General features: G+C 34.2%; 2 protein-coding genes and 1 pseudogene across 9 annotated transcripts; 1 reads left to right on the forward strand and 2 right to left on the reverse strand.

The window, feature by feature from the left end:
- Positions 1 to 586: 586 nt before the first annotated feature.
- LOC103267281 lies at positions 587 to 1,410 on the reverse strand (annotated as a pseudogene).
- Positions 1,411 to 8,210: 6,800 nt separating this feature from the next.
- FAM133A (family with sequence similarity 133 member A) lies at positions 8,211 to 45,930 on the reverse strand. Of its 7 annotated transcripts, none has more exons than XM_021715957.1 (6): positions 45,857 to 45,930; positions 45,172 to 45,242; positions 23,425 to 23,555; positions 21,695 to 21,778; positions 17,752 to 17,785; positions 8,211 to 9,066 (listed from the first exon to the last, which is right to left on the reverse strand). In XM_021715957.1, exon 6 carries the CDS (start codon positions 8,962 to 8,964, stop codon positions 8,224 to 8,226), a length of 741 nt encoding a protein of 246 aa, XP_021571632.1. In that variant the 5' UTR covers positions 8,965 to 9,066; positions 17,752 to 17,785; positions 21,695 to 21,778; positions 23,425 to 23,555; positions 45,172 to 45,242; positions 45,857 to 45,930; the 3' UTR covers positions 8,211 to 8,223. The 7 variants fall into 7 exon arrangements, with proteins under 7 accessions (XP_021571632.1, XP_008063072.1, XP_021571634.1 ...); XM_008064881.2 differs by lacking the exon at positions 45,857 to 45,930 and adding an exon at positions 45,660 to 45,725; XM_021715959.1 differs by lacking the exons at positions 17,752 to 17,785; positions 23,425 to 23,555; positions 45,857 to 45,930 and adding exons at positions 32,953 to 32,955; positions 42,047 to 42,078; positions 45,640 to 45,711.
- A 290-nt stretch (positions 45,931 to 46,220) lies between these two features.
- On the forward strand, positions 46,221 to 51,737 carry NAP1L3 (nucleosome assembly protein 1 like 3). Of its 2 annotated transcripts, none has more exons than XR_002482358.1 (2): positions 46,221 to 48,242; positions 51,672 to 51,737. XR_002482358.1 is itself a non-coding variant. In XM_021715963.1 (2 exons), the coding sequence occupies exons 1-2, from the start codon at positions 46,600 to 46,602 to the stop codon at positions 48,184 to 48,186; spliced, it is 1,461 nt and encodes a 486-aa protein (XP_021571638.1). In that variant the 5' UTR covers positions 46,221 to 46,599; the 3' UTR covers positions 48,187 to 49,073. The 2 variants fall into 2 exon arrangements, 1 of the variants encoding a protein (XP_021571638.1); XM_021715963.1 differs by lacking the exon at positions 51,672 to 51,737 and having other exon boundaries at positions 46,221 to 47,148; positions 47,275 to 49,073.
- The last annotated feature ends 20,352 nt before the right edge of the window (positions 51,738 to 72,089 follow it).

Here is a 72,089-nt window from a genome sequence, read left to right on the forward strand (position 1 = left end):
AAAATGAGATACTATATGGGTAAATAGATAATTAAGCTATTCGGGGGCACAACAGAAAAAAAAGCAGAATTACAACTACTTCTTTAAAAGGAGATAATTCTATATTATGAAGAGAAGACAAAAGAAAATGAAATTAAAAAAATATATGGAATTTATTTTATCATTTATACTCTGGTGATAGACTACTGTAGATAAACACATATGTATGTAAGACAAAGGAGTATTAAGAATTCGGGGTGGTGTGCAACATTGACATGCCATGGATATCTATTGCTTTTGAAATAGAATAGGTGAGAGTGGTTGATGAGTGCTAATATTTTCAAGACTAAATGCTTTCCATAGATAATCTTATTTAATTACAGGGTTGTAAAGCAGTCTGTCTTCAAAACTTGAACACTTCATTTCCGAACTATACTGCCTCTAAATTTGGCAATAAGTTTTTGCACCTAAGTTTGCCAGTTGAATTTAGGGCAAAAGGTGCAATATGACCTAATATAAAACAAATATATATATATATCTCCACATTTATCATCTTTTTTCCCCATATTTCCTTTTTTTTCTCTACATCGTTCACCTTCTTCGACATTCATGATTCTGTCTCCTTTTCAGGCCATGGTGTCCTCTGGCCTATGTCTCTGTTCTCTGTTCTCTTTTTAGACAAAGCAACTTCTTCAGTATTCTCTTGTTCCCATTGTCACTGGGAACTCAGAACTTAATATGAAACTATCCCCTGCCAATTTGATATCACATTCATCGTGTTCAAGAGGTGCTACATCCTCATCCTCTGCTGTTGATTCTTCAATAGGAGAAATGGATCCATCGTCACTCTAATATTTATATCTACGACTATCAAGATCTTCTTTTCCTAAATCTTAACCAACATCCATTTGTTTCAGAGATTCTTTTAGGTGGTGTTCGTACTTCAGTTTTTCAATGTAGCTAAAAACCCTCTTGCAACAGCTTGCTCAAAGGTTAATATTTTTCTCCAAGGTAATTGTTTTCTGCCATTCTCTGATTCTACAAAAGGGAAGCCAGATCCTTTGCTTTTACACTGTTTCTTATCTATTTGTGAGCGTCGACTATGTCTTCTTCCTTTCGGTCTTCCCCTTGGTCTTCCCATTTCCGCATTTCCTCTATTTACGCTTCTTTTTCTTGAATCTTTCAAAAATAGCTTTTAAAGTCAGTGGTCTTGGTTCAAAAGATGAGTCACTTGACGATGAATCTCTTGCTTGAACATTTTCAGGTGAATGAACAAATTTCCTAATTGGGCTTCTTTGCCCCCATTTAGGTGAGTAAGGAACACTGAGTTTTAAATAAACTTCTACCCGAAGAGTTATCACTCTGATTTTCAGTTTCCACAGCCAAATTGGATGTCAGGTTGTCAAGAGAATCTGCTCCTGATGTATCCATTATTTACTGTTTTAATTGATTTTCTCCACCCGCCAGGCTGAGGAAAGGGCAAAACAAATATATTATACCAAGCCCCTAACTGTTTCATAGCACTTAATGTCAACTTTATAATAATTGTGCATAGGTAGAATAATTGGCAGCCAAGGTCTGACCTAGCTTCTGAGTTGGGAGGGTCTCATGACTGTCAATGTATAGCTGCAATTATATATATATATAAAACTAATCCTTTTATATAATATATAAATATCTATAAATGTATAATTTATATATAAATATAATTTTATATAAATATAAATTTATATATATAAATAGATATATAACTAATTCTGTATATATACAGAAAAGGATTAGTAATATCCACCTGAAAAAAGAATTCCAAAAAGCATGTTGACACTTTGTAAAATGTCTTTATTTACCAAAATAAATTAATTAAATATTTAAAAAAATAAACAAATGCAACAACAATATTGCCATGAGGTTGTGAAGGAGATAATACAAACTTCCTTTGTTTGGTATAAGACTTGATTGTAGTCCCTTACTACGGGAGGTCTTTTGGTCACACTGTGTATTTGAATCCCTTAGGTTGATACAACACTGTCAAAGAAAAGGGGTGGACAACAGATGTAAACTAATTCTGAATATAAACTAAACATTTTTGAAGATAGCCTTTAGAATTGTGTCTAAGGTTTCTAAGGAAAAGTAGTATGTGGTCAGACTCCTAAAGTCAAAACACAAAATCTTTATCAAGTTGTCAGTATTATTGTCGAGAATTATTTGATGCAATTCCACAGGGTCTAGAACTATGAAAGAAAGTGATCTGAAAGCTGTGAACACTAACCTCATAGTCTGCAGTCTTGTCACACAGCAGGCTGTACAAACTAAATGCAGAAACTATTAAACTATCCAGGGTTTTCTCCTTGTACACCTTTTAAGCTCCTATTTTCACTGGCTATTTGATCAAGATTTTTTGTAAGATAAAGGCCATGCAAATATTTGATGACAATACAATCATTGTAAGTGATATAAATGATTACTATAATGGTTTGTAAGTTGTTTTCTATTAATATTTCATTGCAAGTTTCCATAGAACTATGGCTTTTTGATTTTTCAGTAATATGGCAAAATGGGTCATCATTTTGCATTATATACAATAATTTGAAAAACTTCATTTCAGCTCAATTTCAAGGAAAAATAAAAAGATTTACTTCTCCCACAAAGCGAACAAGATGCTAACAGTATGTAGCAATAAATTCATTTCTAATTACAACATTATTAATAATGATAATCATTTGATTTTTCTAAATGTTAGGGTTCAGACAGACAGGGTGAGGGTGGAAAGGCGCAGGGAAGCATGCAGCACTGCTGGGGATAGCAAGCCGGCGGTGCGTGCTGGCAACCCAGAGATCCAAGTAGATTGCAAAGAGTTGCAACACAAAAAAAAGTGAGAAAAGAAAACATTTATTTAAGAAAAGTTCACCCCCTACAAACAGGGAGTGGGCCTACACTCTTGGTGAGTGTGGCCTCGTAGCCCCCCAAGTCTTGGCTTAAATCCTTTTCTTGGAGATGTTGCTCGTGACTGCATGTGACTGCCCATGATTTCCTTATGACCACCTGTGGATGTCTTGGTGATCCTGTGAGACAGAGACTCACTTCCTTATCGACCAACTGTGGATGTCTTGGAGATCTTGTGAGATGAAGACTCATAAGGTTCACCCACATTATCATAGCCCCTAGAGAAGGATGTGATGATTCTAATTCTGTATCTTCTGAACAACATTCCTTGAAGCTAATGGAGTGTGCACTTCCTCCTTATCTCCTAGGCATTCCCAGTAGGTAGCTTTGGGGGGGATCCTTGACTTCCCTGTAGATAGGGCCCTTTCTACTGGAAGATTAAGTCCCCACCCGCTCCCCGTCTGGGCAGGCTATAACTTTTGTAATTACAAGTTTCATGACTTTTCCAGTCCTTGACCAACGTATGATATCTTAGGCCTTGTAAATTTCCTTTATTCTAGGCAAGGTTGATTGACACTATGAGGTACCTGACACCAGGAAGTCTGTTCCTAAAAAGACAAAGTTGGCAAAGTTGATTTTTACTTAAAGTGTGCATTTCTCCAAAAGCATAGCTTCTACTTTCTCATCATTGTATTAAGATTTAGGAATAAGAGTAAAAAAATGCATTTCCCGCTCTAGGCCTGTTCTTTCATCAAACAACTTCTGGGAAAATAAATCTCAAAACATCATATAGAATTTTTTATTTAATCATTCAAAGTGGTAGCTTAGTTTTTGGAGGGAAAAATTAGCACACCCATGCTCTCCTTAAAACAATTCTATATTTGTCAAGTTTCTGAACACATACTCATACTCAGCCTGGGTTAATGTTATCAGCCTCCATCATAAATATTGACCCAATTTCTCTCCTATGATTCCTTATTTAAATGGTTTCACATCCAAGGAATATAAACCTTCAATAGACTTCTGTATAAACAGAATTTTTAAAAGGAGTGAAAAATGAAATAATGATGCCCAAATATTTAAATATGTAAGACCGTATTTCTCCTGATTCTAGAAGAAATTCTGTAAGCTTCACTAGATTTTCTTTTATTTTGGTATAAATGTTCTTGACATGTGCTACAAAATGAACATTGAAAATATTATTCTAAGTGAAAGAAGCCAGTCACAAAAGACCCTATTTTGTATTATTTAATTCATATGAAATGTCCAGAACAGAAAAATTTATGGAGACAAATTATACTAGTAGTTGCTTAGGGCTGGCAAGGCTGAATGGGGTGGGGGCAGATAGCATAAAGGATATGGAGTTTTGGGGGTGATTAAAGTGTTCTGACATTGACTGTGCTTCTGCTTGCATAAATTTGTAAATATACTAAAAAACATTGTATACTTCAAAGAGGTGGCTTTTATGAAATATGAATTATATCTCAGTCAAGCTGTTATTAAAAACAAAGCAGGGAGTTTATACCTAATATCTAGTACACTGCATTCATTCAGAGTCTGTTTTCTCCTAGTGCCTGACCAACTAATTCAATTTAATGAAAATTAGGAGCCACTCCTCATATCAAAACGCTGTGAACCATTATTGCAAGAAATAAAAGATGAAAGTCTCTATTTTTAAGGAGGTTAAAACTCAGTGTGTGTGTGGGAAAGTTACAATATAATAATAATGATGATGAGAAAGATAATAATGATAACAAGAAAGGGAGGAGGAGAAAAAAGAACTAACTTTTTATTGAGTATTAACTATGTGCCAGGAACTATGTTAAATGCTTTAAATGTTATTTCATCTCATTCTCATAAGAATCCTAGCAATAAATACTATTATTTTTTTCTGATTTTGTATATGAAGAGATTGAGTCCCATAGAGGTAAAATAACTTATTTAGGGTCACATATCAAGAAATGGCAGAATGACAATTACAACCCAGTGTTTAGCTAAGAGCCAGGGCTCTTAACAACTAGAGTCCATAAGTATACAAAATACATAATATAAAGCAAGTTAAGGTTAAGTGCCATGAAAAGAGTCAAGAAAAATTGCTAAAGCCATTTGATAAAATAATACACTTTGCAGCTCAGAAAGGAATGAGGATGTCAGTTCAGCTCTAAATTTCGTAAGTGTTCTTGAATGTTTGACTATAATTTTCATGAGGGATGAAGTAGCTAGAAACCAGAATCTCAGATTAAATATTTATTTTTTTTGTAAAGTATATACTGTCAAATGGAAATAATTACAGAATATCCCAGTGTCAAATGAAAACTTTCTCCTCAAAATAAATTTATAATTATCAAGGAAGTTTTTACAAGATATAAAGAATCCCAAATTGCATTTGCTCTCCTTATTGCCAATCTAAACCTTCATTTTCAGCCCGAGATGTTTCAAATTCTTCTTTTTGTACTCAAAATTAAATCCTTCATTTAGAGTGTATTTATTTTTCTCATCTCTTGTCTTCCTTCTTATTGTCTTTCTCACTGCTTCATTTCCCATAGCCAAAGCTAGTTGAATGCTACAGCTAAAGCTATTTTCCTTACTAATTACATAAAGCAAATTGCTAATAACAACTTTGGTGCTTTCCATATAGGAATAAAATTATTTTGCTTTCAATCTGGAGGCAACATATTAAATGTTCACCTAAATCTATTTATTCTATTGTCTTCCATAAATTTCTATAGCATTTTTCTCTACCATAACTTCTATATTTACTCTAAAAAATACCATTTTTCTTCTTTACCAAGTCATTTTTGAGTGCTTTTTAAATGTCTTTCTCAAACACTTTAGAACATTGTTTTGACTATAATCAAAGGAATAATGTAGTTTTATTATCTAGACAGTCAGTAGTGCTGATAAGCAAGAAATATTATGGTGGACCACCCTCTTCCTCAGTCACTATGTAAAAACCAATGCAAACAAAATTACATTGGCATAAATGATCACTTCTGGGTTAACCTGCAGATTACAAGAATATGTGATAGAGGACAAGTGATTTAATTTTATGTCAATAATGAAATAGACATCTTAGAATTCTGTATTATTGGACAGGTTAGTTAGGTGACTCCATGAAAATCAAACAAACAAAAGACCCAAAAACCTCAGTGGCTTAACACATAAGTTTATTTCTCATTCACAAAAAGTTCACTGCAAGTCCATCAGAACTCCAGGACAGGTCCCTTCTAAAAAGGTACGAGGTGGCATCCATCTTGTAGGTGTGCCATTTAGAGCACACTGCTTTCAGGTCACTGTGACAGGTAAAGAGAGAGCTAGAGGGTCATGCAGGAATTTTCACTGTTCCAATATGGAATGGAACATCACTTCTGTTCTTCTGTTTACAATCCCTCTGCTACAGTGGCATGGCCTAACCACAAGAAGCTGGGCCTAACCACAAGAAGCTGGAAAGTTAATGGGAGTTTGTGCGTGTGTGTGTGTGTATATATATATATATATGTATATATACATATATATATATATGATGGCTGTAAATGGTTTTGCCGTATTCTACAAATAATATAAGCTTTTAAAAAACATTTTAATGAACAACAATTTTGAAAAGCTCTATATGGATACAAAATATCCATTAAATGTAATTGGTTTTTTTATCACCATATACATATAGATATATTTTTAGGAAAAAGTTAAAGTTATGAACCTCCAAGTTGATCTAGCATGACATTACTATAATGTTCCAAGAACCCTACTGAGAAATACCGGTATGTCCACTGCAAAAATATGGCGAGTCAACATGTCATTTCTCTACTAGATTTTTTTATCTTCATAGTTTTACTTGTGATTCAAGGGAGCTGAGATAAAATCAGCTATTTAAAAACAATATCCATTGAGCCTCTCATCATGCCAAAATACTTTGTACCTATGACATTACAACATCCTCTGTAATAGGTGATTTTTTGAGACATGAATTTATAATTGATGTTATTCCAATATATAAAAGTGTAAATTAAAAATAAAATTTCAACTAACTTTAACATTTGTGATAAAAGTTAATCAGTAACACACACAAGGCACCAAATCTTAATAAAATATGGACACAGGAAGATCAATGCTGTCATTATAACGTACATTTAACTTCTATTTTAATTCAATTGTAATGCTTAAGACAACAAACTTTTAAACAGCATACTTACTAGGATTTTGGCAGTAGTTTTACATAACGAGACATACAGCATACTAGAGGTCTGGCACTCAACTTGCGTACAGTAAACCGGCTTCAATATGAAGGCATTAAATATTTTTAAAAAACCTTCTTTTCACATGCTAAATATTTTGTCAAGTGTGCAGTTAAACACAGTAATGAAATTAATATAGCAAGATTAAGAAACTACAAACTTGAAACTTGTATCTTAAGCATAAATCATATTTTCAAAAATTACTGGTTATATAGAATATCACTGGATAATCAAAACTTAATAGTATAAAACATGCAAAAAAGTTTCAGAATCTTTCTTAATCAAAAAATATCAGGGTCTGTTTAAAATTATTCCCCTCCAAAAGGTATCAAAGTTAATTCAAGCCATATAGTATTCCAATCCTAAATATGATTCAGTACTATAGTGAATAGTGCTGAGGTGGAGGTAAATTTCAGAGCTATGGGGGCTTACATATTCTGTAAACTGCTGGCTTTCTTGTTCACTTGAAGCAGCATACAACAACATCCAGTAATTTCATTAAGTAAGAAAAGAATGGCTGCTGCACTGGCAAAAAATAGGATGTGTAAGGATCAAAGGCACACTATTCAGGTAGCCAAAGTGATTAGGAAATACTTCTCCCTCCCACCCCGAAAGCCCTTTCTCCATGTAAACAAAAGTTCTTTAAAGAAAAAAATAAAATAAATGAAACTTATCTACGAAATTAAGGATTTTTAAACATCAAAGTTAAGTCTTTGCTTCAAAAATGTCAGCTATAATCATCTGGATATTTCTGATTACATTTTAAAGATGCATCCAAATTAGATATATTTAACCTTAGATACATTTTTTGGTCAAATTTATTCATTATGTAAAACATTTTACTTAATTTCAAACATTTTAACCACTATTATGACAACAGAGTTTCAGCTCCCAGAGGAATTAACAACTGGAAGGAAAGACAAACAAACAAAACCGTATATCTAAGCTGCAGGCAACAATTATGGCCCTTTCTGGCACAGTGGCATTTGACTGGCAACTCAGTCTAGGAATAATTCTACTAACATAGGGAAACTCATGCATTTGGTTAATATGCCCTATTTTCACAGTTGAAGCTTCCTTTGACTTTGCTTTTTTAAAATATGGAAATCTTGCTTTTTTCTTGATGTTATTCTGACTTGTGACTTGAACCAGACTTCTTTTTCTTCTTTTTACTATGTTTCTTGTGCTGTTTCTTCTTCTTCTTCTTTACTTTTTCCATTGATTTTTCTTGCTCTTCATGCCTTCTCTTCTTTTTGGCTTGTACCTCCTCTTCATAATCTGATTTTGATGAGGACTCAGATGATAAAGGCTTATCCTCAGGATAAGTTTTCTTTCTTTTTCTGCTAAGGCTTCTAACATACTTTTCTTTCTCTGTTTCATCCTTTGACTTCTTTTTCTTTTTTAAAGATTCCTTGCTCTCTGATTCTGATTCATATGTAGAGCTTTGTGACGATTTGTATGAATGGTTCTTCTTTTTCTTTCTCTTTTTTCTTTGTTTCTTTCCCTCATCCTCAGGATCTGAAGAACTGCTTGAAGAATCAGAGCTTGATGAAAAAGACTGACAGGATTTTTTCTTTTTCTTTTTCTTTCTTTCTTTTTTTTTAGATGAGCTCTCATTTGCACTTAATAATTTCTCTCTGCTTTTTTCGAGTTCTTTCTTCCAATTCTCATTCATTTTTTCTTCAAATTCAGCTAATGCCTTAGAGCCCTTTTTTTTGTTTTCTAATTGTTTCTTTACTTCTTCCCAGGTGGGCCTTGGTCGATTCAGATAATCTTGGATTGTTGGGCCTGCAGATTGAGTTGGGCCTCTCCATCTGGCCATTGCTATAGGATTCATATAAGCCACTCGATTATCCCGCTTCCCCATGGTGCCTGATGTTTCCCAGGGCAGATTCTCAGTTGCCACAGAGAATAAGGATAAATACTTTATTTAAGATTTCATCTACTGGTGTACCAAACAGGCTCCATTCTGTGAGAGAAAGAGATGAAATTATTACAAAACATCCTTAATATATGACAAATTATCACAAAAGTTTAATTGTTCATTGCTTATCACATAGTACAGTAGAAATTTCCATAATATGATGCCTTGAGATGAAATGGTATATACATTTAAGATTTGTGCATATTACAGTCACTGAGGCATAAATATAATATAAATTAAACATGTTTTATATATCTCAAGTAAGATTCTAACAGGTTGCTAAAATGTTGAACAATTTTCTTTTGTATTTTATGAGACATACCTGTTTTCCCTTCTTTCATTCCTGCTTTATATGATATATATAGAGAATTTTATCTAGCTAAAATTTGCGCCAAGCAAACATCCAGTTTAAAAAAGTGCAGGATAATCCACTCCACTCCTTTTGACAGAAATGTGAAAGTCATACTTGAAAAATCCTTCTGTCTCAACTCTCACATCCAATCCCTTCCTAAATCCTGCTGTTTAAACCTCTATAGTAGTCCTTGTACATCCATTCACTTCTTCCCAAATATAATGCCATCAACTTAGTCCATGCCACCATCATCTCTCACTTGAATTATTAATCTCTGGCATCTATTTAGTGTTATCTGTCAGGGACTTCTTAGTGTATGCAACAGATATCTCATTTATTCTCTGGGCTAAACCTATGAATTTGGCTCTGTTATTCCTATTTCGCAGATGGAAAAACTGAGTATAAAAATTTTTAGCATACCTTGCGTAAAGTAACAGGACTAATAAATGGCAAAAACAGGATTTAAAATTAATGATAATAAAGCCTAAAGAACAAGAGGGCGAGAGGAAAGAGGCAAGGTTGCATAGACAGGAAGAAGCTTGATTGTAGAAGCCTTCTTAGGTCATTTTAAAATCTAGAATTTGCCCCATAGTTGTAAAAGAGCCAATAGAGTATTTTAAAAAGAAGAGAAAGAGGATCAGACATATCATATAGTTTTCTGTCGGTCTCCATCTTGACACTTGCCCTTTAAGTCAAACTAACATAAACATCATAAGCTCAATGTTACAGACATTTCAATGACTACTGGTAATAGCTTTCTACATTTGATTTGCTGTGTTATTGATCTTTTTCTCCTTTCTCTTTAGTTCTGTCTACCTCCTCTTAGGTATTTCTGTCATTTTCATTCTTACTCCTACTCTAAAAACCTGTCAAATATCATTGTGTCCCTGATTTGACTATCAGAAGCACTTAAGGACTTTAGTTCATATTCAACTTGCAGCTTCTTTCTGCTGCTTGACACATAATCCATTCTAATATCAGTTCCTTGAAATCTATTCCTGACGTCAGCCAGAAAAATAGGAAAAGGCCAGTTCACAAAGGCTTTCTATGCTACGCTAAGGATGTTGTAATTTATCCTTTGGCACTTACAGTGAAGCTAATATATAAATACTGTTTTAAGCACAAGTGTGATATGGTCATATTTGTGTATTTCACATCTATTTATAGAGTGAAAGATGGATTAGAGTCAGGTAATACTGAAGGCAAAGAGACAATTTAAATATTCACACAGACAAAAACTAAAGTCTGAACTAAAATAGTAACATTGTAAACAAAAAGAGAGGGAAATATATGAGCTATACTGAAGAGAGTCTACTGAATTTAATAACCAATTTGATACAAAAAGTGAGAGAGAGAAAGAAATCTAGGGCAAGGCTCTGACTCGAGACATTAGAGAAAAGGCAATGCCAATGACTAGGTAATATAGGAAATGGCACAGACTTTTAGGAAAGGTTCTAGATTCCATTTGGACTCATACAATTTGAAGTTTTTGTGAGACATCTAAGTAAACATGCATGTTAGGAAACTGGATGTATGGGTACGGCACTTTGGAAAGTGATCTGAGTTAGAGATATAGGATTTGCAGTCACTGAGTGATGGCTAAAGTCATGAAAGAAAATTAAGTTACTTTGAAAGAGAATTTCAAATGATAAAAGGTTTGACATTGGATCAAATTGAACACCACCATGCAAGGGGTTGGCACAGGAAGTAAAGCCTACAAAGAGTACTTGAGGAAATTAGCCAGAGTGGTAAAAGCTAGACTGGTATCAAAAATCAAAGTAAGAGTCACAGAAAGATAGGGAGGATAAAGTTTCAAGGTGAGGGCACGAATCCTCATGACTCAGTAAAGTTTACATTTTCTACAATCAGCAGGTATTAATGTTACCTTTGAAACATCCAGTAAAAAGAAATAAAACATATCGTAGACTTAACAATACTAAATGAAGCATATAGGTCAAGGAAAATAAGATCTGAAAATATCCATTATGCTTAGCTATTAAAAAGTCATTAGTACCTTTGCTAATGCTAATTCAATTAAATAGTGAGGGCAAAAGCCATATGACAGTGGTTAAAGACTAAGTGGGAGGTGAGAAAATACAGACATAGAATATACATCCTTAGTTGAGAAGGAACGCGATAAGAAGACAATTATAATGAAGATGCAGAATTAAAGAAAATACTTTTTTGTTCCTTATTTTTAGTATGGAAGAAACTTGGGTATATTCATAGGGCATCAAGAAGGATAAAGTACACAGAGAAAAAGTTTTGAAAAGATAAGTAACAGAGAATATAACTTATGTGGCAAGGTCTTAGAAGATACAGAAAAGAATGAAATTAAACTCAGAGGTAGAGGCACCTCTTTTTCCTAAAGCAGAAGCAAAGAATAAAGAAAGGGTATGGATGCAGTGTTTTGGGAGGGTGGTAGGAGGTGAAAGGGAAAAAGTTTAAGAGCTTTTTGCCAAGTAGCCTTTATTTTCACTAAATGATAAGTGCCAAGGTCATCTGCTAAGATTAAGACAGCATAGGAATTTTAAGACTAGTCATTAAAATTTGGAATAACAGCAGAGAGGAATGGGAGAGGGCACCGACATCAGATTAATGCTATGAAAGGCCTTCAAAAGTGCAAAATCTGTGTGTTCCTTTCCCAGAAGATAAATAACACTGAGAAAAGAGAAGAAGTAACACCAACAAGGTCTCTTGCTCAAACACTCTTTGTTTAAAAAGTATTGTGGTGCCGGGCTTGGTGGCTCAGCCTGTAATCCCAGCACTTTGGGAGGCTGAGGTGAGTGGATTGCCTGAGCATGCAGGTTCGAGACCCACCTGGGCAACTTGGCGAGACCTCATCTCTACAATAAATCAAAAATTAGCCAGGCATGGTAGCGTGCACCTATAGTTCCAGCTACTTGGAAGGCTGAGGTGGAAGAATTGCCGGAGCCCAGCAGGTCGAGGCTGCAGTGGCTGGGAGCGGCCACTGCACTCCAGTCTGGGTGACAGAGTGACACTCCAACTCAAAAAAAAAGAAAAAAAAAAAGTATTGTGGCTTACCTTCTCTGTTTCTGTTATAGAATAATAAAAAAAAAACGTTGATTCTCTGTATCTTTACTAATTTGTATATGCTAAAATTATGTAAGACTACTTGTAAAATATGACAACCATGCTGGTAACCTACATGCTATAATATTTGTTCATTGAATCTTACAACAATTCTTTTTTGATCATCTATCATGTGCTAGACATTATATTAGATGCTATGGAGATTATGGTCTCATAATTGTAATAGTCATTACAGAAGTAACAAACAAATGAGTATATAATTATAATCATTATTGGAAAGATGAAGGAAAAGTACAGGATGCTATGGCAGGTATAATGAGGGACTTAATTCAGAAGGGAAGGTCAGGTCTGAGATATAATGTGAGACCTAATGGATAAGCCAAAACTAGCCAGATGAAGGGGTTAAACAGGATGAGGGTAATACAAAAACCAAAACTGATTGAATGTTCCAAACAGAAGAAATATCAGGTGCTAAGCCCTTAAGGTGAAAAGGCTGAATACCATGCAAAATATTTGCTCTGTTAAACTGCTATAAACTAGTCATCATCTCAATTTTCCTTCTGAAAGTAATTATATTTACACCATTGGTCATTGACTATACTCAGATAATAGTCAATATGAATCTAATTTAATTGAAAACATATTTTAATATTTCATAGTCTAGTTTCTATCATAAATATTACCAAAACAACTTATTTTAGAGACCTTTTCTATTCTACAAATCACTTCATTGAATTTTCAGTCAATGTATAATTGCACATGAATTCTAACAAGCACATGAACTTGAGTTGAAAACATTTTTCGAAATAATTGATGATTCCTCTAAGACTTAATCTGAAACACCCAACTCTTCTGCAAATGTCTGGGCATTTGAATGAGGCCCCTATTAAAAAAGAAAAACTTTAATGCTTTTAGTTCATATTAGCTCACGTAAGTTTAACTACCATGCTACTAAAATAAATGTCTATTAGAAAGTTACTTGAAGGATTGTGTGTATTCAATTATAAAACTATGTAGTATCCTAGACACACATATACAAAGAAATGCATCTATAAAATTATAAAATGATAATAGTCTGTACATATAAAATGATAACAAAATGCACATATAACAATACCTTTAGTATGTTTCACCATTTCACACTGGATGATAATATAGAGAACAACTATAGTGCAATTTAATTCACAGTACAAATAGATGTGTATGGATAAATTTAATAGAGTTAATAATTTCCTAAAAACACTTCACTCTAGCCAGGGTGGGTAATAAGATATCTTTTCTAATAAATAAAAGCCAAGCATGAACACATCCTATTCTGGTTGTTAACATGACTTGTTCTGAAGGAGAATTTATTGCTTTTCTCTTGACTAGAATGAACTTGCTGGAAAACTGTGCTGTGCTGAAACCCTTCTTCTTATGTGAATTCCATCCAGCAGAGTTCTGTCACAAAGAATTCACCATTCTAGGGAAAAGGTGTAGAATTTAAAATACAACTTCCTCTTTCTTCCCTCTCCAGAATTATAAAATGGCAAAGGAACTGTCTCTACCATCTTAAGGATGATACCAGAAAGCCTACAGCAGTAACAAAATATTGTAGATGCACATGATAAAACAGAAAAGAATGGCTATGAGAGGACAGGAGCTTCGAGTGTAAATTTTAGTCAAGGTCTGCTTTAAAGAAACAAACATTTCACCCTCTAATTTATCTTAAGATAGTAATACATTTTGGATTTTTATTCAGAAAAACAAATAATCATTATAGCTTACCTTTCATGCTAATGAAGTAATAATGTCTTTTTGGTACCAGTTTTTAATTTAAAAAAGTTTTAGGTTTGCAGAAAATTTGCTAGTATAGTACAGAGAATTCCTGTATCCCCTGCACCCACTTTCCCTTATGGTAAAATCTTACATTGACACAGAATATCTGCCACAACTCATGAACCAATACTGACACATTATTATTAACTAAAGTCAATTCTTTATTCAAAGTCCCATTGTTTTTTAGCTAATGTCCTTTTTCTGTTCCAGGAATTCACCTAGGATACCAATTCCAATTAGGCGTCTTATCTCCTAGGCTCCTCTAGACTGCAGCAGTTCATCAGACTTTGTTTTTGATGACCTTGACTGTTTTGAGGTGTAACCACCAGGTATTTATTTTATAAAATGTTTTTAAATTTGGGTTTGTCTGTTGTTTTTGTTATAGCTAGACTTAGGTTATAATTTTGGGGGAGGAAGAATGTAAAAATATGGTACTATTCTTACCATATCCTATGGAGAGTGCATATTACTAACATAATTTATCACTAATATTGTTAACTTTGATCACCTGACTGAGGTAGTATTTATCAGTTTTCTCTATGCAAAATTACTCTTTCCATACTGCACTCTTTGGAAGGAAGTTACTATGTGCAGCTGACATTTAAGGAATAGAGAGTTATGTTTCACCTCCTTGATGAGGGCGTGCCCACATAAATTATTTAGAATTCACATGTACAGGAGACTTGTCTATTAATTTATTTATTCAATGTTTATATCAGTATAAATATATGAGTATTAATTTTATACTTTGGATAGTATTACAATATTACTTTATTTTGATGCCTATATTGCTCCAGATTTGGCCATTGGAAAACTCTTTGAGTTAGCTCCTGTGTCCCTCTGACATAACTCCATTTTGTTTCTTAAGTTTTTGGTTCTTAAAAGATGCTCCAGGATCATTTTGTATAACTCCTGCATTAGCCCTAGAATTAGACATTTTCACAAAGAGCCCTGGTTCTTTTTACTGTAGAATGATGTTAGAAAACAAATCCTTGGCACTAGGGCAAAGGAACAGTCTCTATCAACTCTAGGTGTGCTCATTGCTATTGGAATATTGTTGCTTCTAGGCTCTCTCAACAGATAGATCCAGAAAACATATAAAATGCTTGAATTCATTCAATCATATATTAGGTTTGAACTAAGTACTTGGCACTGAGGTTATAGGGATGAATTACTTAGGAGTGGTTTACAGAACACTGTGTTGACTATAACATGACATATAGGTGATAGGACTGAATCATCAATAGAGTCCATCATGTTTATTTCTCAAGCTGTAGGCATGGACCTGTTCTGCACACATTTCTGAAATTGCTTGAAAGACTCAGAATATAGTTTAAAGGAAAGAACAAACTCACTCAGAAGAATTAAATTCTTAAACTTTGTCCCTTTAGCATTTTATCCCAGTCGAGAAGCCATGGACAAAATAACAATAGTGCCTACACTGTCTGTGCCAATGCTTTAGAAAATCCTCCACAGAAAACCATTTAGACACATACATAACAAATTCAAATAGCCTTTTCCAAGAAGGTATTTGTTTTGTCAGTGTGTTTGGTATGTTTTGGATACTTACTAGCAATTTTCTTTCCTTCTTTTTTTATTCCCCCCCCCCCCAGAGGAAGAAAGGAAGGAAGGGAGGGAAAAAGGAGCTCACTAGCAACTTTCTTGATTCTTCTTTGACAATAGATTTTGCTCTAGAATGCTGTGTTTAGATATGGTGAGATATGAGTATATATGGTACAACAAAAATATCCTAGAGCCTTAAAAATTCCAGTCCTTCTATTCAAGAGGTCATCTTTCATAAGCCAAATCTAATTGAATACAAATTTCTTTCCATCTGTGTGACATGACTACTTCTATAAAAATACATCTCCCTAAAATAATGTTTGCTCCCCATATCCTCTGTTCACTCTCCCAGTTTCTATTTAACAAATGTTTCATAACATGAATTTTACAGAAATCATTGACAAGATCCCTCAGTTTTGTTCTGTACTGAACATCTAAGATCAATTTCATTTAGACTAGTATGCAAACAGAATATTATTGAAAACTTTTAGAGTGAGATAAAACTCGACCTTCTATTTATTCCTAATAATTTTATCTACATTTTAGTATTAAACTAAAGTGATGCATTTTATAGTAGACGGCCATGATATGACCCCAAAGCAATGAACTATGCATACAAACTGATTTGTAGTAAAACATATGTCAACATTTCCCTAGGATTCAGTTGTTCCAAAATACACCTGTCATTTTTTCTAACAACTTATAAAAGATAAGGTCCTAAGCATAGGAAACAAAATACCAGGGTAGCTCCTTACTATTTTCCCATAGAACATAGTTCAAAACACATCTACTTATGCATGGCTTCAAATTGCCTTAGTTGGTTTTACATGCATCAGTGCCTCAACCACTACCTTTTGCAACATGCCACCCTTATATAAATTTGTTAATGTATTTCTAAAAACAGAGAACAGAGAATTTGATGTGAAAATACTGGCTATGAAACAGCTAAAAGCACCACAGTTATTTGTTGAAGCTAGGTAAGCTTCCATGAGTCATATATCTTCTCACATTAGCCATGAATACATAGCCCATTTCCTTAAAATTCAAAGGCCAGAGCATATACAGTTATTTGTTACAATAACTAAATTATAGATATCTATTGAAAATAATAGTAGTTGATGTTCAGAAGCATCAAAAACTATACAAATTTGTATTAACATTATTTTTCTGGAATCAAAAGGGACTACATATATATGTCTGACCTGATTTGAAAAACCATGTGGAAAGATTACTCAATATTCATGCTCAGGGGAGAAAAAACAGTTTCTAATTCCAGAAAGAGTATTAAAGAAAAGTTGGCTGAATGAAGGGAGATAAAGAATCTTTGGAAAATTTACTAGGCAGGCCATATTAACTTCATTGATGCAGAAAATGATTAGAGTTCATCGTCATTAGAGTTGAAGATCTAGCTCCCCCATTTGCTTGCTGAGTGCTCTCAGGCAAATCATATAACTGTTCTGTGTCTCAGCTCTCATATCTGTAAATGGAGTTGATATATGATCATTCTCTTTTCCAGTACCATTTCCTGCCCCCAAATTCAAACAAAATACTCTTTGGGCATGGCTTGCAAACTCGAAAAGTCTGTATAAATGTAAAGAGTTGTTATCATCAATCATATAATAATTGTTGCAGTTATTCAACACTTACCATGGATAGGTACTGTTTCAAGTGGTTTGCATGGAGTATCTTATTTAATTCTCAACAACAACTCCAATGAAGTAAGTACTATTATTCCCTGCATTTGACAGATGAAGAAACTCAGTCTCAGAAAGGTTAAGTAATTTGTGCAGGGTCTCATAGCTAGTAGATGCTAAAGCCAAGAACAAACCCCTAGCAGTCCTATTTAAAGCCTGTACTATTACAAAATACTGTAGTAGGAAGAGTGGCTGTGAAAGAATACTATGATAAAAATGCAATGGTTATTTGTAACTGTAAATACATACCTCATGTTCAGAAGGTCACAGTCCAAATGCTCTGCTGAAAGGGCAGAAGAGAGTATAATATTAACAAATATTTATTGGTTGGTAAGTTCCATTTCTATAAATTGGGACTAGTTAAAGCAAGTATTTCACTGATTTGTCAACTTAAACTAAAATTTTCAGATACATGAAGCATAAATCTCTGATGTGGGATGGGGTGGCGATGGGAGTCTAAACTAGTCAATGTATTTTTCTGCATTGCTATGGTGCTAACTTTTGCAATAATGGGAGTAACTTGGGAAAATGGAAATGTGCAGAAAACTCAGTAATACTATTTAAATTATTATCTTCAACTTATTTCCTTACCCAATCTGATAATCAGAGCTGTTAAAATGGAATTATCAATGTTTTCCTTTCTCTCTTTACACCCACAAGTATGGGGGTGCTTAAGTAACAGTGATATCTGTAATTGGCAAAAAGGAAATGGAACCTATCCAAAACAACCTGGATGATCTATAAACTCTACTAATAGTTCCTTTATTTTACATTACAGCTTCCTAACTAGCTATTTGTGTTCCTTTACATGGTGGTATATATTTTTGCCATTTATATTTATAGATTATCATTTGTAAATTCCTTTTCCCTGAATGGACTGCAGATCCCTTCAAATCTAAAGGGTAAAGGCTCTGGCATACCAAGACTACCATGCTGTGTCTATGGTCTTGATAAGAATTCTGAGTTACAGTATTTCCTAATTTGGCCCTTAATACCATGTCATACATACCTAGTTTATCAGCTACTTTTACTTATTTACTATATCATTGCCAGCAGCAGTTGTCATGCAGTAATCAGAAATATTCCACACTGGAAAGCAAGCCATTTTCACCTAGATTCCTTTGAATCATTGCAATCTTTTTTTTTTTTTTTTGGAGTTGGAGTCTCACTCGGTCACCCAGACTGGAGTGCAGTGGCCGCTCCCGGCCACCGCAGCCTCGCCTGCTGGGCTCCAGAGATCCTTCCGCATCAGCCTTCTGAGTAGCCGGAATTACAGTCATGCGCTACCATGCCCGACTGATTTTTTGATTTATTGTAGAGATGAGGTCTCACTGCCCAGGCGGGTCTTGAACCCGCAGGCTCAGGCGAATCATTGTAATCTTTAACTGACACTGAATTAATCTGCTCATATAATTACCTAAATCAAGATTGGATCCCAGTACATTTGCTTGATTTACCCCAAACTCAACAGATAATATTTTTCCTCCATGGAAAAAGTTAATTTGAGCCTGAGAATCCTCAACAGCCTTGAATATGAACATATAGATTACTTATGTAATTCTTTCATATTTCTAATATGCACACATATCAAAATATTGTCATCTTTTTGGTGTAATCAGTTCCAAAATGTTTCAGCATGAAATTCTCCATCATGAAGATAAACATGATATCTTTAAAAATAGAGAAACGCTTAAAATATTTGTGACATACTAACACGGAAGACAAGTGTTTATTGTTTTTCATCTATCTGAATTATTGTCTTGGAAAATTAATCATGGTTTTACAATTTTATTTCAATTGTAATGCAATTTAAAATGGAAAAATATTTTAAATTGCGGTTGAATCTATATGGTAAAAATATATAATCTGAATGTAGATGATTCATTCATTCACTTAACAACTGTTTATTGAGATCTTACTATGAATCAGAAACTGGTGCTAAACAAGACAGACATTTTAGAGGAGGGAAGTAATTAAATTAGCACATTTGGTTTATTTTTATTTTTTTAATTTTAAAGACGTGGGATACAACTCGGGTTTAGGCATACAAATGTTCATTATGCAGGCACCCTTGCTGATGAGGCGTGTCCCCCTCCTCCCCTGGCAGTTTCCCACTACTGCTAATCCTGCCCTACTCCACTGGCAGTTTCCCACTACTGCCAATCCCTTTCTTATACTATTATGATATTTTTAAAATTTTATTTTAAGGATGTGGGATATGATTCAGGATTAGGTATGTAAGTAGTCATTATACAGTTGAAGTTTGGGCCTCCCATTGATTCTCACTTCACCTGGCTTGGGATCATGTACCCTTATTGATGTTACGTGGTGCCCCCCTCCCTCCCCTGGCAGTGTCCCACTACTGCCAATCCCTTTCTTGTAGTATTATGATAAATGTTCAGGATCCACTTATGAGTGAGAACATGTGGTACTCAGTTCTTTGTCCCTGTGATAGATCACTGAGTATGATAGACTCTAATTCCATCTAAGTTGCCAGGATCTACAGGGAACTGAAACGTCCCAAAAGGAAAAAAAAAATAAATAAATAAAATAAACAGCTCTATTAAAAAGTGGGCAAAGACATGAATAGACATTTCTCAAAAGAAGACATTATGAGCAGCCAACAGATACACGAGAAAATGCTCAGCCTCACTAATCATCAAAGAAATGCAAATCAAAACCACACTGAGATACTACTTAACTCCAGTCAGGGTGGCCATCATTAATAACTCAAAAAACAACAGATACTGGAAAGGGTGTGGAGAAAAGCTAACACTGCTACACTGTTGGTGGGAGTGTAAATTAGTACAACCTCTGTGTAAAACAGTGTGGTGATTTCTAAAAGACCTAAATATCGACCTTCCATACTACCTAGCAATTTCCCTTCTGGGAATATACCTGGAGGAAATCAAATCATTCCCCATTTGGGTTTGACTCCAAATATGTAGGATTTTAATATAGACTACTGGGGGTGGGAGTTAGGGACAGAGAGAAGAAAAAGTTAAACAACATAATAAGGAAACAGGCGGACAAATCTAGAATATGGGAGATTCCATTAAACAAAGAGCTGGTCTCTCCTAAAAATCAATATCACTGAAAAAAAAAAAGAGGTTGTTTTAGGAAAAATATATTTCAAGAGACATAATAAATGCCATGTGTGCACCTTGATTTAATCTTGGTTCAATAAAACACTTGTATAGGAGGCTTCTTTTTATAGAAATGGAATGCTCTAAAATTAGATTAAGATGATGGCTGTATAACTTTTGTAATGAACTGTACATTTAAAATGAATAATTATGACAGTATGAAAAATTATACCACAATAAAGCTGTTAAAAGCGTGAGGGGAGGTATCTAGGAGATCTAATATTGATTAGGAATTCAGTGATAAAAAATTAATTTTAAGAAGTTTAAAGATTACAGTATTGAAATTATTGAAAATATCCTTTTTATTAGTCAATTTATGTTGAAATATTTGCATATAAAGCATCATGAGATCTGCAACTTACTTTCAAATTATGCAGCAAACAGAGAAAGCAAATAAATCAAAATGATATAAGTTCTTGACTCTAAATTATGGGCATATAGGTGTTTACTATAATAGTCTTTTACATTTTCAAGTACTTCATAGTAAAATGTAGAAAATATTTTTTGCAAGAACTATGAGTACTTTCCCTAAGTGCAACCTGAATATCATTTATTTAGAGAAATTTTTTTGATGTCCTTGAAAAAGTTATGTTGATAATTATTTGTTTAATACCATTCCTTCCACTATATATTATGGGTTCTTTAAAGGAAAGGATTCATATCTATCACTGATGGAGAGCTCACCACTGAGGCTTTCAAAAAATTCAGTAAACAAGATATTATTTATTTCACTTATTAAACCAACAGAAACCACCTCTCTTAACCCCTTTTCCTCTATCATCTATTACTCAATTTATCTGCTTCCCTGTTTAGCAAAACTCCTGAAAAGACCTGTTTATACACAGTTTTCAACTCCTCTCCTCTCTTGCACTCACACCAAAAGGGCTTTTACCTCAATCACTCAATGTGAACTTTTCTTGTCCAGGTTATTAATGACCTCCATGTAACTAAATCTAACGATCAATGATCATTCTTCATTTTAACCTCATCGGTCAGCATCACTTGACAGAATGGATCACTCCCTCCTCCTGAAACCAAACACTTACCTCAGTTGGCTTGCAGGATAACACACTCTCTTGGTTTCCCTTTCACCTTTCCAGCTGCCTCTTTTCAGTTTTCAGGTTCTTCCACTTTGATCGGAGATAAATGAGAAATGAGATAATTTTTGTTAAATTTCTTACACTAGTTTGGCAGTAAGTTTTAGGTTATAAAAGTAAAACTTAAAGTAATAAAAAAAGTAAACAAATTTAAAGGACACTGACCAGGGCAAAAGGCTCTTTTATTCAGGCAAACTAATCACCAACCTTAGAAGGTTATGATTAGCACCTTTTTACCATCATAGTTATGTGTTTAATTGTAAATAAGTATCTACCACAAATATCTAGAGATTACTTCTTGCTCTCCCACTTTACCCATAATCATTTACTTAATGTAATCTTTCTTTGTTGTCCATTGAGACCCTTCTACTCTCAATTTGATCATTGTTCTAAAACCCAATCTGGTTAAACAAAATTCTGTCTTATTACCTACACTCCTAGTTTATATCTCTATAATGCATTAGACTTAATGTAATTTTAAACTAGTAGTATCAGGGTAATTTTTACAAAATAATTTACTCACCCTAAGCAATTTAATAAATAAATTCATCTTCTATGTTCCTTGGTGTTCCTAAACTTTGATTGCCAACAAGATTGATCAACATAAAATTTTCTGATAGCAATAGTAGGTATTCCTTTAACACAGGAATTCAAAGCATGATCACTGGATGTTGAAGTTATCCAGGTTCTCCTTTTTTCTAACCACATTGTTCGTATGAGCCCTGATTTTCTTCATTCATATACCATTCTTAACCAACTTCCAGCTCTTACTTATTCCTCCCCCTATGTCCTGAATCCTCTTCCAACTGTATATCCTTGATTAAATAATTGCTCATTTCCTGAGCAAGCTTGAAAATTTTTTTATCAGAGAAGTTCTAAGGGCAGCAATCTGGGTCTAGAAGAAAGGACACATAAAGTTTCACTTCCATAGGAGATGCATTGCTTTTACTAAGATTGTTTTGAAGTAGCTATAAGGAGATGATGTCAATTCAGAGGGGATACTGTCTCCCAAGCTACTCTTTGGCACGCCACTTAGCTATTTGCTTCTGCTATGGAACGGGGAGGAATGCTCCAGAGGACTTTATTTTCTGTTCTTCACCTCAACAGTAAATGGTGAGGTGAAGCTGGCAGCTATTTTCATTTCCCAGCACTGCCCCAAATAAGTTTTCCTGATAAAAGCTGCTGTGTATGTCGTCAATGCTCCTTCTGATCTGAATACCAGTTTTGACCAATTAGAGGACTAGAACTTGTTACTATGTTATCCATTCAGCCAGTTAACAGAAATCTAAGAGAAACCAATAAAATTGTTCCCAGCTGTAAACAAACCTTTTAAGAATCACAGGATTATTTAAAGATAGCAAAATTTTCTTTTGAAGAATAGTGCTGCTCAAGGTATAACTCATTAACTCTCAGGATCAGAATCACATAGGGTGATTTTTTTTTTTTTTTTGAGTTGGCGTCTCACTCTGTCGCCCAGACTGGAGTGCAGTGGTCGCTCCCAGCCACTGCAGCCTCGACCTGCTGGGCTCTGGCGATCCTTCCGCCTCAGCCTTCCAAGTAGCTGGAACTACAGGCACGCGCTACCATGCCCGGCTAATTTTTTTATTTATTGTAGAGATGTGGTCTCGCCAAGTTGCCCAGGCAGGTCTCGAACCCGAGGACTCAAGCAATCCACTCACCTCAGCCTCCCAAAGCGCGGGATTACAGCTGAGCCACCGAGTCCGGCTTATAGGGTGATTTTTTAAAGGCAGATTCTAGTGCTTCATCCCAGACCAAGTGGATCAGAATCTCTGGGAGTAAAACCTAGGAACTAAAAATATTTCCTCAGGTGATTATGGTAGAAACTAAAGTTTGAATACCACTGTCATAAGAAAAACATAATCAAAAACGAATACTACATGCCCTTCCATATAGACATAATATTTGCTTCCTTCCATGTAGCTATAATCTACAGTTGTCAGTGTGCCCCAGCACCAAGATTAGTGAGGCTAATTCACACTAGCTAAAGTCACAAGATAACAAAATATAGATCAGAAAGTCAATCTATTAGCTTGTAATGGGGAATACTGCAAACACAGGAATGTTCAATTTGATAACCAGTATATTCTACCTCTATTAGAGAATATACATACACAACCAAATTATAATCAGAGATTTCCTTGGTGATTTTGGAATCATTAAAAAGGGAGTCAGTAGATGTTCTTAATGATCACTGTTTTAAGGTTTAATCTTATGTATTTACCTATCTCCACCACTGAGATGGAGACTAGAGTATTCCAATCTTAACCAGGACACTCTCTTTCCTGGATAGTGCTGGAAACCCACAACTAGCTCTCTGATTTTCTCAAATGCAGCACTTTATTTCTGATAATGCAGTGTCCTGTTAAATGATTACATTTTACTTTGACAATGTATAATCATCATCTGTCCTTGCTTCCCTGTGACTAAAAAGAAATTCTAGGTGTTTCTGAACTGAATTATCTACTCACCAACTATCTCTTGGGTTAATTTTGCAGATAGGTTATCTCACTGGGAATTTTTATTTTTCCTAATTTCACCTTGAATTTCTAGCCCCTTTGTATTGATTTGACATTATACTTTAAAATTTAAAAACATAAGCCATTAACTTTTAAAGAATTCTTAAGTGTGTTTATTAATGGTAAAAGTATCATGGCATAAGTTTTCCATTATGCCATAGTAATTGGATAATATTTTCAAAATATTTTACTGTGTCAAAAGATATTCCAAATGAAATTATTATAAACAACAATAATCTTTTTCACAAGATGTTCAGTCACATTGGCATTTTCTTTCTTCCTTTTTTTTTTTTTTTTTTGCATTCTCTTTATCTTACCCCCACCTTCTTTTTTTTTTGAAGTCACACTCTGTCACCCAGACTGGAGTGCAGTGGCCACTACCGGCCACTGCAGCCTTGACCTGCTGAGCTCCGGCGATCCTTCTGCCTCAGCCTTCCAAGTAGCTGGAACTACAGGCGTGCACTACAATGCCCGACTAATTTTTGATTTATTGTAGAGATGAGGTCTTGCCAAGTTGCCCAGGTGGGTCTCGAACCCGCGGGCTCAGGCAATCCACTCACCTCAGCCTCCCAAAGCGCTGGGATTACAGGCTGAGTCACTGAGCCCGGTTACCCCCACCTTCTAAAGTAAGATGATCCCTGTTCTGCCAACCCAGTGCTATTTTTCTCCGTGGTCACCCATTCATTCTGTTTTCTAAAAAAATGATCTGCTTTTTTAAAAGATCCAAAATATAGGCATTTTTATTGTGCTGGATAATATTCAACATTTGGATTTTAATGAAGATTACATTCATAATCCATTTATCTAGGTAATTCTTTTTTTTTTTTTTTGCAGAAAACAAAGGTGGTTGGTTATTTTATTAGAAAACAAAGGCCACATTTTAATACAACAGCACCAGATATGAGAATGCATACCAAAGAACTAAGAAATTGGTATTCAAAAAGAAAAGCACAATGACAGAAAACACGATCTTCTACATCTTAAGGAGTCTACAACCAGACTAATTGGAAATAAACGCACACCTCCCACCACTCCCACATACACATATGTACAAGTTACATAAGCAAAGATTTATAAAACACAATGGAAGAGAAAGACAAACACACCCACATAGATATGTGTGCATGTTTTCCTTAAAAAGATGTTACATTATTTTCCTTCATTTACTCAACTCAACGAAATTCTTCATCTAAAACTATTTCATAGCTAACACAACAGATAGGAAGTATCATAAAGTAAAAGTTTACATTTTCCTGGGAGCTGTTAATTGGAAGTATAAAATGTGTTTTGCATTATTTAGTGAAAATTCACATACAAATAGAAGACGTTACATAATGCTCGCTATTTTAATTGTAACTATCAAAAACTTCTATACAGTACTATTTACATTAAAGCAGAGGAATATCAATGCTGAAGAGGTGATCGGTGCTTCCAGACTTTTTCAATACTTATACAAAGGAGATCTAAAGAAGACAATATATTTAGATTTATAAGAAATGGTTTTCTCCCCACTGATAAAGTGCTCCCTGACTAAAGAGGAGTCCTACACTGTAGGCAGACTCTTATTAGTTCAGGCCTTTTACACTGTGGAACTACTTCAAAAGAGCAACTTGAAGGAAGCAAATGTTAACTTTGTTGTTATTTTGAAGTCACAAAATTTTGTTATAAAACTTTTGTAAGAAGCATTAGTTATAAAAGGCAATGATGGTAAAATTAGCACTAAATTACTTACATGTATGCTACATTGAAAAGGGCTTTGGACTTTAAAAAGGGTTCTTCTAGACATGCATGTTTACCACCCCCAAATATAAAATAAAAATAGAAAAAAATGGGCTCTAATGTTGCATCTCACATATACTAGTTGTACAACTATAGGCTGATCTTGTAGCCTCTATTAGTCTAGTCTTCGCACTGACAAAATGAGAAAAGTTGTCTCTGTCTATTTTATATTTTTTTTGTGAAAATCAAACATAGTACTATATGCAAACATATTGCAAAAGGGTAAATGTTTCATACTGACGTGATTTCATATTGTTAGGATTATTAATATTAAGAATTATTATAATGTCATAAGAACATATGTTAATGAGGAGACCGTATGACTCTATTTTAAAAAAAATTCCAAAGCAACTTTTGAATTAAATAATATATATTTCAATGACATTGTACACGTGCGTGCATGTGCGCGCACACACAGATAAACTTTTAAGAGGATCATATAAATAACAGATTGATATACTAATGCTGTGTACTAGGTATGGTCAACTTGCATACATATTATTATTTAATCTTTTCTCTGTTTAGTCCATCTTCCATACTGTCAACTGTAGTTCTTACCTTAAAAAAAAAAAAAAAAAAAACCTGATTTGGTCACTTCTTGATGTTTATTTAATTAAATTCAAATTCATTAGCTTAGCAGAAAGACCCTGGCCTCAACCTGTTTCTCCAAACTCATTACCCCTTAACTTCCCCCCCATTCTCTTTGCTTCCTCTACCTATCACATTGACTCCTATGCTGCAGCTGTAGAGAATATCGTTCTATTACTCAAATATTTTGAATCTTTTTCTGTTTGAACAGACTTGTTATTTCCTTTGGCTAAAAACTTTTTTTGTAACCCTTATCTTTCCAGATCCTCTTAGTAGAAAATAATTTCTTTCTACCCTATATTTCCATGACATGTTGTTCACTCATTTATTTATCCAATATTTACTGAGTATCTATTATGTTCCCAGTCCTGTGCTAGGAAATGCTAGTGACATAAAAGTGAATGATATATTCATGGTCCCTAGACTCATACATTTTATGAATACTGACATTAAATAAATAATCCACAAATAGCTACATAATTAAAACTGTGATAGTGACATAAAGAAAGTATACAGCTGGGCAACCTGGCGAGTCCTCATCTCTACAATAAATCAAAAATTAGCCGGGCGTGGTAGCGCGCACCTATAGTTCCAGCTACTTGGAAGTCTGAGGTGGAAGGATTACCGGAGCCCAGCAGGTCGAGGCTGGGAGCGGCCACTGCACTCCAGTCTGGGTGACAGAGTGAGACTCCAACTCAAAAAAAAAAAAAAAGAAAGTATATAGGGTTCCATAATACATGTAACTAGCACCTAGTCTACAGGATTTTTAGGGCAGCAGTAATGATTTATCTGTCAATTATTTCCCATGGTATCAAACATATAAGAAGTACTAGATGTATATGTTTATTTATTTGAATTAAATTGTATAATAAATATCAGTAAATATTTAATCACAATGCTCAGCATGTAATCAATTCAATGTAAACAAAAAAATTCAGTAACCCAAATGTTTCATCTTTACAAGAGAAGTTGTAGTTCAACATGTTTTTTCGACTGAATTGGCATACTCAATGCCCATTATGTCACTGAGGTTTTGGAGTTAGAAGCATTTGGAACATAAATTCTCACAAAAACATACAGATGAAAGCTTCCAGCTATAACTGGGTGAGATCAGAAAATTATTTCCCCAAATAGCATTACCAATTGAGTATCCCTAATTTGAAAATCAGAAATCCAAACAGCCTCCAAAAACTGAGACATTTGGAGTGTCAACATGGTGCTTATATGAGCATCATGGATGAGCACTATGTATTCAGATTCGGGATGCTGAACCAGTAGGTATGATGCAAATATTCCCAATTCTGAAAAATCCTGAAATCTGAAATACTTCTGATCCAAGCACTTCAGATAAGCGATACTCAACCTGTATAAACCTGCTCAAAATTAACAGAAGCAACCATTTCAGCACTGGGGATACTGACCAAAACCATGTGTCCATTTGAGAAAAATTTACACTTGAAAAATCTCTGACTTTGGGATAAGAACAGTGGTATCTGTACCCCCAGCTTACTTGGCTCAGAGGTTCTGCCAGGATTTGTATGTTGAAAACTACAAAACGTTGCTGAGAGAAGTTAAAGAATATGTAAATAAATGTAAAGCTACTTCATGCTCTTGGGTTGGAAGATTATTAATAAAGATTGTTAATATGGTAGTTCTTCCCAAATTGAATGATAAATATAACCCTATCAAAATCCCAGCTGGTTTCTTTGCAAAAATTGACAACTTCATTCTAAAACTGACAAATTGATTCTACAATCATTATGGATATACAGAATAGTTGAATAATATTGAAAAAGTAAAATAAAATTAAAGGATTCACACTTCCTGATTTCAAGATTAGATTAACTATAAAGCCAAAGTTAAGACAAATATAGGCACATGACATTATATATATACATATATATAATACATATATATTATACAGATATATAGAAGCAAAATTGAGAGTTGAAAAATAAATTCTTACATTCATAGTTAATTGATTTTCCAAAAAGGTACCAAGACGATTCAGTAGTAAAAAGAATAGTCTTTAGAACAAATGATGCTGGGATGATTAGGTACTTGTGCTTTTCTTTTTTTCAAAAAAAGTTTTAGGCCCTTACTTCACACCATATACAAACAAACAAACCTCAAAATAGATCACAAACCAAAACCTAAGACCTAAATATAAGAGCTAAACTTTTAGAAGAAAATATATGAGAAAATTTTCATTAACTCGGGTAGGGCAAAGAATTCCCAGATACAATATTTAAAGCATGATCCATAGAATAAAAAAAGATTTGGCTTTATCAACTTTTGTTCCTCAAAAGTCACCATTTAAAAAATAAAAACCTAAGCCACAGACCATGAGAAAACATTTTTAAGTCATAGATCTGATTATATACAGAATCTTTTTTAAACTCTTTTAACTTAATAACTCTTAAGACAAAAAAATCTTAAAAACTGACAAATGATTTGAATAGACATCTAACCAATGAAAATATACAAATGGCTAAAAAAAATCATAAAAATAATTTTAACATTAATCATTAAAGAAATTCAAATAAAAGCCCCAGCAAGAAATTAGTATATATACACTGGAATAGCTATAATAATAAAAGAGACAAATGATACCAAGTGTTGACAAGAGTATGGAGAAAGTGGACCACTTGTGCATTACTAATGGTAATGTCACATGGTACAGCCACTTTGGAAAATATTTTCCCTTCCTTCCTTCCTTCCTTCCTTCCTCCCTCCCTCCCTCCCTCCCTCCCTCACTTCCTTCTTCCCTTCTCCTTTCCTTCCCTCTTTCCTCCCTCCCTCCCTCTCTTTCTTTCTTTCTTTCTTTCTTTCAATTCACTCTGTGTCTCAGGCTGGAGTACAGTGGCATGATTATGGCTCATCACAGCCTCAAACTCCTGGACTCAAGTATACTCACTTCCTGAGTAGCAGGGACTGAGTATACAGTAAGTAGTCATAAAATTAGTATTTATTTAAATTAATCATCCAAATTCCTGTATTTATTTGTTATAAGTTCATGAGCACCTACTATGTTCATAACACTGGGCATCAAGAAAACAAATAAATAATATATGATCTCTCCTCTGAAGAAGTTTATATTGTGGCTTGGAGAGTGATACACATAAATAGTTAGAAAACAGTACAGCACTACCATTCAAAAAAAGATATCAAGAAGCAATATGTAACTAAAAGAAAATGAGGAAACAAAATCAGGCAATTCAGGCATCAGAAAAAGGAGAGCTAAGCTGAGCCTTAGAAGAGATAAGCTGAATATTAAAAAGTGAGAGAGATGGAGAAAAGGCAACTCATATGCTGCTGGTGAGACTATATATTAGTACAGCCACAAAACAATTTGGAAGTTCCTCAAAAAATTAAAAGTAGAACTACCATATGATCCAAAAAACTAAATATATATCCAAGGGATATGAAACCAGTATATCAAAATGATATCTGTACTTCTATGTTTATTACAGCACTATTCACAATAGCTAAGATACACAATCAACCTAACTGTGCGTCAAGAGATGAATGAAGAAAATAAAATGTGTTATATATCTATATACATCTGTATCTATATATACACACACACACAATGTAGTACTATTCAGTCATTAAAAAATAATGAATTCCTGTCATTTGTAGCAACGTGGATAAACCTGAAGAATATTATGTTAAGTGAAATAAGACAAAGCCAGACAAATACCACATGATTTCACTTGTATATGGAATCTAAAAAGTTGTTCTCTTGGAAGTAGAGAGTAGAATAGTGGTTACCAGAGAATGGGGAAGGGGTATGGAAAGAGATTAATCCATGATACAAGGTTACAGTTAGATAGGAAGAATAAGTTCTGTTATCTTATTGCATAGTAAGATGACTAAAGTTAACAACATATGTTTCAAAATAGCTAGAAGAAAGGTTATTGAATGTTCTCATCCTCCTAAAATTATAAATGTTTAACATTATGTATATGCTAATTACCCTGGATCAGTCATTATGCAATGTACACCTGCACCAAAACATCACATTGTACCCCATAGTTACATATAATTATTACATGTCAATCATACATTTTTTGAAAAGGTTAGAGAGGTTGAAAGCATTTCAGATAGGGGAACTGGACTGAGTGAGAAGAGCAGACATGAGAGTTCAGGGTTTACGCAGATGATTGGGGAGAAAGTTAAGTTTTTAAAAAGTAGGCTGAGGCCAGAAAGTAGATGGCCATGAATGTCTGATATAGGATTCCAGACTTGTTAAAACAGTCATTTACTGGTGGTTCACATGCATAGTGGGAAACTGTTATGTGTTGGATATCAAACAATCATTTCCTCTGTCTCAGGGTACTTTTACTTTTGTTTGAGAATAGTTCAACGGGATTATAACCAAAGTCCTTACCCTCATGCAGTCAAATAGATGACAAACAATTACATTAAAAATGACTAAAGTTCTAGTTTGTCTCAATGTCAACATCATGATTAAAATATTCTGGCTATGGGGTCATGCTGTGTTCCCTGTTTCTTGGTTTCCAGAAACACTTCAGTTTCTGGCTGTTTCCAGGCCTGACTTACTAGCTTCCCATAGATTCTGTGAGACCCTGATATTTTTCCAATTAATTAAATTTTACATAAGTTAGTCAGAGTTTACTTCTGTTGCTTTCAATTAAAAAGTCCTAATTAAAGACTGGATTAACGTGATTAAGTAAATTCCGAAGGCCACACAGGTAGCAAATGCAAAAAGTTCATATGTTTGGCTCTGTAATCTAAATTCTATAAAATTACTTACCAGAGAATGTGTGGCAGGCCGAGATTTAAACTCTTGTTTAAACTTTAGTTTAAATTTTCAAATATTCTTATCCCTACATCATGCTGCCATTAAAGGAGAAGTCAATGCAGATTTTTAAGGATATAATATAATGAAAATGGTATTTTAGAAAGGTTAATTTCACAGCAAAATGTAGGTTAGAAGGAAAGCAGGGGAGCTTGAGGTGGGGAGATAAATGAATAAGATGGGGTAAATCATCTACATGGGAAATGACAGGAATGTGAATAGTGAAATGACTGCTGGATTATAAGAGTATAGAGGGAAACAGTTACTACAATACTCTATAATAGTTATCTCTCTGAAATGTGCATCCCATTAATTTTTTTGCTGTTTTATAATAACTTTGGTCCAGTGATTTGAAATTTCAGTCCAGAAAGCATAAGTCTTACTGAATTACACAGAATCTCTTAGTAAGCATGTTATAAACTTAAAAGCAAGTGTACATCATTTGTAGCTAAATTAGGTGCATATCATTTGCAGAAAAAAATGCAATTTGCCCAGTGATTTTATGATCAAGCAACATTTTATGGCTTCAAATCATTATAAAACCAAAGGAAAAGCATATTACTAAATTCAGATAGACATTTGTAGAAATTGGCTCTAGTTTTTCCTACAAGGGTAAAAACCAACTTTTCAGAAGAATGGTTGACCCACTCATAATCTTCATTTTCCAGGCAAAAAAATCTCTAGAAGCAAGAATCATTTTCTCCATTAAAAACAGCTGTACTAGTCAATGGGGAAAAGGATGTAAGTTTCAAAATGAGAGGACATGAGACATTTAGAATAAAACAAATTTTACAGTATAGACTGTAAACATAATGGAGAGGAGGACAGTGCTGCCTCTGATAACTTTATAATCATTTCAGCAAAATATCATGTGTAAAGGCTTCAAATACCAGTTGGAATAAAGCATAAACTTGCTGACAAATGGTGCGACTTTCATGGCACTAATGTATTATAATAATACATTATCACGATAGCCAACCTGTAGGAGTGTTGTTCAAGTGAATGATAGTTCCTATTTTGCAAAGTAGGAATTCAGACACTGTGTCAGCTCTTTATACAAATTTTGACCAACTAGCGACCCAAATTTTGTTCAGTGTTACTCATTGTTTTCTTAAATTTTTGCGTTTTAATTATATACATAATACAAGCTTATTGTTTTAAAAATTCAAGAAATGCTTCAAAATAGAAAACAAAAAATTAAAGCTGTTCCTTCCATCTAATTAGTTGTTTCCTTCCTGGTGTATACATTGCCAGACATTTTTAATGTACATGCAAATAAACACACATCCACAGACTATATATACATCTATACTTTTTATATAGATGAGATGATACAAAAGATATTGTTTCACAATTTGCCTTTTGGTTTGACACTATTATAAACAGCTTTTGTATGTAGAACTAGGCATTATTTTTTTTTGCTTTAAGTTACTAAAGCAGATATGTTTTTAAGCTTTTGTTTCTGGCATTTTTCCAACCATCTAAATGTTTTCGTACATGCTTTTTATGTTAAAAAAAAAAAGATGACTTCTGGCATAAGACAGACACACAGACCAATGGAACAGAATAGAAGATAACCCAGAAATAAATGCACATATGTACAGCCAAGTGATTGCAGACGAAGGCACCAAAAACACTCGATGAGGAAAGGACAGTCTCTTCAAAAAATGGTGCTGGGAATACTAGATATCCATATGCAGAAAAATGAAACCCCCATCTCTTACTTGAAATGAACTTGAAGTGAATCAAAGACCTAAATGTAAGACTTAAAAGTATAAAATTATTAGAAGAAAACATAAAGTAAATACTTTAGGACATTAGTTTGGGAAAAGACTTTATGAATGAGGCCTCAAAAGTACAGGCAACAAAAGCACAAATAAACAAATGGGATTATATCAAACTAAGAAGTTCTTTCACAGCAAAGGAAACAATCAACAGTGTGAAAAGGCAACCTACAGAATGGGAGAAAATATCTGCAAACTACTCATCCAATAGGGCATTAATATCTAGAATGTACAAGGAACTCAAACATTTCAACAGTCAAAAAAATCAGATAAAAATTTATCTGAACATTTTTCAAAAGAAGACATACAAATGGCAAAAAAGTATATGAAAAATGATCAACATCACTAAGCTTCAGAGAAATGCAAACCAAAACCACAATTAGGCATTATTTCATCCAGTTAGAATAGCTGTTATCAGAAAGACAAAAAGCAACAAATACTAGTGATGATGTGAAGAAAAGAAAACTGTCATACACTGTTGATGGGAATGTAAACTAGTACAACCACTGTGGAGAATAGTATAGCAATTCCTCAAAAAACTGAATGTATATTTTAAACAATAAAAATATTTGGAGACATAGGACAGAAAAATTCAATGTGGTACGTAGCTAATGCTTAATTCAAGTAACATGCTATGATAACATACAAAGGTAGTCTGTTCCTCAGAGTAGCCTTTTTTTATGAGATATTCAGAATACAATTTATTAAAATGAGAAGCCCTGGTATTTTGATATATATTTTCCTTTAAATGCCTATTGCATGCAAAGCAGTTTTCAGATCATTATTTTCTAGAAATATTGTCCTTTAGAAAGAAAACACTAATGAAACAGGAGGATTAAGTAAATAGACAATTTAATTTAATATTAAATGTGATTTCCAGAATTTTTCTCCTGCAGAATCTGTATGGCCCCCTAGGTATTAATAGTGTGTGAGGTGTTACTATTTAGAAGTTTGCTTCTAAAACACCAATTACTTAAAACTTGAAAACTTAGTAAACTAATGTGATTTGTTGCATGGCAGTTATTCATCAGTATATTTGGCACAATTAGGATACAATTGGTAAATAAAATTAGGATGTAATTAATAGCTGAAAATGACTTCTATTTATGCAGCAAGTAAAAATGGCCCTACTGACAGGAAGCCAGTTCATCTGTAAGGTAATTTATTAGTACAGTACTAAGTATATTCTTATATAGATAAATACTTTGTGCACGTATAGAGGACTATACACAAGAAATATCTTGGTACCTGTCCTAGGAAAGTTTAAAATATACTTAGGAAAAGAAAGTTGTTTCTCTTTCTCTCTCTCTCTCTCTCTCTCTCTCTCTCTCTGTGTGTGTGTGTGTGTTTGCATAGATGTAAGAAATAACCTATGTTTATGATAAAGCCTGCAAAAATGTAAATGTGTCCAAAATAAATAAGCCCTGAAGGAAAGGAAGAGTTAATGGACTATGTTTCATGGGGTTCCAGAAGAAGATAAGTTTATTAAAGACTGATTGAACACTCAGTATGTTATAAAAGTTTTCCACGTATTATGTCATTTAAAGCTGACTATGGTTCTGTGAGGTGGGTACTATTATTATCCTCATTTTACAAATAAGGAAACTGAGGCATTAAGAAGTTAAAAAATTAACCCTAGGTCACCAGAGGGTAAAAGACATAGCTTGTATCTATACACATGTCTGATTCCAGACAGTGGAATATCACTAAAAGTTTGAGATTAGAGCAGGGATATGATCAATATTTTCTTTGAGATTTTGCAAAGACTTATGTGTAGCATATATGAGAAGCAAGGGAAGAGCTTGGAGCCGCTACAAGCAGCTTGGTCAACTAGTCTAATCATTTATGTAATTCTCCATTTCATATTTATCCTTCCTTACAGAGAAGGCGGGACACATTCTCATGATGTCAGATAATGTAACAACGTCAACTAAGGTATCCAGTTACCTCTAAATAGAAAATTATTACTCTTCTAGACAGACAACTACTGGTTATAACAAAAGACAGACAAATCTACTAAATATTATATAGTAAGTCTCCTACATACAAATGAGTTCCATTACAAGAGCACATTCATAAGTCAAATTTGTTCCTAAGTCCAAAACAAAGTTAGCCTAGTACCCAACTAACACCATTGGCTATATAGTACTGTACTGAAATAGGTTTATAATACTTTTCACACAAGTATTACATAAAAAACAAATATACAGTAAAGTATACAAAAGTACAACCACTTGTAGAGGGTGCACACACTTGACAATGTACGCCAGACATGTAATAGGAAGGTATGAAGGGGACTTATTGTAATTTAAAAATTTTGTTGTCATCTGTTTTAAGAGTCACTAAATAAAAGGGATGAATCTAGAGAGCTTATGCCTCTATTTCTTGTTTCTTTCTCTGTCTTAAGCAGATTTTTGATAAATAAAAGCAACAATTACTTCATTGATATTTTGTTTGTTTACTCACTTGTAGTCAGTCATAATGGAGTTCCCTCTTTTTTTCAACCGTGAGTTACAGAAGCATTAGCTATCTTCACCTTGAAAATATTAATACAAGATTTGCTGAAGCATTAGTCTTTACTACATGCTAAGTATATAATTTAATAGAAAATTCTGCCAGAGTGGAGAGTAGCTAAACCAAGGATATTAGTTCTCACTTTAACAATAAAATGTGACTTTGGATCACAAGGCAAATTCAACTTATTTCCTAAATTGAGAAGGATGGTACATATGTGAAACACAGCAACTCAAGCTGATTAAATTCATTAGCCTTAATGCGGGATTGTGCTTATTTAACTGGGATAGGGATCCTTATGTCACCCTGTGAAAGGTATTATAATAGTAATAGGTCAGGCATGGTGGCTCGTGACTGTAGTGTGGCTCATGCCTTTAATCTCAGCACTTTGGAAGGTTGATATGGGAGAACTGATTGAGGGCAAGAGTTTAAGACCAGCCTGGGCAACACAATGAAACCCCTTCTCTATGAAAAATTTAAAAAACAGCTGTAGTCCTAGCTACCAGTGAGGCTCAGCTGAGAGGACTGTTTGAGCTCAGGAGTACCAGCTTACACTAAGCCACTGGACACCAGCTTGGGTGACAGAGTGAAACTCTGTGTCTAAAAATAGTAATAATAATAATAGTAAACATTTATTGAGTCTTTATTCATCTGATAAGTAATATACATAAATTATCACCTTAATTCTTATAAAATAACCATATAGGACAGATAGTTCCTTTCAATAGAATTATTTCTATAAATGAGAAAACCATAGTTCAGATATGTGTGACTTATCCAGGGTCTATAGGACAGACAGTTCCTATCATTATATTTCTTTGTATAGATGAGAAAACCATAGTTCAGAGATGTGTGACTTATCCAGGGTCACACAGGCAGCAGGTGGCAGGATTTAAATCCAGGCAGTCTGACTCCAGGGCCTGTGCCGTCCACCTGAAACTAACAGTAATAGGGATCGTCATAGTGAATCTTCCTGGTTGTCAAATTTACTCAGAGATAGGAAATCTTATCCTGTATACAAACTAATATTGGTAAACTATGGAATACAATTCAAATATTCAAAATAAAATTATGTTTAAAATGTGTAGACTTCAATAGAGTTTCATGCTTTCAACGGGTAGCTTCTAGTCACACCTTCAGGCCCCTCAAAGTACAGGTTCCACTGCTGCTAGAGATATTTAAATGGGAAAATTCCTAAGATATTTCTCATTTAATTGTGAATTGAATACTTTGGCATTTAAGCTCCAACCTCCCAGTGTTTGGATGCAAGTCAAATAAAGTCATTAGGCATGTTAGAATTAATGGAACCCATATTATTTTTTAAATTAAATTAGCTTGTTCTAATATATCCTGTCAGTTCAAGATAAGATTCTTGTGTAAGCCAGAAAAATATGAGGACTGGTTCCCTGAAAGCTGCTGACACTGTGAGAATATGTTATCAGAGAAATGGAAGGGTGGTTACGCCTGTCACTTAACTCTAGTTTTAGTGCCTCTGTCCAAAAGTCCATTCACTTTTGTTCATTAAAGATGATATAGTAGAGTGGTTAAGAAATTAGCATCTGGATTCAGGTCATTTGGTTCCACACCTGAGCTCTTCCAATTATAAACTATGTAACTTTAAGCAAGTTATATATTTAGTATCTTCAATGAGAATAAGATGATATGATGATAATATCATATGAAGATGGTATGAGAAAGACAATGAACTACTATACAGTTTCTTTAAAATAAAATAGTAAAAGTAAAGTACTCGGTCCAGTGTTACATTTAAAGTGACAGTCAGTTATTATTATTCAGTAACAACCTATGAACATAATGCTAAGGATAATAATCCATTATTAGAGGACCTTAACAATCTTCATTTATTTATTAATCTGCATCTAAAACAAACTCAACATTTGTAAAAATGACTTTCTGAATGTATAATAATATACATACAAGTGTGTTAACACATCGTTTGTAGTGATGAACACCTGGAAACACGTAGATTTTTTTCTCAACAGGTTATGCCTCAGTTTCCCCAGTGTGCATAAGGAGATTGGAATAGATGTTCTCTCAAATCCCTCCCACATTCACCAAGCTAAAGATTTTCACAGAGCTATCAAGGTGAGGCCATTACTCTAAGCAATAGAAAACATAAAATCTAAATTATTAGGTGGGCATTTAAAATTAAGTCACAATGCATAGTACTGTAAATGACCCATACATAAAAAGGCAAAATGACAGGTTATAAATATCAAAAAAAGTCAATATTTAACAAATGTAGAGTCATTATATTGTAAGATATAGGTAGGTAGTTGTATACAAGTCTTATAGTTTTTACTCTCAAAATGTGTTAAAAAAAATAAATGGGATCAAAAATAACATGAGACTCAATGAGCATGAGGTTTAGATAAAAAGGTTATGTAATTTAGGGCTGTCAGGAATTTTCTAAGTTCTTGATAAAGGGACTATGTGTGGTGTAAAATATTAAAACAATACCTAGGTTGCTATTTCATTTTCAAATATATTTTTGTTTGTTTTTACATTGAAGTAGCAGGAGACATTCTTTAGGCAGATAACACCAAGCAGGATGGGTAGCTATTTGACCTTATAGAACTATCAGGAATTAATATTATTAAGATCAAGGAGCCAACATTCATGATTCCTTTACTCATTCAAATGAGACTTGGAAAAATCTCTTGTTGTAGAACCTTATGCTGCTTTCAAAACAGAAGTCACAGCACAGGCAGAAGAAAATGCTATGAATGGCTTGAGACTATGTAACAAGGCTTCTTTACATGCAATCTTGATAAATAAACATGTGAAAAATAGCAAACAATACTGAATCTTCATTTTATGTGCCATTTTTAGCGACATTTTAGACAGGAGGAAACAGAGGCAAAAAAGTGAAATAAACTGCTTAATAAGGGATAGAGCTAATAAGGGGAAAAGCCAGGACTTAAGCCCAGAGCTTATGTCATTATGTCTCACTAAGGAAATCAAATGCTGAGACTTGATTATTATTGAGGTATTCTTTTTAAGTCTTAGGAAAGAGTTTGGTGAATGGTGTATCACTTGTGTGCCATCTGATATAAAAATGACCAACAGTTCTGAGGAGCTGTAGAATATGTATTTGTTCCCACCAGCAGATATATATGCAGTACCATAAGACTATTATTTTTTCCTGAGGGGCACCTAACAAAATTAATTAAAAATATATGGGTATTCTTGATGAAAATTGGCAAAAACGTCAATTTGAGTTGATTCTACTTTGCCTAAATAAATTGCAAAATTTGGAAATAGCTACTGCATACTGTGTGTGTGTGTGTGTGTGTGTGTGTGTGTGTGCGCATACACACATTGATTCACTATTGAGTCTTTCATTTTCCCTTCTTCTTTAGTAAAATTAAATACTTCCAAACTTGCAATAAAAAAGGTTTCCTTTATTTAAATTTTAGGGTGGAAATTATTCAGATGAGTACTACAGGCAAAAGATTCTTGATCACTCTTGTAAAAGAATTCCTCCATGATGTGGTTGTACATTTTTGAACGTGTGTTACTTTAAGTTGAAAACTAGCATTAACAACCCAGGCAAAAATAAACAAATGACATTACATCAAACTAAAAAGCTTCTGCGTATCAACAGAAATAATCAACAGAATGAGGAGGCAACATATGGAATGAATAATATATTTACAAACCATACATATGATAAGGGGTTACATATCCAATATATAAGGAACTCAAACCACTCAAACTCAATAATAAATAACATTTTTTTTTTTTTAATGGGCAAAGGATCTGAAAAGGTAAGCTTTCAAAAGTCACACAGATGGCCAATAGGTACATGAAGAAATTTTTGACATTAATCATCAGAGAAACTAAAACCACAATGAGATGTTACCTCACACCAACAGGCTATTATGAAAAAAAAAAGAAAGAAAGAAAGAAAAGGAGAGAAGGGAACACTTGCACACTGTTGGTGGGAATGTAAACTAATATAGCCATTATAAAACACAGTATGAAGATTCCTCGAAAAATTAAAACTGGAACTATCATAGGATCCAGTGAATGCCCCTACTAGGAATTTCATATTCAAATGATATGAAATAAATATATTGCATATATTTTATTCATCATTGCAATATATTGTTCATTGCAGTATTATTCAGAAAAACCATGATATAAAATCAACCTAGGTGTCCATCAACACATGAATAAAGAAAAAAAATCTGGTATATATACAAAAGGAAATACTAGCCTTTAAAAAGAAGGAAATCCTGTTATTTGTGGAAACATGGATGAATCTGGAGGACGTTATGCTAAGTAAAATAAACTAGGCACAGAAAGACAAATACCACATGATTTTACTTTTATATGGAGCATTAAAAAAGTCAAATTAATAGAGACAGTAAAATGGTGGTTACTAAAGGATGGGGAGTGGGGGGATTGGGGAGATGTTGCTCAAAAGAAACAAACTTTCAGTTAGACAGAAGGAATAGGTTTAAGTTCAAGAGATTTATTGTATATCATGGTGGCTATGGTTAATCACAATATTTTATATACTTGAAAACTGCTAAGAGAGTAGATTTTAAGTATTCCAAAAAAATAAGTATGCGAGGTAATGCATGTTAGAAAGTTTGATTTAGTCATTCAGCATGAATACCTATAACAGAACAACATTATATGCCATAAATATACATAATTTTACCTGTCAATTAAAAATTTAAAAAACTAGCATTACATTGAATATCCAAATTAATAACTTATTTTTCTTATCTGCCATTGCATTAGTTGTATCTGTCCTTTTAAACTCCATGCAGTTAAGTGCCAGATATGTAAGTTACAAATACATATCATATATAGACTAGTATATATATGTTAATCAAAAGCCATAGCAACGTACCATTTTCTGTTCATTTGGGTGTATCCTTATTAAATAAATAAGAATGAAAAGAAAATTTTTGTTTTGCAAATCACAGTGTAAAATAATCACAACCAATATGTTTCATTATTATTCCTTTTTAACCATGAATTATTAACAGCTTGAAAATAATGTCTATTTCCATTTTAGTAAACAAGTCTCTCTTATCGGATGTGAGTAAAACAAACACTATTTGTGTTCCTCAATAATGCTACCATTTCTGTGGCTGCACTGTAGACAGCTACACACTGGCAACTTCACATTTGTTTCTTGTTTTGTTATTTGTTTTCTAGTTTTTTACTGCTGCTATCTGTCTCTTTCTCTTATATATTTGGGAACAGAAATAAATGGTTGAGGATGAAGATCCAGTTGTTGTAACTGTCTCTACTGTAATGATACTTTGCAATCTCACAATTTTGTTCTTATTCCTTCCCAAATGCATCTAACAAATAGCTACCAATTAGTTGATTAAAATAAGCACACAGGGGAATTGAATAGACTCCAAAATAAACCTACACATGCATAGGCAACTATTTTTTTTTCAGTTTGGGGGGATTAGTTTCATTTTTTTCTAGAGCTTAATTTTATAAATAAAAACTAATTTTTACATATATGCAAAGGTGATTCAGTGCAAAAGAAAAGATCTTCAATGCATATATTGAACCATTTGCAAAAATGTATCAAACCTAAAAGTGAAACCTAAATGTATAAGACTTCTAGCAAAAACATAGAAGAAAATCATTGAGACCTTGGATTAAGCCAAGATTCCCTAGAGATGACACCCAAAATATGGTTCATCAAAGAAAAAAAAGAAATTAGACTTTACCAAAATTATAAATGTCTTATCCCAATTGGCCTGTTTAATCATTACATACTGTATGCATTATGCATGTGTCAAAATATCACATGTTCCTCCAAATTATGCACAAACTATTATGCATCACTTAAAAAATTTAAAACTTCTTTTTGAAAATAGTGAAAGGCAATGTTAAAAATAACGCAAAAAAATCCAAAAAACCCACATACTGTGAGAAAATGTTTGCAGAGGTAATAACAGATAAAGAACTTATATCCAGAATATATACAGAACCCTCAAAACTTAATAGTAAAACAACTAACAATCCTATTTTTAAATGGCAAATATGAATAGTCACTTCACCAAAGAAGATACATAGATAGCAAATCAGTACATGAAAGAATGTTCAACATCATTCGTAATTAGAGAAATGTAAATTAAAACCACAATGAACTACTACTGTATACCTTTAAAACACTGACCATACTAAGTGTTGGAACTGCTGTTGGAAATGCAAAACCACTTTGGGATTATAGGCAATTTCTTTAAAAAGTTAAACATGCATCTATCACGTGATCCAGACATTCCACTTCTAGGCATTTTTCTAAAAGATGTGAAAATATATGTCCATACAAAGACTTGCATACAAATGATCATAGCAACTTTATTCATAATAGCCCAGAACTAAAAACAACACAAATGCCCATCAGCAAACTGTAGTATTGCCAAGCAACTACTCAGCAGTAAATCAGAAAAAAACTCCCGATACACACAACAATGTCGATAAACCTCAAAATAATTATGCTAAAGAAGGCAGGCAAAAAGAGGGGCAAACTGAAAGATTTCAGTTACATAAGATTTTAGAAAATACAAATTAATTGAAAACAGATTAATGATTAGTGATTGCCTAGGAACAAGGGGAAGAAGGATTCAAGGGTGCATGGAGAAACTTTTGGAGATGATAAAATATTATCTTGATTGTAGTGATGTTTTCACAGATATACATATATTTATCAAAACTTTAAAAAGTATATACTTCATGTGCAGTTACTGTGCATCTATTATAATTCAATAAAAATGTTTTTAAAAAAGAATTAACTTTGTGTATTCAGAAGAAAAAGAAGAGGAGGAGGAGTTGTTGAAAACTAAATGAATGTGCAATACTTGGCTTCTCAGAGATCTACAACAAAAGATAACGGTGCTACATTTGTCATTGTGTACTTGGTACGTGTGTTTGTGTGGCATGAGTGAATGGTTAAAGGGACTGTGTATATGTTTATATTAGGAGAGGTGTAAACGGATGTCAAAGTGCTATGTTCATTCTGAGCATATCAATAGATAGTGTGTTATACATTATCTCATATAGAAGTATGAACACATAGTCCCCCAAAACATAATAAAATAATGGAACAGAAGATATATCACTATGCAAATAATTTATATATACTTTATAAATAAAAAATAAGAATATGACATGCTAGAAATAATTCTTATACTCACAGGAAAAATATATAATACATACGATAAATTGACAATAGGAAGAAAAATCTTATTTTCCTTTGGGTACCTACTATACAAAATTAAATAAACTAATAGATGAAAAAAGCTACAAAATAAAAATGTATTACAATGCAGTGTATACACAACAAACATAGAATATTGTGATTGGAAAAAGTCACCTACTTTCAACCATTTTCATAGTCTATAGATAGGGAAAAATACATTCAAACTGAAAATCACTATAGTAGATTAACATATTACTTTATATTATATTTTATAAACTTTTTCTCTTTTTCTTCTCCATGTTCCATTCCAAATTTTTCCAGTATCAGTGTAAGAGATTAAGTAGTCCTTGAAAAGTATCCAAAAAAAAAAAACCCAAATAGATATGAAAGCTGTAATTGAGTTACATTTGCCCAATATTATGAGCTGGAACAAAGGTGTTTTATAAAGAAATCATAGTTGCCTTAAATCAAGGATGACATCATTGTACCTTTAGGATTTCACCATCAATTAATTTCTTTCTTGATTCAGTGGAAAACAAGCAAAAGACATGAATAGGCAATTCGCAAATGGACAATAAACATATGAAAAAGAATTCAATCTTACCACTAATCTAAAAAATACAAATACATATATTGAGAAATAAGTTTGGAGATGTTCATTAAAAATGCAAATAGTGACTACCTCTCAGTGTGTTTTGAGTTAGCTGTTTGCAGAAAAATTCCGGACAATGGATCAGAAAGAGAATTTAGGAACAGATCCAAGCAATTTTTAATTAATAAAGGTGATAAAGGTGGCATTTCACATAAGCATGGGACAGAAAGATAATCAAATATATGGTACTAGGAGAAATAGCTAGCTAATAAAATAAATATTAAAAATATCTAAATTCCTAACTCATCGCTGACTCCAAAATACTAATTCCTAATGGTACAAAGCTTAACATTTATATGAAACCGTTAAAGTACCATATAATAAGAACATCCGCTAAAAATACGACGTTTATCATTTTAAATGAAAATAGTAAGCTGCAGAACGATACTTACAGTATAACTCCAATGATTTAAATCATTATTTGTACGTTATATGTTTAGACTAAACTTATACAATGAAAGGATACAAGCATATTAAATTTTACATCATCATACTGCTATCCTCTACCGTATTTGCCTGGCACATGACAGGCACAAAAATACATTAGTTGAATGACCAAATAAATAGACTCTTATGCACTGTTGGTAGGACTGTAAATTATGATAACCTTTGTGGAGACAGTTTGAAAATATGCATAAAATAATAATTTTATAGTATGAAATGATAATTTCTAGCTTGTTCCATTTCTAGGAATTTATTCTATGACTAATACTAATTTTCACAGGTGCATAGTAATACATGTTTTAGATATCCAGGCAAATTATTTTTTCATAACAGGAAAAAATGTCTATATAAGAGAAATGATGTAGAAATACCCGCCCTACAACAGGAATCCAGTTAAACAAATTAAGGCAAATATTTCCATGAAATATGCATTTATTTAAAAATAGGATGTTGATTATTTGCCATGTAAATATAGGCATAATTAACTGATACATTAAATGATTCGATTACAAAACATAATGTCACACAGATAAAACAGTATACATAAATAGGTAGGCGTATGTATACACAAGAAATTTCTGGAAGGAAATGCATCAAAACGCTAACAATGGTTATCATTAGGTTTTAAGATTATTGTTTTTATTATCACCAAAATTGTCAATATTGAGGTTTTATCTTTACAATGCTCATATACCTTGTCAATCAGAGATAAATGATAACAGTAAATTGATGCACAAAACAGAAAAGCGCTTCTTTAAAAAAAGTGACTAAATGACAAAGCACAAATCCCACAACAAAAAGTAGTATAAAGATTAATCTAACTGAAATACCTTTCCTAATTTGAAATGAATAATTCATATTTTACATGTTAACTTACTGCTTGTATTCTGTGACCACAGTTAGACATTGAATGTGGTTAAACAGGTTATTTTCTACATCAGTATGCCATTTCACCTCTGTGGATTTTTCTGTTTCCATAGAAATATCAATATATTTTACAATTAAATCTCTAAAAGGCCATATCCTATACATTTTTATTCAAACGCAGATGGGTGATTTTTGACATTCATAAAAATGGGCTAAATATGTTCCTTACCTTTCAATGAAAAGTAAACACTGGTCTTTTTGAGTGTACCAAGGGGAGGTATTCTGTAGCAGAAAAGAATCCTGTAAATAAAAATAACAAATACCTGTTTTTAAACGTCATTTTACAAAAGTTTATTCACATAGTACTGGACTTGTAAATTATAATTTACTATGGCTAGAATTCTACAATATTAGAAGGAAATTGGTGGCAGATGACATCGCATACAGAGGACGTACTTTCATTAGCACAAATCCCCCCCATCCTCCTGTTCGTGGGATTGAAACCTGCTGCACAAAAGTATAAAACAAACCATCTGCTTTTCAATAATACCACCTAACATTTCAATACCCCTTTGTTTTACCTATAAGGTTATTGCAAGCATTAAGAAGTGTTACGTGGCAAGTTAGCAGCAAGGCTGGGATATATATATGCCAGTTTAAAAAGAGAAACATAATAAAAATGGTGTAACTGACTCACGGCAACATGGGTTCGCAAACCTTGTAGATGGATATACACCAAGCTTGCCAAACATCACAGACAGCAGTTATTAAATCTGCTACGTGGAATGCAATATGCCTGCTGTCTAGCCCCTCCCCCCGCCAATAAACGACTCCCCCTTTTTTCAGTGTACAACTACATGCTCATAGAATATTTAGAGAAAATATTTCTTAAAAATCATCCATAGTCACACTACCCAATGACGCCATTTAGACCATTTTCATCCAATTTTTTGCAAAATAGATTTTTGTCAAGCGGCCCGTGACAAACCAAACGGGAATTCAGGATGAGTGGATGGGAGAAGGAAGACACTCCTCTTCTTCCCTTGTTAGAAACTATGGCTAGTATTTTAACTTCTTGAATATGCTTTTTAAAAATTATAAAACTATAAAGATAAAATTTTGAGAGAAAAAAACGCTTTCCAGGGGTGTGCGCCTCGGTCAGCACGGAGCCTCTGCGTAGGTGGGCGGAGCTGGGGGGGTGAGGGGGGGGGGCAGTGGAGTTTGGCCGTTCATTGGACATAACACTTGTCAATCAATGTTTTTCAGCAAATGAGAAGCGAACTAAAGGCACACTGGGAACGAAATTAACGGGAATTCTGTTCGCAAGGGGAGGGGGTCCGCGATCTAAAACGAGAAGAGATCTCGGGGTCTCATACTGCGCCATTCGGCTGCGGCACGCCGCGGCACGTCGTAGCTGCTGCCGGGAGAGGCCGTACTGTCGCCGCTCTCGCCCAGGCCTCCACTGCCGCTGCCACATCAGTGCCGGCTTCTGCAGCCCCAGTCCCGCCCTGCGCTGCTGCTGCCACCGCCGCTGCCACCTCCGGAAGTTCGGGCTTCCGCCGCTGCTACCCAAGCATCCGTGAGTCATTTTCTGCCCATCTCCGGGCGCGCGGTCCCTGTGGTAGTCACCACCTTAAGAGGGTTTCAGGCTTGCAAGATGGCAGAAGCAGATGTTAAAATGGTCTCGGAACCTGTCGCTCAGGGAGTTGCTGAAGAGGAGATGGTTAGCTCGGCTAGTGATTCTGGGGAAGAATCTGACAGCAGTAGCTCTAGCAGTAGCAGCAGCAGCAGCAGCGGTAGCAGCAGCAGCCGCAGCCGCAGCCGCTTATATAGGAAGAAGAGGGTACCTGAGCCTTCCAGAAGGACGCGGCGGGCTCCGTCGGGTACAAATTTCGTGGATAGGCTGCCTCACGCAGTTAGAAATCGTGTGCAGGCGCTCAGAAATATTCAAGATGAATGTGACAAGGTAGACACCCTGTTCTTAAAGGCAATTCATGATCTTGAAAGGAAATATGCAGAACTCAATAAGCCTCTATATGATAGGCGATTTCAAATAATCAATGCAGAATATGAGCCTACAGGAGAAGAATGTGAATGGAATTCAGAGGATGAGGAGTTCAGCAGTGATGAGGAGATCCAGGATGATACCCCTAGTGAAATGCCTCCCTTAGAGGGTGAGGAAGAAGACCCTAAAGAAAAACCTGAGGTGAAGACTGAAGAGAAGGAAGATCCTAAAGAAATTCTAGAGGTAAAGGCCGAAGAAAAGGAAGTTTCTAAAGAAATTCCTGAAGTAAACACTGAAGAAAAGGAAGCCCCTAAAGAAATCCCCAAGGTAAAAGCTGAAGAAAAGGAAGTTCCTAAAGAAAGTCCCGAGGTAAAGGCTGAAGAAAAGAAAGTTCCTGAAGAAATTCCTGGGGTAAAAGCTGAAGGAAAGGCAGATTCTAAAAGTTGTATGGAGGAAACACCAGAATTAAAAGAAGATCCTAAAGAAGTCCCCCAGGCAAAGGCAGAAAATAAAAAGCAGCCTAAAGCAACAGAGGCTAAGGCAAGGGCTGCAATAAGAGAGGCTCATAAAAGAGTTCCTGAGGAAAGGCTTACCGAAAGAGTGAATCTTAAAAGAGCTAGGAAGGGAAAGCCTAAAAGAGAAGATCCTAAAGGCATTCCTGACTATTGGCTGACTGTTTTAAAGAATGTTGACAAGCTTGGGCCTATGATTCAGAAGTATGATGAGCCCATTCTGAAGTTCTTGTCCGATGTTAGCCTGAAGTTCTCAAAACCTGGCCAGCCTATAAGTTACACCTTTGAATTTCTTTTTCTACCCAATCCATACTTCAGAAATGAGGTGCTGCTGAAGACTTATATAATAAAGTCAAAACCAGATCACAGTGATCCCTTCTTCTCTTGGGGATGGGAAATTGAAGACTGCAAAGGTTGCAAGATAGACTGGAGAAGAGGAAAGGATGTTACTGTGACAACCACCCAGAGTCGCACAACTGCTACTGGAGAAATTGAAATCCAGCCAAGAGTGGTTTCTAATGCATCATTCTTCAATTTCTTTAGTCCGCCTGAAATTCCTGTGATTGGAAAGCTGGAACCACGAGAAGATGCTATCCTTGATGAGGACTTTGAAATTGGTCAAATTTTACACGATAATGTCATCCTGAAATCAATCTATTACTATACAGGAGAAGTCAATGGTACCTATTATAAAGATGGAAAAGATTATGGAAACAGAAAATACTGAAAGTAAAAAAAAGAGGCTGTCTGAAAGATTTTTCAAGAATCTTAAAAATTCAAAAGGTGAAGCAGGTTCATTATAGCCTTGGGGGGTGGGGGATGGGGTGGGAAGGGACCTGCCCTATAACCCAAACACTGCTATCCCTTAAAGTCTTGTGTTTTTGTAGTTTCTTGGTAATCTATTTTAAAAATTGTCCTAGAAGTGTCTTAAATATCAGTTTATTCTGTCTAGCCTGTTTTAGTGTAATATTCTTCAAAATATGTAAGCTGTTGTCAGTTATCTAAAGCATGTTAGTTTGGTGCTGCAGAGTGTTGATTTTTATGATGTCTTTGTGTCATATTCCTATTCTATTGTAGCTGTGAAAACTGTCAAAATGATTAACTGGTACAAATACTTGCTTGAAAAAAAAAGTTCATGAAATACCAATGCAAGTTTTGTTTTTGTTTTTTCCAGCTCAGAGTATTAAGTGTTTCAATCTGCTTGTACTAGCTGTGCCTTCATTACTTTGCTAGAGAAATACAGCACTTACATTAACTATAACAATGTATTGTGAAATTTGACTGCTTGAAAATAGATTAGCATTTAAGAATGTCTGTCTAGACCACATTTGATATAACTGTGAGCTTGTTTATGTGATATAGTGGTCTATAAACTTAATCATAATGAAGTTATTGTTTATCAATAAAGTGTTAATATTACTTAGTATTTTTTAAAAACTTTCCTCATCTTACATTGTGTAATTGTAAACTAAAGATACATTTTCTTTGTAATATGTTCTACTTTGCCTTTCACTGAAAATGACCACTTTACATCATTTGATAATTGTTTTTCATGTTCTTTTATTGCAACTTAAAATGAATAAATGTCAAATAAAGTGTGTCATGCTATAAAAATCTAGTATTTTCCCCTACTTATAAAAACTGTGATGCTTACAGAAAAAAGCAGATTATCCTAGGGAAAAGGAAAATTTACCAAAATATAATTATTAACATTCTGATTTATTTCCCACATCTTAGCTCTTTTGTTGGAGGGTTACACATTCAAGCTATTGGAAAAAAATGGGAAAGGGGGAAAAAGGAAAGAGGAGAGGAAAGGGAGGAGAGTAGATACAAGAGGAAAAAGAGGATGGGAGTTTGGAGGGAGGAAAGAGGAGGGGTGGAGAAGAGGGAAGGGTGAGGAGAGAAAGGGAAAAGAAGGAGGGTGGGAAATAGAAGGAAAGGGAGGGGTAGGGAAGAGAAATGGTGGGGAAACAGTGCAAGAGTGCTTCATTCAGAAAACCGTTTATATAAGATGCCAGGGACCCACTCTCCACCTTGACTTGGAAGGAGTTCACACTACCATGGCTGATTTTTTTCTTACAGGTAACAACGAGTTTTCACCACTTTTGTACCATGCCGCTGGTCACAGGGCATTTAGATCCTGAGGTTTGGGCTTGACATCTGTGTGAGAAGGAAACTCCTTAAATTCAGTTTACCAGTGAGTTTTGCACTGGTCATAAAGATACAAGCACAGCAAATAATAAAGTGATACCTTATTTCAGATTTATCATTTCCCAGTCCACATATACTTTTCTTCATGACCTTAAAAAAATAACTGTGGCAGAAGAAAAGATTTAAAAATTGCTATGACTCCAGGCATAAAATCACCTAATAGTCTTTCCAAATTCCACATATAAAGTTTGGTATCTTATTTTTATCTCTGCTCAACAATAGTCCCCTGCCAATATCTGTCTAAAAAAAAATTTACAACTGATGGCTTATTTATCTGTGGGTTTGGATATTTAGGTTGTTTATGATTTATACATCAGAAAGCAAATTATTGCTTTGATAAATATCACTGCATTTTTAGAGTGTTTGTTTTATTTCTGAGGTTCTTGCATCCATGAAGAATGGATATGGCAGATTTGCTTATATGCTAGAACCAAAACAAAGAATAAACAGGGTGAACCTAGTTTGTGCCTGCATAGGGTTCCAAATTGGATATACACTGTGCTTGCCAGACATAACGGCACAACCCTTAAAACATCTACATGGAGTGTGACATGACTTTTGCATCTTAGATATTTTATCATTTCCCCCTCTGTATTTTTCTTATTAAAAGTACTCATGCCATTACAGAATATTTGTAAAATAGAAGCAGAAGTGCAGAAAATAAAATCAGAAGCACACTACACTAAGATACGACCGTGGCCTGGTGTATTTTCTCCCGGTCCGTCTCTTGATAAGGTTTTATCATAAGTTCTCGGCTCAAATCAAAAGGTGAATTCAAGTTGGGTAGGTGTAAGAGAAGTTAACTGGAAATATATCTTACTGCTCTTTTAACTTCAAAATTTAAGCCCAGGGATGGGGAAAGGGAAACAACAGCTGCTAAGAATTTATACACTGGTAAAGCTAGGATTCTGACAAAGCAAGCAGGCTGCTGGGGATGGTGGGCACAGCTGGGCTGGCACATTTATTGGGCTTCATGTTTGTCCATCACACCGGTTCAGCCAATGAGCGATGTTAAACGGAGAGGCTGACTGAGAAAAGCTCTTGGGCAGGGGGCGGGGGCGTGAGTGGTGTTTAACCAAGTCTTCTGCAGCTTCGTTTTGTTGCGCTGTTTCCTTTCGCAGTGACTCAAAACTGAGGCAAGCCGCCCCCTTCCTTGCCCGCAACCCGTGGAGGAGGTCGCCCTCTCCCCTTTCTCTGCAGTCGCCACCATCTCTCAAAGAGTCCGTTCCTTCCTCAGTTGGGTACGCAGTATCCACCATAGTCACCCTAAATGTTTGCTCTTTTCGTTTAAAGTGACAGAGTCAGAGAAAGATTTTTTTGTAAGCAGCAGCAGCAGAGGCTGCTAAAGAGGTACTGGAAGGAACTTGAGCTGCGTGAAGAAAGTGACAACACAGTCGAAAGATGCAAATACCCCTTTCTGCTGCCCTGGGTGCGCCAAACCCGGAAGTAACTCGGTATACTGTGATACCGGTGTATTTGCCCTTAAAGAGCTTCAGGGGTGACAAGACAGAAGCCGAATTTAATCAGGAATTGCAGACTCTGGGGCGGAAGGAGTAAAAACCCTCACTTTATGAGGTGTTTGAGCCTACCGGCGCATGAGAACTATGTGGGGTTTTGCCTGAAGATTACAAACTGGCGTGAAAGTGATGCGATTTTGAATAACGAGGATCCGGATTCTGAGGCGAATGGTAAAGTTGAGAAACAAAAAGGGGCAAATATTGAAAAGGAGAAAAATTATTTAGAAAAAATATCCTTAAAGTACTGGTTATATGCTGACTTTAAAGTTACACGTTTATATTTCATTTGAACAAAACGAGTATTTCAAAGTTACGATGCTGAAGAAGATAGGCGTTAAAACGATATTTCTTGATCCCTTGCCCTTTGAACATCCAGAAATTTAGATTTGCAAAGGATGTTAGGTATACTGGAGAAAAAGAACTACCTTCTAAAAGCCAAGGTAATCATATTTTATTTTATTTATTTTTTATTTGTTTTTTTGAGTTGGAGTCTCACTGTCATCCAAGCTAGAGGACATTGGCACGCTCCTGGCATCGCAGCCTCAACCTACTGGGCTCCTGCGATCCTTCCACCTCAGCCTTCCAAGTAGCCAGAACTACAGGTGCATTCCACGACGCTCGGCTAATTTTTGATTTATTGTAGAGACGAGGTCTCGCCAAGGTGCCCGGGTGGGTCTTGAACCTCTCGCCTTGAATCCTCTCCCTTGGCCTCCCAAGGTAATCACATTTTAAATGGGACACTCCATCACACACTGAACAAGTTCCCAAAGCCTCCTTTTTAAAGTTATTTCTTTTAGTTTTCTTGAAATATTACAGTGCTTAAAAGTGGAACTCATTAGGGAAAAAAAAAACCTGTCATGTTCATTTCTAACTTGATTAAAATTGTTGGATTACTGGACCTTTAAAGTAACATGTTTTTCTAATTTGGAAATGAGACTTACCCTAACCAGCAGAGTCTATGCAAACCTAGGATGGGGACACACTGAAAAGCTGAATGAGATCGTGACCCCAACTATTTATGAGATGGTAAACCAGAATTTTCAAGATATGAAAAATACTTTGAACATCATCTGAACTTAGAAAACAATATGATTTGGCAAAACAGACTATGTAACCCGCAGTATAATACTTCAACACAATTATGTAATACTTAAAATTTTACATTTTGTGTATTTTGTAGAGTATATTTCAAAGTGTCAGAAGTAAAATGCTTAAGAATTAAAACACATAGCAATTAGAAGTATACCTTTCTTCAGGAAATGTAGAACACAACACATTCTCTAAAGGATCTTTATTCATTGCTATATAGTTTAGTTCTTATGTTGTATTTTTGTCATCTGGTTGTAAGAGAGCAATGGCGAAACTTATCAGAACTTTTTATTGAAGCTAATATTTACTTGGAGGAAAAAATACACTTGAAGAACCAATCCAAGTGTGTGTTTTGCGTTCAGCTCAGAAGTAGGAAGGTTTTAAGTCAGTTTGCACTAGGTATGTCTTCATTATTTTGCTATAAAAATGTGACTTGTTATGTGATGATACATTGCAAAATTTTACAACTTGAATAAAGTAACATAGAGTTAAGAATCTTCTGGAACTCACTAATATAAAATGTAGATTGTTCATGATTTTGAATTTTGCATGACATATTTATAAAGAACAAAATAATCATAAATGAAGCTGTTACTTCTCATATTGGTGTTAGTAATAGTGTATCTCATCTTTTACTGTTCAATTATGTAAACTATAGTGATTAAGTATATTTTCTTTGCATTGTGCTTTACTGAAAGTTATCAAATGGTTGTTTTATTACATCTTCTGACTGTTATATATGTTCTGTAGAAAATATGGAAGACATACCTGAAAAATATAAAAATAATGGAAGACATACTGAAAAATATAAAAATAATTGGAAACAATTCTACATTCAAATGTTTTGTATGAAAAATAAATATATCATTTTTCATTCATTATATTTTGAAATATTTCTGTATCAGTGCATGTAAATCTTCATTTTTTAAAGTTTTTAAAATTTTTACTTGACACATAATAATTGTACATATTTATGGGGTAAAGTGTGATTTTTAATACATGTATGCATTGTATAATATGCATTAAATGGATATGCTGTGGTTTATGTCATCAGATCCTCATGATGGACATTTAAGCTATAGGTATCTTTTTCCATTTGATTAGTAATTGTAAGCGATGAATTAAGCAAAAATATTGCATATGTTGCACTTTTTTCACTTTAACACTATTTTTTTCTATAAAATAGTTTTGATTTAATATAGTCACATTTATCTTTTTTCCCCCATTATGAATTTTGGGTATTTGGGTTAGAAATGCCCTTTCACACCAACGTATTTTTTTTAATTATTCATGTTTCTTGCAGTACTCTTATAGTTTCATTTAAAACTTTAATCTTTCTAGAATACTTTTTATGTAAAGATTGAGATAGACCACTTTCAACACAACTAACCAGTTGTTTCAACATCATTTATTGAATATTGAATATCCAACGTAATTAATTGCTGCCTTTATTATCTAATTCATTCTTTTATGTGGTGGGGCCTATTTCTGAACTCTTTTGTTCAGAGGTGTTATTCTTGTGCCAGTATAAATATTTTAAACATAAATTTGTCATATACATTTTAATAGCTGGTAAGAACAGTTCCTTATAAAACTAGTTTTTAAGATTTTCTTGGATCGTTTTACTTATTTGTTTTTTTCCAAATGAACTGCAGTATCACTTTTTTTCAAGATCCTCTCCACCCATTAAAACCTATTGATACTTTGATTGGAGTTTCTTTGTATTTATATATCAACTTGCAGAGAATCAGGAACTTCATATCAGTCTTCTTATCCAAGGGCAAGGTATGTCTTTTCATTTGATCATCTTTTAATATCTTTCAGTAGAGTTTAAAGTTTATTTGTTAATTAGCTTCTGACTATTTTGAAAAGCCTGTTCTTAGCTTCCCCTCCCCATCTGCTTTTTGCTTAAGCTGTTTTGCTTCTTATTTTTAAATTGTTTATGCTTAGGTGATATGTCCTTTTTTTGTTTGTTTGTTTGTTTTTTTCTTTTCATCTCTGAGTGGGGCCACTGTTTGCTGAAGTGTAATATGTGAAGACCTAGAAGGAAATGAGCTTGGGCATCTCGGAAGCTTCAATTCAGATTTGTTTCATTATTATTCTCTCTCCATGTTGTCAAGCTATGGAATGAGCTGTAGGTCACCATGATTCAGTGAAATGCCTTACGTTAGAGGCATTCATGGTGATCTTGTTTAATTAATTTCTGCTCAACTGACTGGCCTACATTTATAGAGCTCCTGTTGCTTGTCTCTCTCCTCTGGGGACCCTTAGAAAATGAAGATGATATGCTGATATAATTTCTCCTTTGCTTCAGCTCTCCTTCTGTGTTATAGACCTGTTTCCCTAAGGTATCATTCCTTGCTCCTTTCACTGTCTGCCATCGCCCTAAATCAGATGTTCAGGGCTTGAACAATTAAGGGAATCTTTACCTTGCCTGAGATCTATGGAAGCAAGCATTGACCCAGAGCGCTGCATTGTTTGGGTCAAAATTTTAGTGTAACTGGAAAATATTCAGTGTGTGGCTTTAAGTTATGGCTATTTCTTTGATTAATTGGCGATCACGTGCCCTTTTATTTCTTATTCGGATGTATCTGATGCACAGCCAGAATTAAGAACCATAAAGCAACACAGAGGGGAATATTTAAAGGGGGAGTATGTAGTGTTTTGTAAATGCATTGACTCCAGAAAACTTTTTCTGCGCATAAGTATTATCAACTTTTCTAACTGAATAGTGTTTCATAAATACCAGCTTGATGTATTCACCTGGCTTTGGTCAATTAGGTAAATCAACTCAGCTTAACCTATAGGTAAAAGCATCCTTAATCACTGATTTTTCTTAATGTTTTATTTTGAGACAAGACTCGCAGAATTTTGCAAAAATAGTACAGAAAGGTCTTGTGTACTCTCAGCTGTCCTAATGGTAGACCATCTTACACAACTATAGTACAGTACCCATACCAGGAAATTAACATTGGTACAATCTGCAGACCTTGTCCAGATCTCACCAGGTTTTATATATACTCGTGTGTGTGTGTGTGTGTGTGTGTGTGTGTGTGTGTGTGTGTGTGCAATTTTATAGCATGTATAGATTAGTGTAACTGTTACTGCAATTCAGAAATATTCAATTACTGAATTGAACTCTTTTTTTTTTTTTGAGTTGGAGTCTCACTCCTTCACCCAGGATGGGGTACAGTGGCACACACGCTCACAGCCACCCCAGCGTCGACCTTCTGGGCTCCAGCAATCCTTCTGCCTCAGCCTTCCTAGTAGCAGGAACTACAAATGCACACTACCACACCTGACTATTTTTTAATTTTTATTTTATTTTATTGTAGAGATGAGTTCTTGCCAAGTTGCCTGGGCTGGTTTCGAATCCCCGGGCTCAGGCAATTCACTTGCCTCCACCTCCCAAAGTGCTGAGATTACAGACTGAGCTACCGAGCCCGGCCTGAATTCAACTTTTTAATTATTGTTTAATTACCACAAAGATGCTCCCTTGTGCTAATCTACCCCCTTCCGTATCTAATTCCTAGTAACCACTAATTTCTCACTTTTTAAAAGACAAAATGAGACAGAAGGTTATATAATTGGAAGTATATGATATGTAACCTTTTGGAATTGACCTATTTTTACTCAGTATTATAATCTTGAGATCTTTCCAAGTTGTAATTGTATCAATAGGTTTTTCTGTTTATTGCTGAATAGTATAATCCATTGTGTTAATTACTGATCTCACTAATCTGTGACTATCCTATGGGAAATAAAACTAGATAGAAAGGAAGTAGTAAGGTTGCCAGTGGTCAGAAGCTCCCACAGGGACAAAAGAAGGAACTACAAAGTCTTACTTTCTAAAGTCTGAAATTTTTATAATATCAAGAGCAAATGCTTATATAATTTTCACTACAAAACAGATATGTATATATTATTAATCATGTAATTCTTACTACAGCCCTATTAAGTAGGCACAATTATCTCAGTTTAATATATGGGAAAACTAAGGTACAGAGAGATTAAGTAATTTGTTCAAGCTTCCAATGCTGGTAGGTAGCAAAGCCAGGCTTTAAGTCTGATGATCTGGCTAGAGTCCATGTTCTCAACTGCTATATTATCCCAACTCTCTACCATGCTATAGCACTTAGAATTCTAAAGCACCTTCTTTGTTTACATTCAGGACTAGATATGGCCAAGAGAAGCAGCAGAAAGAAAATAAGTACAACCTGGAGGCAAAGGGAGTTGCCAAACTATAGCGGAAAATTAAAAATTCCATTTTATCTAGCACTGATGCTCCCCTGAATCCACCTGTAGCTCATGTCTGAGTAACCTTTTAAAAATGTATAGTATAGTGAGACCATTGGGCATGAGCTAGACCTCAGGTTACGTCCATCATACCCAGGGTTGTCATGAGGACTGGCTTAGTAAATTTATATTTCAGTTAAATGCAGGGCAATCCATTACCACTGAAGAGTTCTTTTAGCTTTACAACTTCTTATATTTTTATTATTCCCTGTTTGTTTCCTATAGTTAGCATCTATAGACAGCCTTTAAATCAATAGATGTAGGAAGAGAATAAAAGCTGAAAAATAAATTTACTCTTCAGCATTTTTGAGGGAAACAGAGAGAAATGTACAGGAATTAGGCATTGTAGAGGATAAGCACACAGATTTGAATATAGCAGACTTGGTATTGATTCCCATCTCTGTCACTTATTGACAGTAAGACCTTAAACAGCTGCTTAACTGTTCTAATTCTCATCTTTCATATTTATAAAATGTAGCTGTTACCTGACTACTTAAGGCTTAAATGAGATACTATTTATCTAACATCACAGTGTTTGGCATCCAGTAACCACTTAAATAACAATTACTATTATTTCTATAATCAGAATAAGTAGGTTTTACTTGTAAAATATTACAGTACTCATGATGTTAAAATTGGTAGTAACTCACTCAGGCCTGCTTCAAGGGGAAAAATATCCTGTCTTTCATGAATTTCATGTAACTAACTGTTCCTGTTCTTTCTTGGATTCTTCCTCCCTATATCAGTAGCTTTTAACTGATTTCTGCACTTACCTGCCTGTTTCCTCCCTCTATCTTCAGTCTTTCAAGGTCACTTTAAATTTTTATTCACCTCTTCAAAGGAGCAGTACTTTACCTAAACTGTTACATTGTTTTAAATTTAGCAATGCTGAATACAATGAGAGCCTTTCTAGATTCCTAAACCCCAATCTCCATGTTTATATCTCATTGATGACAGCAGTGAAAATGTAAGATAGGAATTTTAAAAACTATTTACAGTTTGGGATGTTTTCCTCACAACTTTTTTTAGTTTTGGCCAGGGTATTAATTGGGGATGTAGAGATCCAGTAATTTTTTGCCATAGTTTTAAAATAATTTTCTTTTGGTCAGGAAGTCTATCTTTAAACATTGCTTGCAGAAGTTTAAGAGCATTCAAAAGGTGAAAAGGCAATGGATAGCATACCAGATGGCATCTACTTAAAACATTTCCACTGCATCCAGTGAGATATGAAATTTGAGTTAAGTGGTAGTCTTTCTTGTAGCATTTTCCTTAAACTGTCACCATTATTTACAATGTCAGGACAAACATCACAGTATTAAATCTGCGGAAATTGGTATTAACTCACACTCGTCTGTCTTGTTTTAAGCAAAACAGTCCCTTTAATCCAGTAAAAAAAAAGTAAAATGCATTACTTATAATGTTTTAGGTGTAACTTCAAATTTAATAGAATTATTCAGTCTTTGGATTGAAAGTCAAATAAAAAAATGCACCAGGACAAATAAACTACTTTATTTATTTTTTAAAATATTTTGTTGGGTTCAGGCAGGGTACGAGGAAAGCATTTAAACAAGTGTAATATAATTTTAAATATTGGAACAGTTGGATTTTCACAGCTTAATAATTGTGTCAGCAGGTTGCGAATTAATTGACATTATTTTGTGAAGACTACAGCTGTATTTAATTATTTCAAAGGCCTAGAAGGCAGTTATTTTTACAAATCTGTATACATGATAAAGCTTTAGGAAAATGAATCCTGACTTACTGCAGTTTATACTAAAGAAACAATATCTAGACATCACATGGGAATGCATCAGGAAATTTCTGTAGCATAGAGAAATTGCAGGTTGATTTTCTGAACAACAGTTTTCGAAATAAATTAGGTCTGGTCAAATGTGATTAGGTTTGTTTAGGTTGTGTTATTGAGTATTCCCACAAGTATAATTACTGGTGATAAAATAACTTTACAAAAACCAGCAAAACAAGTGGATTTAGCTATAGGTTTGAAGAAGTATTAAGCCAGCAGTTTGATTTTTATTTCAAGATGTTTTCATGAAGGAGCAAGCAGCACAAATTGTATCAGCATTTTACTGTACTGAATACTGTAGGAAATTATAACACATTGGTAAGTATGTTTGTATTTGTATCAAAACATACCTAAACCTACAAAAGATACAGTAAAATATGGTTGAAATTTTTTTTTTTAATAGTACACCTGCAGGAAAGGAAGATGCTCTGGGTGAGTCAGTGGGTGAATATTGAGTGAATGTGAAGGTCTAGGACATTGCTGTATATTGCTGTAGACTTTATAAACACTGTAAACAGGCTCCACTAAATTTATAAAAATTATTGTTTATTTTTTGATAATAAATTAACCTTAGATCATGGTAATATTTTATAATAAATTAACCTTAGATTATGGAAAATATTTTTTTATTTTGTTAAACTTTTTGACTCTTTCCTAATAACCCTTAAAACACAAACACATTTTATAGCTAAGATAGTCTTTATATCCTTATTCTTTAAGCTTTTTTCTGTCTAAAATTTTTATTTTCTTCTTGCTTTTTAATTGTTTTTTGTTGTTGTTGTTACTAACTAAGATACAAACACACATATTAGCCTAGACCTACATAGGGTCAGGGTCAGGATTCCTCAATATCACTGTTTTCCACCTCCACTTTTTGTCACATTGAAAGGTCTTCAGGGGTAATAACACCCATAGAGCTGTTATTTCCTATGAGAACAATGCCTTGTTCTGGAATACTTCCTGACAGCTCCATGAAGCTGCTTTAGGCTGTTTTATAGTTCACTATTTTTAATAAGTAAAAGGGGTATACTCTAAAATAACAACAAAAAGTATAGTAAATACATAAGACAATAACTGATAGTTTATTATTACAAAGTACTATATATTGTACATAATTTTATATGCTATAGTTTATATGATGAGTGGCACAGTAGATTTGTTTATACCAGCCACAAAACAGGTGACTAACAACAACATTAGGATGCCTACAACATCCTACAACATTAGAATGCCTAGGACATCACTAGGTGATAAGAATTTTTCAGCTCTTTTAAATAATGTTTTAAATAAATTAACTTATTTTTTAAAATTATTGTAGAACTGTGGGGTACATATGAGGATTTGCTTCATAAGTTAATTGTGCATAGGTGAGGTTTGGGCTTCTAGCGAGCCCTTTGTCCCCCGAAAGAAAAAAAAAAGTTTTTCAACTTCATTATAACCTATGGCAGAACCATTGCTTATATGGTCTGTCACTGTCTGAAACATCTTTATGTGTTGTGTGATTATATATGTAAATTATTTCTAGTACACAAAAATGTTGATACTGGTTACCTATATATTCCAGGGGTTTAGATAATTTATAGTCATGACTTTTGTATTCTAAATTTGATAAATGATCAGAACTTACTGTTGTGAACAGAAAAATATAGTGGAGGAAACAGTAACATGTTAGAATTATAGTAGATGTATATGGCGGACAAGGAAAAATTATGTGGAGCTACACAGCTGGAAAACACAGAAATGTGAAGGTGGAGTATGGGTACATATTTGAGCTATGAAATATTGGAGGCTGATTTTAAAATAATGTATTAAAAGCATACACAGATGTTGTTCCTTTCAGAGTGGTCACCTTAAGAACAAATACTTATTCCAGTAATACTGACATTAACAGAATATTCAAATGTTTCTTTTTTCTTTTTTCATTTTATAGGTAAGAAATCTTGGGCTCATTACATCTAAATACTATCCAAAACACACAGCTAGTTAGTTGGAGGTTCAAGAAACCATGTTGCTTTCCCTTTCCATTTTTGGATAATTAACTATTACTATAAATCAATGTTTTTCTAACTTCTCTGACCTTCGATGGTTACTTTTCCCTTTAATACCCAAATAAACTAGTCTCAGTCTTCCTTCTCCCAGGTAACCTAACTAACCTGACCAAGTAACCATTTCGTAACCTGTTTTCTTTTCCCAAGACTCTTCTGAGAAAACATAGAGAAGGCTTGGTTATATGTTCCAAAAGTGTGTCTGCCTGACACTTATCAGGTCATGCTTAAGACAGGTGCTTTAGATTTTTCTGCTGGTCATATTGTGCTGTTTCACAAACACTATGCTGCTGTCACTTACCTCAATCTACGTAACACTAAAAAATTAGCACATCTTATTAAGGGGTAATTCCTCCAAATCACAGTTACTATCTGACTCTTATGATTTAAAATTTATTGATGGTCTGAGGATAGCAGAAAGAAATTACCAGACAGAAAAAGAAAAACTATAAACTAGCTATCAGAGATCCATTGTCTATGCCTCTACACAGTGGTCCCTCATGGTAGTCCTGATGCTATGCATGTTGCAAGTGCCAGCTTATTTCCCACACTGAAAGTTCCTTTAATCCTCTCCCATCATTCTTGGGGATTGGAGGAAAAAAGGAGGATCTTCCACTCTCACAGGCCAAGGCCTGTTGTTTTCTCAGTGAGAACATTGGAAAACCACATTCCCTTCAGCAAAACTTCACTCTTGCCACAATTGATCTAGCCATGATGTTCCAAATAAAACAATTGCAGTGGTGTATTTATCAGTCTGCATTGTTCCAATTTATGTGGAGTATGTGAATTTCCTTCTGTGAACCAACAGATGGATTTTGAATTATAGGACCTAACCTGTCTTTTTGGCTGCCTCTCTTTCTGTTTTTCCCTGTATCCTTGTTCCAGCTTTTCTCCTTCACTTTCTCTAGTGTTTCACTCCATCTCTAGCTTTATCTACCTTCACTCTTCTCTCTCTTCTTTTTTCACATGCTATCTTCCCTTCCACTTACTGGACAGATGGTAAAGTCAACTTAGGGTTGGCAACTGATTTTCCAGGATTTCTTTATGAGGTTATGAAAATGTTGATTGTGGTGATGGTTGTACAATTCTGTAAATGTACTAAAAACCACTGAATTGTACACCTTAAATGTAAATTGCAATGTTTATGAATTATACTTCAATGAAACTATTGTTTTCAAAATAACAGAATATGAAAATAATTTAATAATTACTTTTGTGGGTTGGAGGAAGGTTTTGGATTTTTTTTCTACAATCTTGTGGAGAGGAATGAGGGAGAGAGAGAGAGAGAGAGAAAGGCTAGTTCCTTTTACCTCTGTACTATTTAAAATAGAGTGCCATGGACTTGTCTCAGGGATTTAGTATCTGTAGAAAACATCCAATTACTGACAAGAAAACTTGGATTCTTAGGGTAAATGTGAAAAAATTATGAACTATGTTTGGTTATAAGTTCCAAAAGAGTGTCTGCTTGTCATTTATCAGGTCATGCTTAAGACACATGCTTTAGATGTTTGGATTTTCCCAGATATTGTCTGCCAGTGAGGGTGCTGTTATTAATTGATTTTGTATCTTTGTGAAGACATAGGAATCTCTGTTGGTTAGTCATTTTCTCAGCTGGTATTTTTAGAAACAGATTAATTTCACTGATAAATGTATTTTACCCAATTTAGAAGTAAAAACAATCCCACCTGCCTGAGACTTCCAATTCATCTTTACAGTTACAGTGCACTTAACTATGCAAAAAATGCTATGAAAACTCAGTAGCCATCCTGAAGTTGACTTCACTAAGACTTCTCTACTGTTTCTCAGAAAGTCTTGGGAAAAGAAACCAGGTTACAAAAAGGTAACTTGGTCAGATTGATTAAGTTAACTGGGAGAAGGACGATTGATACTAGGTTATTTGGGTATTAAAGGGAAAGGTAACCATTAAAGGTCAGAGAAGTTAGAAAAACATTGATTTATAGTAACAGTTAATTATCCAAAAAATGGAAAGAGAAAGCAGCATGGTTTCATGAACCTTCAACTAACTGTTGTGTGATTTTGGATAGTTATTTAGATGTAATGAGCCCAAGATTTCTCATCTATAAAATGACAGAAAAGTTGATAGTTAAATATTCTGTTAATGTCAGTATTACTGGAATAAATATTTATTCTTAAGGTGGACTTTCAATTTTATTCCATTGTTTTATATGTCTTGTCTCACGACAGTACCACATTGTTTTGATTACTGTAGCTTTATAGTAAGTTTAGAAACCAGAAAGTGTGAATACTCCAACTTTTTTCTTGCAAAATCATTTTGACTATTCAGGTTTCCTTGAGTTGCTCTGTGAACTTTAGAGTCTGCTTGTCAGTTTCTGCAAGGAAAAAAAAAAGGAAGCTAGGATTTTGATAGGAAGTACATTGACGAGGTAGATCAATTTGGGAAGAAGTGCCATAATAAGAGTATTTAGTCTTCTAGTTCATAAGTGTGGGATGTCTTTCCATTTATCTAGAATTTATTTCAGTAATATTTTGTGGTTTTAGCACATAAGTATTATACATTCTTGGTTAAATTTATTCTTAAGTATTTTATTCTTTTTGATGCTATTACAAATTGAAATTTTTCTTAATTTCTTTTCAGATTGAAACTCAATTATTTAAATATATTATTTATTTTATTGATGTTTTTGGTGTCTAGACTTTTTTGTCTTTTGATAAAGCTCATAGGATTTCAAAACTAGTTGTTCCACTAAAGAACTCTTACACTAAATTGTCATCTGTATAATGCTATTCTTCGTGTACCGGTATAAAAGAGCTATGGACTAATCTATCCAACTTATTCCAATTTTAGATATAAAACATATGTAGCTTGTGCAAATGTATAATTCTAGGAAAATGCATAATAGAATATAATTATAGAAACGGAAGTTCTGCTGCTTCTCTGATACTCTCTTTCCATATTGAATTACAAAATAATGATAAATTTCTGACTATTGGCAATATATTTAACTTACTGTTTGATTGCCTTTCACTTTTCTTGAAGTTGATTCTTTGTATAAGTTCCCTATTTTGGTCTATGTTTATTTTCCCTACCAGTCTTCTGTTATTCTGTAGTCATGTTGATTTTATCAGTCTTGTTTAAGGATCAGTATTTCTTCCTTACAAAAATTATTAATTGTATTTACTTCTTGGAGAGCAGTAAATAGGAAACTGAACTAAATGCATGGCAGTATAGTTGGTAATAATTCTTTCAATAAAGATTCCCATTTTTATATAAGACTTTCCTTTAGGTTCATCACAGAAATTTCTGATTTTGTGATATTTTATGTGATTTTTGTCTCCTGTTGATTGCTTAAGTATGCTGGGCTAAAAAAGAGGGAGATGGGAAATACACTATTTTGGTGGTCAGTATCTTTCCAATATACTATGTAAGGGCAACACTTTTTCTTAGAGAAAATAATTAGGGTGCTATCTCTACTACTCTACTAGGTCTACTGTTGATAATTCTTTGATTTAGCTGGCAATGTTTCTCACTGAAAAAAAGGATAAACAATTTTTATAATTGCCACATGTTCTTCTCTGATAATGTCTCTGCTACAGATATATGAGAGAAAACTGATTTTGAATTCAGACAGACCTAAATTCAAGATCATGACATGTGGGGTAACTTAGTTTAATTTCTGTAAGGTCAGATTCTCATCAGTAAATGGGAATGATAATGACACTGGCCTCATAATGCTGTGTAGAGCAACTGAGATGATATACAAAGAGACTGATCTTTGGATGGATTCTCTGCCACATTGTAAATGAATAATAAGTTGTAATTTTGTTAGTACTAATATTAGTATTATTATTCAATAAAGAGATTAGACAAGTTATATTTTTATTCTTTTTGCCTTGTTTAGTTTCTAAGATATATTTTTGTAGTCTTATATATGAAGTGATTCACTGGAAAATCTAGCTCATTTTGGCTTCAGACTATTCACAGAATAAACACACATAGGCTAGCAAGATTTACAGTGAGTTTTCAGTAAGTGAAGTGAATGTCTTAGAACCTGTGTTGAATCTAGGTAGACACCAAGAAAAACTATTTATGGTGATAGATGAAGCAATGAAATTAATTATTGTAAAGTGCATCCCTGACACATTCTATATGAAAATTTTGATCAGTTATGAGGAAATTAGAAATGCAGTTTTCAAAAGTAGACAACTTTATTATTACCCATCATAATACAGTTGCTATCCTTGAGGAGTTTCTAAGTAAAGAGAAAGTTATTAATGATGTTATATTTCAACTGCTCACGTAGACCATAGCTTGTATTTTTATAAAAATAAAAATTCAATCATAGCTAGATTTAAACATTTGTGCTATACATAGACCAAATATATTCTTAGCAAAATATTAATAGTATTGGATTCTAGGCATCCAGAAGTGTTTTATTCTTTTTGAATAATTTGTGGTTTTTACCTTGTTTCGTTTGATTTTGATTATTTTCAGTTTTTCATTTTCCAATGTGATAAGCTTGGCATACTGAAATGTAGACAGCAAATTTCTCCTAGGAAATGGGAAAATTTGAATGATTATTGAATTCTCAAGTTATTAGGAGAGTAAAGTGAACCTATAAAGTTATGTCTTGGCAATACTGAGTGGTGATTGGCCCATGCCCTAAATAAACCAAGCAAAAGAAAAACCCTTTATTTTTAATGTTCAAAAGTTCTGGGGATTTGTGTGTTTTTTGTCCCTGAACTATTTTTTCTAAAAAAAAAAAGTAACTTCTATGTTTAGTCCCTGGTGCACTAAAATGTCCCTTCTTCTTAACTTCTGGAAGGCAACTTAGTCTTGTAGGATGCTCACAGGCTTTGTAATGACCATATATCCCACAGGTTATAGTCTGGCACTTACTCTGAACAAATTTGCTAAATGAATGAATGACTGTCTACTCAAATATTTAAAAATAGTGATGTGACCCTGGGAGTACTCAACCAATGGCATTAAAGATTTTTACACTTTTAATCGGTCTTAAATAAGGTTGTCCTGGTTTGGTATAATATTCTGCATGACTTGCAGTTTGTCTAAAAAACAAGAGAGGCAGTAGGGTCATCACAGGTGCAATTATTTTTATTGCATATAGCATAGAGTTAGACACTATGTGGAATACAGAAGAAACAGATGCTGAAATACCTGCACTTAGTGAACTAACTAAGCATCTAATCAGAGAGTGAGGAAATAAATCATATATGCATCAACAGTTAAATAGGAATACAAAAAATATCTGAAAGGATGCACAAGAAACTGTTAACAGCAATTACTTTAGTAAGGAAGTGGGATTGACTGTTGTACTTAATTTTCATTTTATACCATTTGTTGCTATTATTACTATTTCTGTACTGTTGTTATTTTAATAAAAATGATAAAAGTATTATATTCAGTATTAAAATATAATATGTAAAATATACTTTTTTGTTAAATTCTAATTTTTAAAATTACAGAATATAAATGCATGTCCAAGGAGGGAGTTAGCTTCATTCACTCACAACTTACACAGAAAACATTTGGTGAGCACTTATTCAATACCATGAATGGGGCTGGGCTTTAGGGATGAAAAGTGGAAAAATATCCTGACTTTGCTATAAGAAAATCCTTTCGTGGGACAGGAAGGCAAGCAAACAAATAGTAAAATCTGATAGAGGTCATAATTAGGGTGTGCACACAGCATGCATGAAAACACATATGAGCAGAGATAGAACTTGAGAGTCCTGTTCATTAAGTCATTTAGGATTCCATACTGAGTTCTGTGCTCAATAAAACAACTTTCTCTAGGAATGCCTTAGAGAAGAGCAGTTGCAGGATGCTTTGATGTAACTTGGAAAGATTGCATAAGCAAACATGATGTATTCCATTCTGCATTATCCTGTCTGCAGCATTATTTGTCTTAAAAGAGTGCCAATTTCTAGTGCCCAGAATGTTTTATGTTGAGCTAGTTGCTGCTTTCTCTCCTTTACCAGCTCACCAGAGTGCTTTTCATCTATGTCAACTCTCCCCAAAGTCCCCATGATCAACTTATTTGTCTGTAGGGAAGATGAAAAACATAGATATTACAAATTTCAGGGAGAGAAATTAGGCTCATCTCATGTCCTGGATATTTCTGTCCACAGCTGTGACTGTTAAAGATCAGTTCTCTTTCCAGGACCACTTTGATTGAATAAATAAATAAATAAAGTCTGTATGATAAAAACAATTTTAAGTCTTAGTCAAGGATTAATTTATTTTAGTCAATACCCAGTAAAACAATTTCTGTTGCAATATATTACCACAGGATTTAACCTAGGTGAATTGCAGTCATCTCTCCATATCTTTTCTCTAAACGTCTAGACATTGATACTGAAAAAAGTCAGTAGCTTTATTCTACTCATAAACTAGTTAGGTTTGACCTACATATGGTGAAAATAAGGAATAACTGAATATTTGGAACAAATACCTGTGAAAAATGATATTCTGAGCTTTTAATAACCTAATCACAATTGCCCCAAAAGTATACATTGTACATAATTTCTAGACTGTTAAAATTTGAAGCAGTAGCAAGTATGCAATGTAGTTCCTTACGTGACGTTTCAACACTGAGAATGAAGAATCTAGTGACTATTTAATTAAAAAAAACCAACTTTCACATGGGATGAAAGTTAAAACCTGGAAGCAATGGATTCAGTTTAATCATGACCTAGAGTAAGGGTGTTGTTAGTGGTGGTTGTTTTCACACTCTTTTATTGGGAGTAAAACCAGCATAAGTTGAGTTTGGTGAATAAAATAGATAAGGATTTATCCAAACTAATTGTAAGTATGCAGTGAATTGCAGATAGAGCATAACTCAAATCTGGCGTTTTTCTTTGTTTATTTAAATTACAGGAACAATATCTATGATTTTGTATATTTTGTGCCCACATTTATAGCTCATTAATCTTCAGCAGTGTTTTTACCCATGAAATAGGTAGATTAAATATTCTAGAGGTAAATTCCAACCTTAGCAGAAACTGTATTGTAATGTAATAGATCTATGGTGTCCACTCTAAAAGATGGGAGAATGTCTAAGTAAAAAAATTGGTAGCAAAGAGCAAGTTTTAGTCGAAGTAAATTACAGCATTTTTCCATTTAGTGAGGTTAATCTTCCCAAAGTTTTTATTCTAAAAATATGTGTATTCTCTTCTATGTATGACAATGTAGCAAGAAAATTGGGAATTTTCTCCTATTGTTTAATATACTAGTATTTATTCTAAAAGTCTCTAATAACCTTCTTTTTGACTTAAAGAGGATCTCATAGTGGGTTGGAAAGTTCAGACATCTCTCTGGCAAGAAATACAAAATTCTGTATTCCAACTCTGCAAATTCAGTTACACTTAAAATTATAAAATGCAAATATATAAATAAGAAGAATATGCATGCAATAACTTCTGTCAACATGGTTTCTAAGAGATGAACACCTTCATAGCCATAGCATACTAGTCTAAAATAATTTGGACACAGCTTAACAGCACACACATATAGTTGCCCCATAATTCTTTTTATATTTCCAGAACCTGTCTGTTGCATACTATATTATATTAAGCTGTTAGTCTTCTTTTACATTGTTATGAGTCATTTATATGCATTCATGTGAACCAAGTTGAATGTGTAAAAAATAGAAACTAAGTCCAAATTCTATTGCTAAGACAGTAAGTTATTAATAAAAATTATTATAATAGAAAATTATATATGCAGACTAGATATAGCATAAAATTTTTGAATCTGAGAAAGAAAAACCAATTTTGAAATTATAATAAAAAATTGTTCATTGCTTTAAAATTTTAACTATGGCATGTTATAGAATTGTAACATTAAATTAAAATAATATGATTAACTGAATTATCTGGCTGATATAATAAACAGCTGGTATGGACCACACTATTAATTCTCCTTAAAATATATTCTTATATAGCTAATATGTGCTCACCTAACATTGATGGACCACTTTTTAGATGCCAAGTTCTGTGCTAAGTGCTTCACTTGTAGAAACAAGTGCAGAAGGCATGAATGGACTCATGCTGGAAATATTTTATTTTCTATAATAATGTAATATCTACTTGTTATGGTTCATTTCACATGAATGATGGAAATGCAAACTCTTATTTTTAGGGTTTCTTACACTGTAGAATTTATGCTATAATTTAAGGATCTCATATTATACCAATATTTTCGGAGAGAGACTCTGGTCTTCAGATATGTCACCATGTACATACTACTAGATGCCTATTATCTCAGCTTACATGAGCCTGTCAGGTATGGGGACATACTGTTGATTTTGTGCCAAACCCAGATGAAAGAATCTTTACCAAGGCTTAAGTTCCTGTGCCAAGCATATTATTCACCGCCCACAGCCATTCTTCTCCAGGACTTGTTATGTCTTTGACAGTGCTGACAAGAAGCAGAGCTAAGAGAACTTGAGGCATTTTCTCTCTCTTCTTCTTCTTCTACTCCTTTGAACTTTTGTGTTGTTTTGTTTGTTTCTAGGTTTGTATTATGTGGCCAGACTTCAGAGGAACTCAAGAATCTCGTTTGTTCAGTACAATATAGTGACCAGGTGCACATCCCATAGAATCAGATAGAGCTAAGTTCAAATTCCTAACTCCACCAGTTACTGGCTATATGACTTTGGGCAAGTTATCTTACCTCTCTGAGTCTGTATCCTTATCTTTAAATTATAAACTTAAAAATGCCTATTCCATAGAAATGTTAGGATAATATAAGATAATGTACATATAGAAAAAGCCCGTTAAAGGTAATGTTAAGTAAATAGTAACTGTTTCAGGAAATATAAAGTAACTTCACCTCAAAAGATTGGAAACCTCAAACATAGACCATATCTGATTTTATTAAAGGCTTTAAATAACTCTAAAAATTGGAGGTACTATTGAAAATAAATTAAAGGCTTAAAGGCCCGGATCCATTTTTGCATTACTTTTAAATTAGTGCTATTAAGATGGTACAAATGACTTGATCCTCCTCCCTTGATTATTGATTCTGCCTTCTGCTTGGTCCAGATCTGTTTGCTGATAAAATATTTAACACAATTGAAACCCCTGTGGTCTGTTAGAAGGCCACATGCCTGGAGGTATGTCAATAAGGCTGTTCGCCCACCTGTACTTTCTAAATCTAAAATAATTAAATCTCACTAAAACAATATTTCCATATAAATAGAATACCACAGTAGAATTCCATGTGTCAGTTTATTTCAAAGTTAGTAATGTCATTAGAAACACTAATGTTAAATGTGTTAATGTGCTGATGACTTAAAAAAAAAACTGTTGTTATTTTATTCAATTTACTTGGGAAAAGAACTGTTAAAAATTGAGGTGGGCTGACATGTTTACTTATTATTTCCAACTCCCAAATATAGTCTTGAGTTTTGGCTATAGAAAGTGAGGGAAAGAGGAGAAAATAGGATAAAATTATTGTTAATGAAGGTAACTTTAGAGGACGAGGAGTCCTATCCTTTCTGTGTTATTCACAGCCTTTCATTTGCTTTCAATAACCCCTCAGAATAACAACAGTTATGTAATAGATGATTTTGAGGATGGAAATGGCAAAGAGAAGATGGATGGAATAAATATTTGAAAAGATGAGCAAATATATTGGATATATTTAGATTTAAATATTTCTATACTTTGTTCTCCTTTGGGTGCTATTCTAAGCAAAAATAAACTTATGAGAGACTTTCTGCATTAAGTCACACAGATACAAGGGGGGCGCCCTCATAAAGCAGAATTATTTTTTGGAGGGTGGGCCCCTTATAGTACAGGCTTCCCCCACGAAGTAAGTGTTCTAGGAACCAAATCAGCATCAGTGTACCATATAGCATTGTTGTATGAGGCTGCGTTCAGCTTCAGTGAAATTATATTAGAGACTTTTTTCAATGTATTTGCCCATTTCTTGATGGGTGATTGATTTATGGGTGTACCTGCCCATACTGCTCTAAGAGTTCAGCAGTTTTTTACTAAAACAGCATGACTCTTGTGCCCCACCCTCCCTATTCACCTGATCTTGCCCCAAGTGGATTCCTTTTGTTTACCTAGATGGCAAAAGTCCTCAAAAGGAAATGTTTTGCTGATGTGAAAGATGTGAAACAAAAAAGGCCAAATCACTAAAGCATCAAAATTGAGTAGTTCAAAAACTGTTTCTCCATAGGTGTATTACATCAAACGGAGAGTACTTTGAAGGTAACTGAAGTTTAAACATGTAAGAATAAGTACACAATTATTTTTTTTTTTTGAGTTGGAATCTCACTCTGTCACTCAGACTAGAGTACAGTGACCGCTCCCGGCCACTGCAGCCTTGACCTGCTGGGCTCCGGTGATCCTTCCACCTCAACCTTCCAAGTAGCTGGAACTACAGGCGTGCGCTACCACACCCGGCTAATTTTTTATTTATTGTAGAGATGAGGTCTCGCCAAGTTGCCCAGGCGGGTATCGAACCCGCAGGCTCAGGCAGTCCACACCTCGGCCTCCCAAAGCGCTGGGTTTACAGGCTGAGCCACCGAGCCCAGCCAACAATTTTTTATAAATAAATTCTGTTTTTTGGTTCCCCCCTCACATATGTTTTCCAAAGCCCCATCTGTGCTTCTTTAATTGACCCTCCCATTTATTTTTTTTAATTTTTAAATTTTTTCTTTTTTTTGAGTTGGAGTCTCACTCTGTCGCCCAGATTGGAGTGCAGTAGCCGCTTCCAACCACTGCAGCCTCGACCTGCTGGCCTCCGGCAATCCTTCTGCCTCAGCCTTCCAAGTAGCTGGAATTACAGGCATGTGCTACCATGCCCGGCTGATTTTTTGTTTTATTTTATTGTAGAGATGAGGTCTCGCCAAGTTGCCCAGGCGGGTCTCGAACCCAGGGGCTCAGGTAATCCACTCACCTCAGCCTCCCAAGGCGCAGGATTACAGGCTGAGCCACCGAGCCCGGCTAACCCTCCCATTTATAAGTACATGTTTTCTATATATATTTCCTATAAAGATCCATGAGGGCTGAGATCGTATCTTCCTTATTCACTGTGACATGCCCGAGTCCTAGAATAGAGCCTAGAATACAGTAAGTGGTCATAAATGAAGGTGAACTTTGGATATACTAATTAAGAAAGTTCATGTATTAATCACAAAGTGATTCCTCAGTTGTTGTATTTTAACTCTCCTAACTTTGGTGCTTACAATCAATCCCAGATCTAGCTATTTCATCAACATAGCATCATAGAAATCACTCTCCTGTATTTTTAAAAATAAAAATGGATTATTTATTAAAAGCAAAAATAATAGCAAAGCACTTCACATGCATGATCTCATTTGATGCTCCAACAACTCTGGAAGGGAAGTATTATTATAAGATTACAGAAATTGAGCACTGGATCGACACAATTTACTTTCTTCATGTGACAGTTCAGCCTGTGTTTAAAGACCAATGTCCTAGTCTTCCTAACTGCCAAGTTTATAGCAGCTTTATTCATGATAGCAAAAATATGAAAATAGCCCAGGTATCCAACAATAAGACAATGGGTAAACTGTGGCATATTCACAGAATGAAATATTACTCAGCAGTATAAAGGCATGAACTACTGATAGACACCAACATGGATGAATTGTAAAAGCATCATAATGAGTGAAAAAAAGCCTTACAC

This window comes from Carlito syrichta, unplaced genomic scaffold (genome assembly GCF_000164805.1).
Source record: "Carlito syrichta isolate Samal-C Ts95f unplaced genomic scaffold, Tarsius_syrichta-2.0.1 Scaffold308096, whole genome shotgun sequence".
NCBI lineage: Eukaryota > Metazoa > Chordata > Mammalia > Primates > Tarsiidae > Carlito > Carlito syrichta.

Coding starts and splice junctions, on each gene's coding strand:
- FAM133A (XM_021715957.1), bottom strand. CDS start 8,964: ATGGGGAAGCGGGATAATCGAGTGGCTTATATGAATCCTATAGCAATG.
- NAP1L3 (XM_021715963.1), top strand. CDS start 46,600: ATGGCAGAAGCAGATGTTAAAATGGTCTCGGAACCTGTCGCTCAGGGA. Junction 47,149..47,274: donor ACCCTAAAGAAAAACCTGAG/GTGAAGACTGAA, acceptor GAAATCCCCAAG/GTAAAAGCTGAAGAAAAGGA.